The 72,089-nt window shown below is 31.0% G+C and overlaps 4 protein-coding genes, 1 long non-coding RNA gene and 1 pseudogene across 5 annotated transcripts; 3 read left to right on the forward strand and 3 right to left on the reverse strand.

Moving 5' to 3' along the window:
• The first annotated feature begins 11,561 nt into the window (after window positions 1–11,561).
• On the forward strand, window positions 11,562–13,493 carry LOC130944035 (uncharacterized). The gene is made up of 2 exons (XM_057872157.1): window positions 11,562–11,851; window positions 12,592–13,493. The coding sequence occupies exon 2, from the start codon at window positions 12,599–12,601 to the stop codon at window positions 13,256–13,258; it is 660 nt and encodes a 219-aa protein (XP_057728140.1). The 5' UTR covers window positions 11,562–11,851; window positions 12,592–12,598; the 3' UTR covers window positions 13,259–13,493.
• A 7,603-nt stretch (window positions 13,494–21,096) lies between these two features.
• Window positions 21,097–25,625, forward strand: LOC130946666 (ATP synthase subunit O, mitochondrial). The gene is made up of 6 exons (XM_057875497.1): window positions 21,097–21,349; window positions 21,959–22,009; window positions 22,321–22,564; window positions 23,981–24,093; window positions 24,591–24,677; window positions 25,131–25,625. Exons 1-6 carry the CDS (start codon window positions 21,236–21,238, stop codon window positions 25,257–25,259), a joined length of 738 nt encoding a protein of 245 aa, XP_057731480.1. The 5' UTR covers window positions 21,097–21,235; the 3' UTR covers window positions 25,260–25,625.
• An 8,701-nt stretch (window positions 25,626–34,326) lies between these two features.
• Window positions 34,327–37,136, reverse strand: LOC130943568 (uncharacterized). Its single transcript, XR_009071850.1, has 2 exons — window positions 36,952–37,136; window positions 34,327–34,771 (listed from the first exon to the last, which is right to left on the reverse strand). It is a non-coding gene; the product is annotated as an uncharacterized LOC130943568 (long non-coding RNA).
• Window positions 37,137–37,762: 626 nt separating this feature from the next.
• Window positions 37,763–38,869, reverse strand: LOC130946013 (LOB domain-containing protein 36-like). The gene has a single exon (XM_057874697.1). It carries the CDS (start codon window positions 38,867–38,869, stop codon window positions 37,763–37,765), a length of 1,107 nt encoding a protein of 368 aa, XP_057730680.1.
• A 209-nt stretch (window positions 38,870–39,078) lies between these two features.
• On the reverse strand, window positions 39,079–43,624 carry LOC130943567 (serine/threonine-protein kinase SRK2I-like; annotated as a pseudogene).
• Window positions 43,625–51,387: 7,763 nt separating this feature from the next.
• On the forward strand, window positions 51,388–57,547 carry LOC130946565 (transcription factor MYB83-like). The gene is made up of 2 exons (XM_057875343.1): window positions 51,388–51,690; window positions 56,655–57,547. Exons 1-2 carry the CDS (start codon window positions 51,425–51,427, stop codon window positions 57,466–57,468), a joined length of 1,080 nt encoding a protein of 359 aa, XP_057731326.1. The 5' UTR covers window positions 51,388–51,424; the 3' UTR covers window positions 57,469–57,547.
• Window positions 57,548–72,089: the final 14,542 nt, after the last annotated feature.

Consider the following 72,089-nt stretch of genomic DNA (forward strand, 5'->3'; position numbering starts at 1 on the left):
ATTTGACAAAACTATAAAGACCAAAAAAATAATGAAACATTTATCTTCGTATACCCAACCAACCTCAATGTTACTTGAATCCTCAAATGTAAAAATGTTATGTGAATGTCTCAGTTCAATATTTGTACATATATTGAAGTTATCAAATTTGAATTAGGTTTATTAATAATAAATTAAATCTACTAGATTTGAATTACTTAAATTAAAAATTTACTATTAAATGGAATAAACTAGACACAATTTAGTCTCCTCCTTACTAAATCGAATTGATTGAGACCGATTTATAATGGATTCGCATAGATTTGAATTTCATTTATAATAAATCGAAACAAGTGATTTGATTTAGTGGCATTGGTAAATCAAACTTAATAATTTCGATTTATTGCCATTACTGGTATATACTAAATCGAATTAAATGGGATAGATTTAGTGTTATTGTGCCTATATATAGAATTAAAATTCAGTTCATTCAAATTAGAAACTACCATTTTTATTCATTGAGCCCCGCCACACACACAACGCGAATCCAAGAAAAAACTCTAGAAAATTTAAATCTGAACACATGAAGGACAATTTGAATCGTCTCTATCAGTTAGATGGAGTCGCCCATATTGCTAGTGCCGTCCATGAAGAGGTTAGTGAACAAAAATTTTTGTTTCGAACATAAATTATTCATCCTAGTAACGTTAACATGGTTTTTATAGTAGTTGTTTATATATATTAGTTAGGAATTAGAAAATTATTTTTTTTAATATAATCGCTGGTTAGAAGTAGTAAGGTATTAGTTAGTTAGATTTTGACAACTTGAAATAGTACCTAAAAATGTTAGTTAGGGTTGTAGGTTATGTTAGATTTGTTAAGTTATTAGTTTTATATAGAGCGAGATTTAATTTAGTATTAGGGTTCAATATGACCCAACTGTGACTGACATGATGCTGATTGAGTATTGCGAGATTTTTTATACATTAAAGATAAAAAATTTTTAGCGTAGTCACCTACTTAAACCCATTTAGTTCTAGCATTTTCTGCGTTTATTTGAACATGTGAAGTTATATGTTTGGGTTAAGTTTTCCTTTTAATTGGATTTGGATCATGTATTATTTAGCGCTTCGTATTGGTTCCCATGAACAATTTTGTTCATGGTTATTGTATTTAATGTTTTTAGAATTTTATTAATCGAACACTATTTTGTTACGATTGTGATAAACAATTTTCTATCGTTGTTCAGCTCCATCAATGTATCACCAGTATGAGAAGGCAACACGGTATACCATTGGATGACAGGATCATGTCGTACTTGCAGATGACCGGTTTATACCATCTTGTAAGGTTAAACGAAACTCGGTTTAGATTGGATGAGTCATTAGTGAGCGCATTCGTGGAGAGATGGCATCCAGAGACGCATACTTTTCACATGCCATTTGGAGAGTGCACGATCATGCTGTAGGATGTAGCGTACCAATTAGGATTCCCAATCAACGGTCAGTATGTCAGCGGATGCTTCATGGACTTTGAGCGACATATCGGCGGTGGCTGCCTAGCGTCGACAAGGTTCGAGAAGCTGTTGGATGTTTTGCCTACTGCGAACTGCATCGACAAGTTCACGGTGGAGTGCACTTGGATGCAGGAGACATTTAGTGAGCTTCCATATGGTACAGACGATGAGACGGTTAGGACGTATGCCCGGGCGTATATCATGATACTCTTATTGACGGAGGAAAAATATCGGTAAAGATTTTCACAAAAATATCACGTTACAAGTATAGTTCTAAACCGACAATTAAACCTCAATCAATATTTAAATTGTTTATCATTTAAGCAAACCCAATAAAATTAAACGAAGTATTTAAATATCGAGTCGTCTCTCAAGGAATTGCAGGGAAGTGTGTTTATTATTAGTTAAGAAAAAGTATTTTTTGGGGTTTTTAAATGTTGAACAAGGAATGTAAATGACAAGAAAATAAACTAACAACTAAGAAAAGTCCTAGCAAGGATTGAGAATCGGAATTCCTATCCTGATTATCATTGTCAATTGTGAAGGTAAGTGCTCTCACTTAGTTAACCTCTAACAATTAAAGGAAAGTCAAGTGAGTAAATCAACTTGAGTTCACAAGTTCTAATCAAATACTAGAGTTAGTGAAGCTCAAGCCAACTAGCAACTTTCAATCACCAACCAATAAGAGACTTTGACAATTCATGAGTCTCCAAAGTACTCAATCCAATCTAATAATACAAAAAGCTAAATTAAAATCCATCCAAAAATTTTATCAAATAGTTGAAAGGCACAAAATAAAAGCATAGAAAAGCAATAAGAGAATGTAACATCTAAGACCAACAATTGCAAGGAATCAATAATAACAATTGAATAAAGAAGCAATAAACATGAAATATCTCAAATTGCATTAATAAGAAAATTAAATCTAACATGAAGAATTCATAAATTAAATTGGAAAAATAAAGACATCAACAAGAGAAAATAAATTAAGATACTAGAATAATAGAATGTAGAAGAGAAACTAAATTAAAACAAGATGGAAATCTGAAATGGAGAAGAAATAATACTAAAAATCCTAAAACCTAGAGAGAGGAGAGAGCCTCTCTCTCTAAAAAACTACATCTCAAACCTAATGTGTGTGAATGAAATTGTTGAATGATAATTCCCCCTCTCCAGCTCCACTCTGCAGCCTCTATTCTTCATTTTCGGGCTTGAAATTGGGCCAAAAGTAACCCAGAAATCGCCCCAAGCATTTTTTGTAAATTGCAGCACGTGACGATCGTCATGCGTACGCGTCGCTGAACGAATTCCTGATCACACGTAAACGTCATCCACGTGTACGTGTCGCTTGCATGCTGCACTGGTCACGCATGCGTGTCGCTGCTAGCTTCTCAAAACTTCAATTTCTTGTGTTCCTTCCACTTTTACATCCTTCTTATCCATCTTCTAAGTCATTCGTACCCTATAAACCCTGAAAACACTTAACACACATATCACGGCATCGACAGTAATAAAAGAGGATTAAAAGTTAGCAAATTTAAGGCAAAAAAAAAACATGTTTTCAATCATAGCATAAGATTAGGAAGGAAAATATAAAACATGCGAATTCTATGAATAAGTGTGAGAATAATGGATAAAATCCACTCAATTCAATACAAAATAAACTATAAAATAGCAGTTTATCACTTATCTACGCAGCTATTCGAGGATAAATCTGGTACATTTGTTGTCATGGGTTGGTAGTTTGGGGTCTGCTTCTTTGTCATGGTTATACAAGTGCATGTATCGTGTGACCAACTGGAATATCGTCAAGTTAGCCGGTCCATTGTAACTCCTACAATCGTGGATCTTCTAGAGGTTTCCTAGTTTTCGGCCGGATGGATTTGATGCCTTTCATTGACCGTTGGCGTCCAAGTACTTTCTTTGTTGCTAAAATGTTTTAGTTTTCAGATGGTCAGGTTATCAGCCAATGTTGAGCGACAAGGGACTTCGGGTCGCACATTGGAGGATTAGGATAGATTTACTTTAGCTCGGGGATGTGAATATTTATGGTTTTAATTTGTTCATTGCTAATGTTGTGTTTGCACTGTTTCTATTTATGATGACTAACGATTAGTACTTTTGCTCACAGTTCGTGTGGATACCATATAGCTTGCCTGATACAAATTAACTACGTACCAAATAAGCTAGATTGTTTATTTGTTTGTCTCAATATATTAGCATGAGTAAGAAAATTGAAATGTTTGTCAAAAATTTTATGATCATCGACCATATTTACTATACGTTCCTTCTTAAAGTTATTCTACACACGTGTGCAGTCGGAAGATAAATTCCGCTTGATTCCTCAATAAGAAAATTTGAGAAGACATAGACCTTTTCCTCGATCTGTTAATTCTCAAACTTCTTTGCCAAATAATTCTTGATTGAATAATAAATTTTATCACACTATAAAACAAATTAAATATAAAAGCTATTAGCACTTATAAAACTATGAAATCGCAACGTCTTTGATTCGTGCAAGGGTTTACTTATCAAAAAAATTTAAAATACGAACAAAAAATATTTATAAATTGGACCTAGCATCACTTGAAAAAATCATGAAAAATAATCAACTAATCTTATCATCCATGAGAATCATTTTTATGTAAATCGTCTTACTCTTGTCAAATTTGGATGAGACTTTTCGTAACTTTATAATTCTCGCTTTTATTTTTCAAACTTTTTCATTACATAATCTATCATAGGTAATACTATTGATAGAATTGTAGCTAATAGCCATTAGGTATGAAAAATAAAAAATAGAAGACGAACTATATCTGAATTATGAATTCTCTAAATGATAAATAATTGTAAAAATTTACTATTACTCATTATATATATATATATATATATATATATATATATATATATATATATATATATATATATAGACACACATACATACTAATTGTATACGATAATAATTAGCCAATATTTTCAATGGATATATTTACTACAATTAGATAAAAATTATGTCATTATATTTTATTAACCGTTAATAGAGATACTTACTTAATATATATATTATCTATATTAATTATATGCCAACATTTTTAAAAAAGAATTAAAAGACGAGATATTATAAATATATAATATTATTACTATATAAAAAAACTTCACAAAAATTATAAAAAAATATTTTCTCAAATCTTAATACATAAAAATGGTAACATGTGTATTATCATTGTATATTATACAAACATCTACTTTTATTGTAATGAAATTGATCAATGACTTTTTAATTATTTTTATCGTATATTATTTAATAATTTGCTAAATAATTAATTTTTTAATTAATTTCATGTCTATACAATATAATTTTATAATAATATTATGAATCATAGTAATTTTTAATTAAATTTGTTGATGAATGATTTTAACCTTTTTATACTATAAAAAAAAATTATATATAACTTTTAGTAGTATAAAAATATTTATAAAAATTAATTATTAATATTAATATCAATCACAATTTATTATTAATATTTTAATCATTTTTAAAATATATTTTACTTTTTAAAAATATAATGTATATAATGTCTAGGTCTTTTCTATTATTATTATTATTATTGTTATTATTTAATTGATATCAAATTAAATGAGTTATCATTAATTAACGTGTATATTAATTATCTACTAATAAAATTATTACACATAAATAAAAATTAAAAATATATCAATTAATATAATTAAAATAATTAAAAATATTATAATTAAAAATTAATTTAATAATATATTAAATATTAATTTTATATAATTATAATAAAAATATTTTTTTTAAATTAGTATAATTAACATTTCTCATTCAATATTAATTATAATAAATTTGTTTAAGAGAAAAGGAGAGTTCACCAGAAATGGACACTTCAATCTTAAAAACCTAACTAGTGTATGTTCCCGTGTTCTGCACGGAATAATACATAAAATTATATAACTTTTTTTTTAAATTTAAATGAAAAATATATATAATAATAATTATTATAAATATTTTATAATTTAAAAATATTAAAAATAATAAATATTTATTTTAATCAATTTAAATTAGTTGAATGGTCATTTTATTTGTCTAGTTAAGCAAGTATTTGGAGTTTGAATACCGTGTTGTGTGTATAATAATCCATTAGTTAGCAACAGACCCTTGATAAATAGAGCATCAATATGTGGTGGATTAGTCCTTGACTTGCCGAGTTAAGAAATTCGTAGAAAAAAAATTACATTTGTCTTTAAAATAGATTAATTTTTCATTAATAGCAATACTTATGGACTTTTGTCTTCATTTAAATTTACCTGGGACAATTTTATTTGTTATTATCATATTCATTCTTCAAGTCAAAACAATATGATCAATATTGTCACTTGTTAAAGCTTCACATTTTATGAAATGATTTTTAAATTTTTAAATTTATAAACTTATGTTATTACAAAAGTTATTAGATCGATTAATATTTCTTTGTAACATGGTGTACTGAAATACCATCATTGAGTATTAGTTAGTGTGAAGAAAAATCAATAACAAATTTTGTTATTTAATATATAATTGATTCTATTAAAAAATAAATTAATATTTCCTAAACTTGTAAATACATTTTCTTCTAATTTCTTACACCATTTTATTTGACAATATTTACTATTAAAAAAATAGCAAATGAGTGAATGATCACACTATCCTATAATATATATGATGTACAAAGTAATTTCTTATCTTAAAATTAATTCTGGTTAGTGAGATAAAATTTAAAATATTTTTTCTTACTCAAATTTAAATTTAAATTTAAAATTGATTAACAACTCATCCTTTTTTAATTTCAATAAAAAAATAAATTGGTTAAATACAAAATATTAAGCATTTAATAATTTTAATTATTTAAATTTTAATTACCAAAAATTAGATTAAAAATTAATTATAAACTTAATAATCGATAATATATATATATATATATATATATATATATATATATATATATATATATTATTAATACATAAATAATGATATCCAATATATTGATTATTTATTTTTTTGACAGAATTAATGTATAATCTATTGAGGATTGATTTATTATCCAAAAATTTTTCATAAACTTTGTAATATGTGAAAATAGTGATCTTATTTTTTTATTATTATTTAAAAAATTCTTCATAATTTTTTAATTATGTAATTAACTTAATTAAGAACCTTTATTATTACTTTTATACTAAAAAATATCAATTTATACTATTTATATATTTTTTTACTACTAATAAATAAATAAGTATTTGCACTATTATATTTATTGTCCTAGATGATTACTTAAGTTACTTATTTTGTATGTTAAATTTATTAAATATTAAGATGAAAAAATTGTTCAGTAAATTATATAAATAGTCATTACAGAAAAGAAAAAAAATTATATATCATATATAATAATCCTTGATATATATAGTGTCATGTATATATTAAGATTATCTATTTTAATTATGTGAGTGATTATTGTTATTTTTACTTTTTCGTTACATTAAAAATAATATTTAAAACTAAAAAAGAGATAATTAATTTTTTAATTTGAATTAAAAAATGTCTTGTAAATATATAAAACTTTTACATATACTAAGTGTTATAATATTAAATAGTAAAGTATTTGTTATAATAATGACTCAAAATATTAATGCAAGATATATTTGGACCTAGTAAAACTTCAACGCAAGTAAGATCAACTAAAATCTATTGTTAGGGTTCCAAATCCGATTTAGGTTCATTACCTTAAAGGCCTAATGTAGATAAAGTCCACGCGTCCCCTCTTAAATCGGCTCAGATTGGATCTCCCTTGCTAGTTAGATATGGTAATGAGTACTCAGGGGAACGTGAGAAGCTCCCTTCCCATCCTTCACTCCTATTTAAAAAAAAAAATCTCCCGATCCTTCTCTGTCATTGGAAGTTCCTATTTAATTACCCCTTAGGGAACGCAGATCTCCTCGAATATCTACAAATATTCTTTAAAAATTTTTGAAAAAAATTAACACAAAAAGACATAATATAATAATAATCATAAAATAATCGATTCAATATAATTCAACACAATTTATAACATATTTGTTATAAAAAATAACATTTCAAAAGGAGAAAATATAAAAATATATTCCAACATAATAACATAACATAACATTTTTGGGATGATACTGAGCGACGTAGTGACGGACTTGGGAGGTAGAGAAAGTGAGTTAGAGAGAGATGATCGAGGCTGAGAATGAGTCTAGAAGAAAAAGAAAGAATTCGAATTGGAGGCAGAAATTAGAGTTACTAAATTCAAGAAATGGATTTATGTATATATAAATTAGGATAAATTAATAATTTTATATTTGCGTATATTTAATAGGTTCCATGGGGCGGGTACTTATGTCCGTGTCCCATTAGGGGAGGCAAACGAAAAAGCCCGCCTTGTCTCGTAAAAAACCCCCCATCTGGTGAGTTGGCCCACCCCACCCCTTCTAGTAAGGCGATCCTGAATTTTTCCCCCGCTCCGCCTAATAATAGGCTGGCGGGTTGGCGGACTCTTTTTTTTTTATAAACCATTAAATATTAAATAATATATAATTTCATAACCATTTCAATAAATTTATAATTTCTAAAAACATAAAAAAATTATAATTTTTAAATTCCCACACATTAAAGTCTTTATAATTATAAATATGTAATAAACATAATTATAAACTAAACTTTTTGAAACAAAATAATAAAATCAACATTGTCCAAAATAAAATAAATATTATCCAAAATATATAATTAAACATCTTCAAATTTATAATCAATCAAACATAAAAACATAATCCAAAATATAACTTAGAACATCTTCAATTATCATCTTCATCCTCTTATAGATCAATAACATCATAGAAATTTGTAAAAAAATGGCTTTGACAAAATAAAAGCTTGGCCCAGCAGGAAAGCCTGCCCAGCCCTGCCCCCGTCCCGCCAAAACCCATGAATTAAGCGGTGTGGGGTAGATAGGCTTTTTAAGTTTGGCGATCTCAAATTTTCAACCCAACCTGTCTTTTTTGGCAGGTTATGTGAGCCAGCCCGACGGGTTTCGCCCGTTTGCCATCCCTAGTCCCCATCCATTTTCGCGTGGTAGGTCGTGAGGATTTCACGAGTTCCCATCTATCCCCAAATTAAAACGCGAATAATCTTTGCAAATACCAATTTTGGCTGTTTTTGTGATCATCCTTATTGTTAGATTCATTGGTTCGTGACGTGGAGCTATTATAGCCACTCAATTAATTCTCAGATAATCAAAGTTTAGGTTATATCATTTTTATAAAGTCACATGTATCCTTGTTATAACAATATTAATAGAAGATAAATAGATAAACATTAAGCTATTATTTGGATATAAGATGGAAAATAAGAGAAAAGAAAATGGAAAGAAAGAAAATGAGAGGAAAAAAAATGGAAAGAATCAGTTCTATTTTTGTGTGTGTTGTTTAGATGAAGAAAAAATGAATGAAAAGAAAATAGAGGAAATATTTTTTTTTACTTGGATGGAAAGAAAAGTGAGAAGAGAAAAAATTATAATAGAGTAAAAATATATTAATGTTTTTATATATTATATATAAATTATAATTCAAATACTAACTCTGTATTTTTATCCATGTCTGTACTTCTGCATCAGTTTTCTTTACAATTTTGAAGAGAAAAAATTTACATGAACTCTAAATACACTTTTATGTTTTCCATTCAATTTCTTTGTTAATCCAAACAATGAAAAATTTATTTTTCCATCAATTTTCTTTTTCAGCATTTTATTTTCTTACAAATTCTTCTAATCTAAACAATGCATAAATAAGTCATATTTTTCATATATATATAACAATAACTAATATCACATATTAGGTTAATTTACATTGATAAACCAAAGTTGCCCCAAAATTACCTAAATTTCCCAAACCCAAAAATATTATCTAATTGTCTCCATTTACATTTCTATATAAATTGAATTTAATGAATTCGAATTAGGGTAATAAGTAGTAAATCGAATCTATAGGATTCGAATTACTTAGACATTGTAATTTGAAAGTAAATTGAATTCAAAGAATTCGAATTATGTCATCCCCTACTAAATCGAATCTATAAATTTCGATTTATATGGTCCATGCTAAATCGAATTATGTCATTGCTAATTTTTACATAATCTATTCTATTATTTCTGCCTATAAAAATATCAATTACTTAATATTATGATTTAATTAATAAGAATGATGATATTAATATTTTTTCATAAGTCTTGTTATTATTTATAATTAGAAAATAGATATAAATAAATTTATTTTTCTTAATGAATGTTAATTTTGTTGTCAAATTTTATATTACCTTTAAAATTTTAGCGTAATTGAGTCTAATTTTTACATTTTAAAATGAATTTATTCGAAAAAATTAATATATAAATTATATTATTATTACAAAATTATTTTTTAATATAATTAATAGTGCTTGTTTAAACTATTAAATTTAACTTCTAATGATATTAAAGTCAATCTATTTTATTATTTTATACTTTCAAAAAATTAACACACCGATGCCGCTAAGATGCTTCTATGCTTTTTCATGGATGATGCATTTTTTGGAACAACTTTTCATTTATCTTAAAATGCCTCTGTGAATGATATTTTCATATAAACTAAATGGATTCATGCAAATTTTTAACAAAGGATAACAGATTTTATAGACAGCTCATATTTTCCAAATATAAGAACTTGATTTTACCTGCTCCCTTTATATATTAGTCCGAGTCCAATAGGATGTTCCCTTATATATATTTTTTTTGTGACAATAAAAATTTAATGATTTCCAAAAAACAAATGGTGAAAAATTTCACCAATCTTTAACTACTAATACATGTTTACTTTTATTCTTACATTTAAGAATTTGACCAGTATCATCCATCTCATCAAGAAGGTTGTGCAAAACCTATTATTTGCACATTGAAAAGTTTTTGTAGCGTTTTTTATCAGAAAAAAAGTTCGGTATTCATATAAATTAAATCATATGAAATTTGTTTGTTTTATTGAACAATAAATTTTTAAAAAATGTACGCATATATGACATTTTCCAATATTTTTACGAACAATATTCATACAATTGTTGATTCGCACTATTATTCTTTTTTAAGCAATAACATTAGAAAAAAATATAATTTATTATCACTTTAAAAAATAAATTCATTATAATGAGTATATTCATTTTAACAAATATTCTTCTATCTAATATTATAAAAAAAATACATTGGTCACTTTAAATTATTATCGGTCAACTTCCATCTACAGTAGTAGAATGCCTAAATTGAAATATATTCATCAAGCAAACAATCAATAAAACCCTCACTTGTACTTTCTCATTTTGAGTATATTTATACATAAAAGAAATTATACATAAAGAAAAAAAAAGAAAAAAAAAGAAGAGTTGAAATAGTAAGAGCGATATCACGATTCTTATAATTTTGTGTGACCATCTATATATAGTAGACCAGACAACTATGATTATCTAACAAAATTAATTTGTATTTATTGCACTCAACTTGAATAAGTAAGAAATTATCTAATTTTAATTTAGTCCTTATTTCACATGATTTGAATTTAGTTCAATATATAAATTTGATTTGATTATTATTTAAAAATATCTCTGTTGCCTATTTTATTCATAGATTTATTATTTTAATGACTAATAAATTAATCAAATTAATTAATTAGTTCACATAAAAAAATAAATTAAAAAATACTAACAGAATATTAAAATAAATAAATTAGAAAATACTACCAAATCAAATTGATATAAATTATAATAAATTATATGATATTTAAATATCTAATCAAATTAATTAGTTGATATAGTTAGTTTATTGTAATAACTTGTATTTAATAAGTTAAAAGAAATAAATCAAGAAACACTTTTAGAGACATGCCACTGTAAACTTTATTGCAGAAATTCGATTTTTATATAATAGAATAGATTTTAATATATTAGGTAGATATAAGAAATTCTGTGGCTCCCTCACATCTCTCAAAAGTCAAAACACGCTCACACAGTCACACACTCTTACAGGCGAGATCGCATCTCCGTGTCCCTATCGTTGCCGCCTCCAGTCGGTCTTCTACACTCGTCGCGCCTCCAGCAGCCTCGTCTCTGCCAGAACGCCACAGCCTCGTTGCCACTGGTCTGCTACACTGCTCTGCCAACTGCTCCTTCACGCCGCCGAGCTCGTTGTCGCCGCCGACTGCTCCTTCTCACCGCTGCTACTCAGCTCCTCTCCTGCCACAGCGTTGCCGCCGCCTCCACATCCTCCATTGCATGTAATTAAATTTTATGTATTAGGGTTTTTAAATTAGGGATTAATTTGCTCAATAATTTGCTTGCGAGAACATTATTATATAATTATAATGATGAGAAGACACAGATATAGTTTCGCCTGCACATTATATTTAGTTTAAATAGAACTGATTAGGATTAGACAAAGGAATATATTATATTAAAAGTCTAATTGACTAAACACAAGTGCATGAGGTTGATACTTGATTTTCTATATTATGTGAAATTTCTAATGTTTTATTATTATTGTTTTCTGCTGCATGTTCACGATCTCTGATCTTCACAAATCAACGAATCATAGAGAGAAGATTTGCATGATGTTAAAAACTTGTATATTAATTAAAAATTTAACTTTTTGAACACTTAGTTGTTTGTATCTGCAGTTGGTTTTGACACTTTATGCTTGTTCTTTTGTAATTCATCTATATGTTGACTTGTTCTGTTTATTTAAATTGTTCATGACATGAAATACTTGTGACTGGTTTTAATAGTTTTTAGCTGACCATGTTAGCAGATTTAGTTTAGAAGGTTGTACTGATATTTGTACAAATTTGTGTATTTTGTAATAGCAAAGTTCAGTATGCTGATAGAAATTTGTTTAATATACCTTAAATGATTAGGAACTGCCGCCACCTAGGGTGGAAAGCCTTGGAGTAGATTTATTTATGTCTTGTTAATTGTGAATCTTTAGAATCAACTTTCTTTTTCTTTGTCCTTTGAACAGTTGCATAATGCAGTCAAACATGGTGTTGTCTTCAATGGAAGTTGAAGCTGCCCCTGAGGCAAAACCATTGCCTCCAAAGCCTAAGTTCGAGCCTTTGAAGCCTCATGAGATGTCCGATGGTCAGTTTCAGTTTCGGAAGGTATCTGTTCCACAACATCGCTACAATCCTCTCAAGAAAGCATGGATGGACATCTATACTCCCATATACGAGCAGATGAAAATCGACATCCGCATGAATTTGAAGGCTCGGAAGGTTGAACTGAAGACGAGGCCAGATACACCCGATATTAGTAACCTGCAAAAATGTGCTGATTTTGTCCATGCTTTCATGATGGGATTCGATGTCGTAGATGCCATTGCTCTACTCCGTCTGGATGAGCTCTATGTTGAGTCCTTCGAAATCAAGGATGTTAAGACACTTCGAGGTGATCACTTGTCTCGCGCTGTTGGAAGATTATCTGGTAAAGGCGGTAAAACTAAGTTTGCAATCGAAAATGCAACCAAGACGAGGATTGTGATTGCTGACACTAAAATACACATTTTGGGGTCATTTGCCAACATCAAAATTGCGAGAGATTCTCTTTGTAGCCTTATCATGGGATCACCCGCGGGTAAGGTATATTCGAAACTAAGAGCAGTTACAGCTAGACTGGCAGAAAGGTTTTGATCTTCCTAATCATGATCTGGATTTTTTTTTTCTAATTCTATAGATTATGAGATGAAGTGTGATGAGGATGAGTTATTGTGTAAGTGGTTAGTTCTTCAATTCTTTTTGTTAATTCAACTATTTGTCAAAGTTCAAATCAGAATTATAAACAATGTAATGGAATAATTGTAAAGTTTTTGCTCTATGAACATTTATTATAAGAGTTTTGAATGACTATTCATGCAGTCAATGTAAAAGGCAGTTATTTTTACTAATATGATGTTATGTGATTGGATGTACGTGTAAAACGGTTTTATCCTGAAACATTTTTTGTGTGCCTTGGTAGAAGAGAGTTAGGTGAGTTTGGTTCAAGAAAATATTTTAAATTTTTATTCATTTTTTTTTTCTGAAAATAGTTTCTATTTTCAAATTTTCAAAAATATGTTTGCTTTGATTCATTGTTTTTTATTTTCAAAAAATGAAAATATTGAAACCGTTTTTGGTTTTCTTTAATTTTTTAATAAATAAAAAAATTGAAACAAAAATTTCATCGGCCTCATCTCACTTCTCATTGATAGCAACTTTCACCCTATTTTTTTCTCAAGCATTACTGCATTAGAATCCCAACAAGCATATCACTTCCAGAAAATAAGTATCAGTCCCTCATCAAGACATTTAAGTATTACTTTCTGGTCATAATTCTAGCATAAACCCTACCATCATCTTTAGCAGCCTTCAATATCAACTATCAATTGCTTATTAACTCATACCTAACAAAACCCAAACAATAATAGTTATTTGATAACAAAATGCACACTTCACAAAAAAATCTAACAATTAACAAAACATCAAGAAATTTTAAAACAATGGGCAAAGGGAGACAAATCAACACAGAAATTCCGGAAATTTTAGGGAAAAAATGGGCAAAGAGGTTCAAGACAATGAACAATGGAGCAGGTCAAGGAAAAAAAGGGGACAAATCATCCACAATGAGACAAAGTAGAAATTGGTTGGTGGAGCAGGTCTTCAATGGAAAATGGCGATGAAAAGAGTACAAAGAGGCAGCGGAGGCAGAGACAGACGCATTCGACGACGACAGAGAAAAGAGAAAGAGAGGCGGCAGATGATGGAGGTGAAGTCGTCGGAGAAAGCCGGGAAGCAACGAAGAAAGGGAGAGAATAAAGCCGGGAAGCAACGAAGAAAGGGAGAGAATATTGTCATGTGGCCAATAACATATATAATATTAAAAAATTATGCAAAAATTTATATAATGTAAGATGAATTACAAAAACTATACCGATAGAGAATATATTTTAAAGTAAAAAAATACGTGTATTTTTTACTAATGAAGTGGTCGATTCTTCGTATCATAAAATTCATTGATAATAGAATTTGTGTCAATTTTTTTAACAATTTTCTTTTCAATATAATTAAAAGATAATTAGCAAAAAATTCATCTTTCATTTTGTTTATGAGTTATTTTTCACAATATTCATAACTGAAAAAAATCTCTTAATTATAGTAGTTAAAACAGAAAGAATTAAATACCAAATAAATCAACGAGGAGGAAAAAAGGGGAGAGGAGAGGAAGATGGAAAGGAACTGCAACTGAAAAAAAAAATGCTATATAATATTACAAAACTGTTAACGTGTTTTCATTGTTTTAAGTGAATTGTTTCCAAATTTTACTAAAAGCAATGAAAACATGAATTTAACGTTATAGGAAATTTCATCTTATTCAAAAAACATATTCTAAAATTGTTTTTAAAAAATAAATCAAATATGTTTTCACTCTTGTTTTCTTATTTAAGTGAGACTGAAAAGTTGAAAACAGAAAATAGACAAACTAAAGGCACCCTAAATGTGTTTCAATTTTTTTAAATGATAGACACTTGAAATTATTTTGTATGCATATTTTCAATAACTGAATGAGAAGCACATAGTTACAGGGGTGTTCAAATTCAAACCGATTCAAATTAAATTGCTCATCTAATTCAATCTAAACTGAAAATCGATTAATATCGCACTAATTTGGATTTGATTGTATCTTATTTTTTACAAATCGCTGGATTGGATCGGATTTCGGATCTATTTTTCACAACCGATCCAATCCAATCCAAACTGCATAATGTGTTATAATATTATTATTTTATTATTATGTTTATAATTTTACTTATAACATATTCAATTTGTTATACATTTTTATATTTTTTATGTATTATTATTTAATAGATGTTTTATGTTCAAAATGTGATTTATTTATTTATTCTAACTAACCTATAATTTTATTTCTATTGTTATCTTATCGTTAGTTTTTTAAGATATTGTTAAGACTTGCTATGTCATTATTGGTTATTTGAAATTTAATGTTGAGATTTATTATATATATTTAATTTTTTTAATTTACAAAACCGCAAAACTAATCCAATTCAAACCGCTCAAAATTGGATCATATCGGATCGAATTTTAAAAAAAAAATCCAATTCAAACTGCACCGCAAATAAAGATAGTGTTCAGATCGGATGAATTTTTTAACTCAAAACTGATCCAAATCGCACCGCAAATACTCCTACATAGTTATTAGTTTTGCTAGGGTGGTCAAAATGCATTAAATTTGTTGTATCAACTTATTTATTTATTTAAATAAAAAAAATTACCTTTAAAATTAAATTTGTTTAAAGTTTGGATTAAATAGACTAAGTTGATTAATCTATAAAAATAACCGTTTAAATGGACAAGTCTTTAGGTTAAATGGAAAGACTGTTTAATTTTTTTTTTCATTTTTCGATAAAAATGTAGTACTTTTTTCAATAATTTTTCTATTAAAGCCAAGAATGTGACCTAATCTAATAAGATTTAATTTTTTAATTGTGAGTAACTTTAACATAACATTAAAATTTAACGGTACAAAATATTTTTAAAATCAATAATGTTATGTATATATTAAAAAGAATTTAATTTTGATGTTTAGTTTATTAATGTAAAGTAATTTTGCTCGTTACACAACGCTATATCAATAAAAATAATTACTTTTTATAATGATAGCGTGAATAATCATTTAAAAAAATAGATGTGACTGTATAACCGTGTGTATCAAAATTAAATTTGATAAAAAAATAGTTAGAAAATTTTTTACTCATATAAAATATATATTAAAATACAAAATATACATTAAAAATCTAAAACAATTCATGTATTTATTGAGTTCCGCTACACTCCAAGTATTTTTATCAATTAAGTCCAATCAAGTTGGTCTAAATCCAATAAAAATTACTTACATAAGATATGCGTAAATCACACACTTTTCTCATTTTCGTCTTTTTTATTGCTCTCTTCGTCCCTCATTCTGATGCTATAATTGCTTATGCAGTTTGTTCGTTACCTGATGATCTCGGATTCTCGACAGGTCGGGTGGTGATGAGTGGGGGAACGGGTGAAACCCTGAGCTGACGTGGAGTGACGGCAAAGATGCGCACTGATGACGCCAGGAGTGGTGTGAAGCGTGGGGGGTGACCACTTGCAAAGACACTCCGACGAGTAAGTTAGTGTTCGTATAAGTTGGTAGCCAAATTAGGTAAGGTGATGTGTATTTCGGAGGGAGTGCTGACCTCTCCCCTCATATATTGTGCTGGGCAGGCTTAGAGGTGACCTGGTCCACTGGCCAGAATGCTTGAGCTGTTCCCACACACGTGGGAAAGAGCTGGTTGTCCTAAACGTCGGGTCGGGGATTCGGATCCTGCTCCGATAAATCCGACCCGACTGGCTCGCTAGGCGTGAAGTTTGGGGCGCGCTGGTGGTGCGGCTGTACGTCGGCCGGGTTGGATGTTCGAGAGCCGATTCGTTGGATTTCCTCTGAGAAATAGTTTGAACTTGAGTCAGAGGTGGTGTCCCAATCTGACGACTAGTTGAATTGGACTTGTAGCGGTCCTGTAACATAGTTGTTCCACTATAATTGTAGTTTATATATTTAATTTTTTTAATTTACAAAACCGCAAAACTAATCCAATTCAAACCGCTCAAAATTGGATCATATCGGATCGAATTTAAAAAAAAAAAATCTAATTCAAACTGCACTGCAAGTAAAGATAGTGTTCAGATCGGATGAATTTTTTAACTCAAAACTGATCCAAATCGCACCGCAAACATCCCTACATAGTTATTAGTTTTGCTAGGGTGGTCAAAATGCATTAAATTTGTTGTATCAACTTATTTATTTATTTAAATAAAAAAAATTACCTTTAAAATTAAATTTGTTTAAAGTTTGGATTAAATAGACTAAGTTGATTAATCTATAAAAATAACCGTTTAAATGGACAAGTCTTTAGGTTAAATGGAAAGACTGTTTAATTTTTTTTTTCGTTTTTCGATAAAAATGTAGTACTTTTTTCAATAGTTTTTCTATTAAAGCCAAGAATGTGACCTAATCTAATAAGATTTAATTTTTTAATTGTGAGTAACTTTAACATAACATTAAAATTTAACGGTACAAAATATTTTTAAAATCAATAATGTTATGTATATATTAAAAAGAATTTAATTTTGATGTTTAGTTTATTAATGTAAAGTAATTTTGCTCGTTACACAACGCTATATCAATAAAAATAATTACTTTTTATAATGATAGCGTGAATAATCATTTAAAAAAATAGATGTGACTGTATAACCGTGTGTATCAAAATTAAATTTGATAAAAAAAATAGTTAGAAAATTTTTTACTCATATAAAATATATATTAAAATACAAAATATACATTAAAAATCTAAAACAATTCATGTATTTATTGAGTTCCGCTTCACTCCAAGTATTTTTATCAATTAAGTCCAATCAAGTTGGTCTAAATCCAATAAAAATTACTTACATAAGATATGCGTAAATCACACACTTTTCTCATTTTCGTCTTTTTTATTGCTGTCTTCATCCCTCATTCTGATGCTATAATTGCTTATGCAGTTTGTTCGTTACCTGATGATCTCGGATTCTCAACGGGTCGGGTGGTGATGAGTGGGGGAACGGGTGAAACCCTGAGCTGACGTGGAGTGACGGCAAAGATGCGCGCTGATGACGCCAGGAGTGGTGTGAAGCGTGGGGGGGTGACCACTTGCAAGGACACTCCGACGAGTAAGTTAGTGTTCGTATAAGTTGGTAGCCAAATTAGGTAAGGTGATGTGTATTTCGGAGGGAGTGCTGACCTCTCCCCTTATATATTGTACTGGGCAGGCTTAGAGGTGACCTGGTCCACTGGCCAGAATGCTTGAGCTGTTCCCACGCACGTGGGGAAGAGCTGGTCGTCCTAAACGTCGGGTCGGGGATTCGGATCCTGCTCCGATAAATCCGACCCGACCGGCTCTCTAGGCGTGAAGTTTGGGGCGCGCTGGTGGTGCGGCTGTACGTCGGCCGGGTTGGATGTTCGAGAGCCGATTCGTTGGATTTCCTCTGAGAAATAGTTTAAACTTGAGTCAGAGGTGGTGTCCCAATCTGACGACTAGTTGAATTGGACTTGTAGCGGTACTGTAACATAGTTGTTCCACTATAATTGTAGTTTATATAATAAACTATAATTCATATACAATTAACCATAAGGAATAGCGAAATCGGAGAAAAAAAACTTAAGCACCACAAACACAAACATAAACACAAGAATAAACAGACTTTTCCTTCTAGCCTTGAAAACATGCAATGGTTCATACGCAACATATGCACATATATATATTTTATAAGTAGTTATACATAAATTTCACATTATCAATAGCGGAGCTTGAAATAAAATTTTGGAGGTCAGATAGAAGATAATTGTCAATATACTTTTGATATAGATTCCATTTAAGATAAGCTCGTCTAACCTTATCTCTTTGATTTGAGTGATATTGCCAAATTTAAAACCGTTTTCCAAGGTCTCGTTCTAAAGAATTAAGGTCAAATTCATTAGATGCAACACTTTGAACTTTTAAAAATTGTATCTCACTTTTTTTCGTTATTTATTAAAGTAGAAGAACTATCTATAGGTGTTAATATTGTAAAAATGATATATTCTCCTTCTTAAATATTAGCCTTTCTCTTAAAAATGCATCAATTTTTTTATTTTTCATGATTATTTTATATAAAAATTTGAATATATACCCTGTAAAATATGTAAAAAAGAAATTAGAAGGATAAATATTAAAATTTATAATATTTATTGAATTTTTTTATCAATTTATGCAAATACAATAATATTAATACTTATTGAATATTCTAATATTTTTTATTATATAAAAAATTAAATTAAATAAATAGTAAAATATAAAATAATATTAAATTACATAAATAAAAATACTTAATTTTTATATTTGAACTCAAAGGTAGAAGGAGTGTTGCTTATTGAATAGAGAACTGCAAAATGCGAATACACTCAGTTCAGTCCAAATCCAACAAAGTTTAAAGGTTTTAAACTAAGAATTATTGTGCAATAAAAATAAGAGATGAATATTAAACTTTAATATTTTAAGTCATAATAAAATATTTAAGCTAACTGAACTATTTTTTATTTTTTGAAAAAGTGCTACTAATTTTTTTAACAAAAATTTGGAGCTATGCCCCCTTTGTCTTAACCAAGCTCTGCCCTACACATCACTAACAATTAGTAGTAACAATAATACGTAATAAATATTTTCTGTTTTCTAAAAGCTTTACCATGATTCATACACTAACCTTATGAATTATGCAAAAAAAGAAATAAAAAGAAGACAGACGAAAAAGAAAAAAAAGATGATAACAATAATAAAAAAATTTAAATTATACAGAATTTATTAAAAAATGACATTAAAATTTTTTAAATTTAATCCAAAAAATTTTTGAATTTTAAAACCAAAATTTTTCAAGAATGATATTGAAAATTTTTTAACTAATTAAAAGTTATAAGAAATAAAATAATACTAAAAACTTTTTAAAATTAGTATCAAAATTTGTCTATGACATTAAAATTTTTCTTAAGGTATCTTCTTCTTCTACTATTTTTTTTTCACATTTTATCTTCTTTGTCCCAATATGTTCTTCTTTTTTATGTTTTATTATTGATATAAAATTTACTCTATATGTTCTTATGTTTTTATTTAAACAAATTTATTTTAAAGTTAAATGGTATATTCTTAAGTCTTATACAGCAAATTGTCTTCTAATATAGTGTAGAGAGTAATTCAATTTCTTTATTTATCATGATAAAATTTATGTTTTATATAAAAAATTTTAATGTCATTCATGATCATCATCATCTTTTTTATATTTTATTTTTTTCTTTATTCTTCTCTTTTATAAAACTTTTAAAAATACACAAATAAATAAACAAAGAAAATAAATAAAAATAAGAAAACATGATATCGATGATGATGATGGCAATGATGACGATCAAGAAAGAGAAGGATAAAAAAAAATAAAGAAAATAAAAAAAAGAAAAAAATATATGGATAAATTATTAGATTTGGATATATATGGTTTCTTCTTTTAATATGTATATAATATTTTTTTTTCAAATCAATAGTATAATTAGATATTATTTAAATGTTGTCTTTTATTTAATTTTTAGAGAAAAAAATAAAAAACAAATAATTTCTTTAATTTTTTAATAATTAATATGTAAAAATGAGTATTTAAATTAATTAAATAATAATAAATTTTTAAAAAATCTGAAAAAAAAGCTGAATTTTAAAGAATAAGTAACTTTTTTTTCTAATTACCAAACAGAAACAATAATCAAATTGATTGTAATACTTTTTGGCCATATCAATGTGCCTAACTTTAAATATGGAAGAACTGATTTAATTGTGTATAAAAATTGAGAGAATATTTAAGTAAGTTTAGAGTGAGAAGCGGGTCTCTCTCTACCCTCACACGCCTGGCACGTACACCTGAAAGGTTCAGTTTTACCTTGAAGAGTGCACAGTAGTTCCTTGGCTTCCGCATTCTTCAAAGCACACAACATATTGGAGAAAGAAAAAAACAAATTAGGGTTTCGCATTTGCGGAGATGGCACTGTGCAGCCGAATCAGATCGGGGATTTCAGTCTTCAACAAATTAGCGTTCGCCGCTTCCCAGAGATCCACTCTCCAACGATCTCTCATTGCCCCTTCCAATTCCCTGGTGAGTTATTCAACCTAAATCCTTTTCATCTGTTTAATACTTGAACCTCTCAAATCAATTTTCAGATCATTTGATAACACCGTTGATTGTTGTCGATTTGGAATTTGCCTTTTTTTTTCAGATTTTTTTCCTCTAAAATAAGTCGAAGGTTTTCATTTCCTCCGCTGAATAACTTCTCATTTTCCGAAAAGATTTTATAGTAATCTGTTTTTTTAAGTTGTTGCGTTGAGGCATGTGTTTGAGATGTATAATGAACATACTTTTCTTTACCGTCTGATTTTTATTTATTTATTTTTTAAAAAAGAATTTTTTTAATATATATTTTATCTGTTGCTTTTGATTTGATTCATAACAGTCTGATTAATTTTCCATGAATTCTTTGTAATCTGTTTTTATATTTTGTTGCGTTGAGGCATGATTTTGAAGTAAAAGAATCTCCTGCTTTTTGTGCCTGTTGATAACTTGTACTGTGTTGTTTGTGCTGAGGTTTTATACTGTTGCATACTTGTTCATTTCACCATTTCATGTTTCAGGAATGGTTTTTATTGGCCGCATTTTAGTGTTTATTTTATTTTTAATAATTTGTTCCCCTACATGATATGCTTTCAGGTCTCTAGAGGTTATGCCAATGTGCCAGGGGCAAAGGAAGATAAAGTTAAGGTAATTGGACATATTGTTTGTGTCATAATTCCTTAATACACTTCAGCCTGATGTAGAAGAAATTGTGCTTAGACTGTGATTGATAGAAGAAGAAAATACGAACTTATAACTGATTGAATATGAATCTAAATTCAATGACTTTTCACTTAGTTAATTGTTATGTTTATAATCTAAATTCAATGAATTGTTGATTTATATTTCATTTGGGTCAGATTGAATTGTTCAAAAAATTTTGTTTCATCCTTGAGCCACCGTGCTTGTTATTGATGGGTTCAGAATTTTGTCTTATTATTTCTTGATTGCATCTATAGGTGCCACTGGCTATGTTTGGTGGCTCTGGAAACTATGCCTCTGCTTTGTATATTGCAGCAGTGAAAGCTAATTCAGTCGAAAAGGTTGAGTCCGAGATTCTTCAGTTTGTTGAGGCAGTTAAGAACAGTACTAAAGTTTCCCAGTTCATAAGTGACTTGTCTGTGAAGAAAGATATTAGAGTAAAGGTTATTGAAGACATTGCTGGTCAATCTAAGTTTTCTGATGTTACAAAGAACTTCCTTGGTATGTTTGCTTCCTATGGTAGTATATTTTGGCAAACATAATTGTTACGTATACATAATTATAAATTCTGAATTACTTTTATTTTATTGTTTGAAATATATTGAACCAGAGAAGTTAGTACATCAGATTTTCCTATACAGACTTTTGGTGATTCTCTTGTGTTTTTAGTTTTTGATGTCTGTGCATCTTTTATGGGTTCTCATCCACTCACATATATTCTGGGAGAGGGATAATATACATTTTATGGATAAACATATTGAATGCTTGTTTTGCATTTTGAGCTTCTTTGATTCTCTTTTCTCCCCTTTTTTGTTTTGCTACTATGAAGGATTCTCCTATTCATTTTGTTTTTAATTTTTTGCCTCAGGGAATTTTGTCTAAGGGTTTATAGAGCAAATTTAACTGAGTAGTTGCCTCTCAGGCATGCAAGCAAAATGTAATGAATTAGGAAGTATTCCAGGCTCTTATACTTGTTAACAGCTAACAATATTATAAGTCTCCTCAACTATATTTTCTATAGCAATTACACTAACACACCAAACAAATTATTCAATAAAATGTCACCCAACACCCCTATCATATTCATATTTTGTTTATCACTTCCCTTTAATCCTTGTTAAATTTCCTACTTGAATAATGTTTCATTTTAATTGTGTTTGTAATTTGTACATATTTTATTATCAATTTTTTTAGCCAGTTCTTCTCGGGCATTATTACATTCAGATTATTCTCATGTTACTAGACCACGTACCTCGTGTCAGTCATTCAATTCTTCTATTAGATTTTATGCCTCTAGCTTCATTTATTGCATTCATAAGTGATTAATTGAACTCCTTGCTCAAAATATCCCCAACTTTGCTGTCCTTTGAATGCTGGAAATAGACTGCTTCTTCCTGGGTTGCGGAAATTAAAGCTTTTATTCTAGCACAATAGCATTAATAAATCTGGCCTTTGAATTATTAGGGATCAGTTTATACTAGTGCTAGGAAATATGAATTATGTTCTATGAGCACCCTTTTATTTGGGTCTTAAGACTGACCTTTGTGTGTTATTGAGCTTCACAAATTATGCTGCATTATGACTGTCTTAATTCTCAGATTAATTCATTTATCTTAGTATAAGGTGGACATAAGAGTTTTTAGATATGGTGATATCATAAAAAGTTTTACTTTTGATTTACTTATTTTCCCATATGAAATATGAGTATGATACGATTATGCAATAATAATTTTATCTTAGTCATCAAGTGATACACATCATGGTACTTTGATGTTTGCTTCTTGTTTCCTGGGAGTTTCATCAGTTTCTTGGCTGTCTCTTTTAATACTTTGAGACTTCATTTATCTGAGTTTTGGCAAATGCTATACCATTTTTTCAGACATTAAAGTTTATTGATTAATTTATCTTTTTTTAAAGTCCTTGTCGCTGAGAATGGGAGGCTTAAAAACATTGAAACTATTGCAAAGAGGTATAGGGAGTTGGCAATGGCATACAAGGGAGAAGTGAAAGCCATTGTGACAACAGTGATTGTAAGTAGTACTTCTTTTACGATTAGTTTCTGGCTAAAAGGAAATGCAACATACTACATATATTTACTCTGCAATGCTGAATTCATTTCCATTCGCATCAGGAGGATTGGATTATGTGTTCTCTAATAGAATGAACTTTATTGGATAAAATGGATACTTTCATGTAATTTCTGTCGTCAATATGTGTTCTTTATTCCATATGCATAATATTTTGAGAACATTGTTACTATCTTCCTCTGCTAGGTAGTTTCATGGTCTTTTTGCATGTGTATTTGTACCTCTATTTATGTATCTTCCTCAGAAATTAATTCGTTGATTATATTTTACCATAATTGTCTTATTGATTTTATATATATGTTCTACGCATGTTATTTTGGTGTTACTGGGATATATTCAGAGAAAAGTTTGTTTGTGAATTGATCTAATGCTATCTCATAAAACCACTTTGTGAATAGTAGTTGCATATCTAATTCTAATTTTCTATATTTTTGTTCCAGCCTCTTCCTGCCGAGGAAGAGAAGGCACTGAAGGAGACCCTTCAGCAGATGTTAGGCACTGGGGCAAAGGTTCATCTTGAGCAGAAGGTATCAGCGTGATCCCCTTCTTGCCAAACCCCCCCCCCCCCCCCTCCCCCTCCTTCCTCTCCCTTTCAAATTTTCCTCTTCCGCAAAAGACACACAGAGAAATTGGTACCTTGTACTTTTGAGACTATATATATGTTTCTAATAAACTTTAGGGAAGATAAGATCTTAACACAGTATGTGATTGAATTTCTCTTTTTTAAATATTTTATTTATAATCAGAATCAATTTTGTATTTGAAAGATATTTATTTTTTAAAAAATTGTGCCTAAAATGAAATTCCTACCCTTTTCCTAAAAGCAGTAAAATGATTTTATTTTAAGAATCTTATCCATACAATCTGAAAATATTTAGAAGTTATAGTTTTCAAGCACTTGCAGAAGTAGCACAAAAACCCCCGTATTGCCTTCTTAATTCAGCTCATCATTTTTCTATTTGTTCCCTTCTTTCTCCCAGATTGATCCAAGCATACTTGGTGGATTAGTGTTGGAGTTTAGTCAGAAGGTCTTTGACATGTCTATTAAGACTAGGGCGCAACAGATGGAGAGGATTTTACGAGAGCCCATCAGTATTGCTGACATATAGAAGACAACAATTTTCTTCTGAAAATCTGTGTCAGCATGATTTAATCAAGTATCAAATTCTTGTTTAGTATAAAAAAAATGAGTGGATCTGGATTTGTTTGGGATGGAATGCCATCATTTTGCAAATAAGAGCTACCTCTTTTCCAGCTTCCTGTTATGCTTAATTGTCATCTCAATGTGTTTGAAATTTGAATGCTATTTGATTTTATTTGGACTTCTGAGGTGTTAATTAGTTCACTGGTATTAATTTGCTTCACTTTGATGCTGGTGAATATATCTTCATGGCTCAAGATAAAAGATGTAGCTGTGGCCGTTGGCCACATATCAATGATTAATGAATAAGTTATTCTCACTTCACCTTGAAAAATTAATGGAAGTGTATGTAGATGATATGCTTGTCAAGATCAAAGAAGACGTCAACCTCCTATCCGACTTAACTGAAGTATTTAACACAATCAGGAAACACGAGATGAGATTAAATTCTTCAAAATGTACTTTTGCAGTAAAAGCTGAAAAGTTCTTAGGATTTATGCTCACCCAAAGGGATATTGAAGCCGGATTTGGATCTTCTAAAGTTTGAATTTTACTTTAGAGAGTAAAGTATGATCTCTCACAATTTATTTTATAGGTGGGGCCAAGAGTAAATATGAGAGAGAAACTATTCAAGGATAGAAGATTACACTTTACCCTCTAAAGTAAAAATTCAAAATTTAGAGGATCCAAATCCATTGAAGCCAACCCAGACAAATGTAAGGCAATACTGAAGATGAAAAGCTTGACGTGTCTCAAAGAGGTTCAACAATTAAATAGAAGGCTGGTAGTAGGATCAACTTTGAAGTCTCTACTCTGAAGTCTTTACCCCTATTCTCAATACTTAAGAAAGGGAGCTGACCTGAATGGCTCAGGAACGTGAACAAGGATTTCAAGACTTCAAAAATTTTCCAAGTTAACCATCAATCCTCACCCGGTCTATTTCAGGAAAAGAGCTCGTGTTGTACTTAGCAGTTGCAAACAGAGTCATAGCCTCAGCTTCAGTCCAGGAAGATGAGAACGGACAACAACCAATCTATTTTGTTAGTGAGGCTCTACAGGGAAATAAAACTAAACTATCAAAAGATAGAAAAAGTTTGCATATGCCCTTGTTATCACTTTTAGAAGGCTACAACCTTATTTTCAAGCTTATACTATAAAGGGCCGCACTAATCAACCTATGAAGCACATCTTACAAAAGACGAATATTGCAGACCAGATGCTACAATAGGCAATAGAGCTATCCGATTTCGACTTAAGGTATGAAAGCCAGACAGTAATCAAATCTTAGTATTTAACCAACTTTGTGGTTGAATACACTGAAGCCAAAAGAAGCCTTGAAGCTTGGAACTTATATGTAGACGGATCATCCAACAAAGCTAGAAGTAGGAGTTACTCTGGAGAATGAAGAGGGAACTCGGATACGAAGTAGGAGTTACTCCAACAATCAATCCGAATACGAAGCCTTACTTGCTGGCTTGAGACTAGCCAAAGAAGTCAGGGCAGTAAAGTTGATTGTATTTAATGATTCTCAAGTAATAACCTCTTAAGTTAATGGGATTTATCAGGACAAAGATCCCAACATGAAGAAGTACTTAAAAGAAATACAAGAACAATTAGCTTTATTTTATGAAGCAGAAATTCGACATATATCCGAGCTGATGCCTTTTCCAAGTTGGCCAACACCAAACCAGGAAGCAACAATAGAAACTTGATCCAGGAAATTCTCCACACACCCTCAGTAACCAAAGAAGTTGACAAGTCGGGCATAATGGCCATATCCATTCTAAGTTTAGGGTGGATAATTTCCATCATTGAATATGTCAAGTTCGATATCATCCCTAAAGAAGAAAGAGAAACAAGGAGGCTTATAAGGAAAGCACAAAATTACACATTGGTTCACAACGTCTTCTATTGAAAAGGAATATCTACACCTCTATTAAAATGTGTTTCGACCTCTAAGACTAACGAAGTTCTGGAGAAAGACCACAATGGCATATGCGAAAATCACCTAGGAGCATAGTTATCAGAACCAAACCGGACTGGCTGGTTTCGCCTAAAAAATTAGTGAACTGATGGTCTGATCGGTTCGGTTAGTCAATTGAAGACTTGCAATTGAACTGGTCAATGGTGTTCAAATTCGTTCAAAACCAGCCGGTTCAGGCTTCAGACTGCAGTTGACCGGCGTGGATCCATGATACACCCTCCCGCTGCCGAACCATCATAGGAGCTCCCATCCATTACAATTCCAAAAACATTGACACTGAGAAAGGCAGCGTGTATGCAATGCACTTCCCTTGCCACTACCCTACTTTGTATCTTAATTATATAGGTGACAAAAAATAAATATATAATAAACCATGAATAAATTTTTATTTTTGTATCCTTTTAAGCATAGATTAATATGGATACCAAACAAATAACAACACATGATATATAAATATATTGATATATTGATATTGATTGTGTTATCTTTTGTTTTCTCACTTGTTCATTTAAATTGAGAAAAGTATTTTGTACTAATGACTAATTTATTATCTCTTTTTGCACCATAAATTATATCTAAGAATTGATATTTGATTATTATTAATATATTTTTAAAAATATGCATTTAATTTTTATTTTTAATTTTATTTTTATAATTTTATATTTTTATTTAATTATGACCGAGTCAACCGGGTAAATCAGTAACTCACCGGTTGAACCAGTGACCAGTGACCCCGTCGACCGTCGTATGACCGGATCAATTACCGGTTCAATTCTAATAACTATGCCTAGGAGCATGGTCGCTGGATAAAAAAGTGATCCGAGCTGGCTTCTTCTGGCAGACCTTACAAAGGGAGGCAGCCGACTTCGTTAAAAAATGTCCGCCTTGTCAAAATATGCTAACTTTCACATGGCACCCCCAGAAGAGCTCATTAGCGTCACTTCGCCTTGGCCATTTGCAAAGTGGTGCTTAAACCTACTCAAGCCATTTTCATAGGCTCCCGGACAGTAAAGTACTTGATAGTGTGTATTGATTATTTCACTAAGTGGATTGAGGCAGAACCTTTGGCAACCATCACAGTTTAAAGAAGTTAAAAATTCGTCTACAAGAACATTGTCACCCGATTTGGAGTTCCACACTCCACCACGGATAATGGAAATTAGTCCACCGACTCAGTCTTCAGATGCTTGGTGGTAAGCCTTAAGATTAAGCACCAGTTCACGTCAGTAGAACACCCCAAGTTAACGGACAAGCAGAAGCTGCGAATAAAGTCGTGTTGGCTGGGTTAAAGCGCTGACTGCAAGATGCAAAAGAAACATGGACAGACAAACTTTCTCAAGTCTTATGGCCATATCATACAACCCTTCACTCAACAATGGGAAAATCTCCTTTCCGACTTGCTTCAGCATAGAGGCCATGATACCTATAGAAGTTAATGAAAACCCTCCAAAGGTTAGATTCTATGATGATGTAGGAAATATTTGAGCTCAAAAGAAAGAATTTGACCTCTTTTTAGAAGTCCCAGAACAAGCTCAGATAAAGGAAGAAGCCTTGAAGCAAAGATTGGCCTTAAGGTACAACAAGAAAGTCATCAAAAGAAGCTTCGCCACAAACGACCTCATATTAATATGAAATGACATCGGAACACATAAATTGGCCAAAGAAAAGTTCGTTGCAAATTGAAAAGGACCTTACAGGATCACTGAAGTCTTAGAAAATGGTTGCTACAAAGTGTCCGATGATGAGCGAAAATCGAAGCTCATGAATACTGGCAAGTGCACCGGATTGCACAAGTAATACCACAGTGAGTAAATATCGTTTTCACGAGGATTAAAGAATTGAACAACCAAATATCTAATTAAGCCTAATTAGATTAATAAAACCTGATTATGATTGATGATTAGAGAGGGCAAGAGGGTATCTTGCTGAGAGCCTTGAGAATCTTGAATATTGAATGCTATGATGCCACGGACAATGAGTCTTGAATGTTGAGGGAAGACAATGATAATGAGAGTCAAGGACTTTGGAGATGTTTTATGCTCTTAAGATAACCAATCTTATTTATTTATCTTGAAGTTTGCAAAGATCATTCACGATAAAACCTTTAGTAACTGATTCCAATTCCTTGGCTCCTTAGTTTCTTAGGCATCAATTAGGCGTCACTTTAATCAATCAAGAGATTAAGTACAAAAACTTATTTTTTATTCAAATAAGATTTAAAAGTAGTCCGTATGTCAAATTATGTCACGTATTCAAGCTAGTCTTATCCAGTTAAATCTTAAAAAGAAAACACAATTTTCAAAAGTTGTTCTAATTCAAATTATATGTCACTTATTCAAAATTAGAGTGATTGAAAATCATGTATGTGTCGCACACTAATTGAACCACTGTCCCTAGTTGAATTAAAAAATTCATGTGAAAGAGTTTTCAAACTTTAATTCAAAGATCAAATTTTCCAATTATGATAAATTAATTCAAAAGAGATTAGCTTATCTTTCGATTTACTAATCCGAGTGAAGAACGAATAACTTAATCATGAAATAGATCAATGCAAGAGTTCAAAATAAAGTAAACATTGATTAATAACCCATAGAAAATATAAACAGAGCTCCTAACCCTTTGACAGAGAATTAGTTACCCATGAAAAGTGAAAGAAAAATAAGATGAAAATATGCCGAGGAGAATTGGATTTGGATTCTAAGATCCTCCTCCCAATTTCCCTCTCTTGTGAGCTACTCTCACTTATTTATAACCTAAATTCTAGAATTCAAATTCAAAAGTAAACTAATCTTATCTTTAGGAGAGGTAAGATAACTATTTATCTTCCGGAGAGAAAGATAAGCTATTGACTTTAATTCAAATATAAAAACGATAATTCAAATCAAATCCTAACAACCAAATCTCTTATGCTTCTAGAGAGAATTAATAACTAATCTTCTAGATCTTCAACTCTTCTGAATGTGATTGTGGCTTTTGATGATGTGGATAATTAAGCTTGGGCCTTAATTGTTGCATCCCGAGAGTTGGAATACGTCGGACTTGCATTTTGAGTTGTTTGGGGCATTGTTTTTTTCGTGTCTCAAAGATATATGTATATCATTCTAAAGCTCTCAACATTAGCTTTCTAACTCAACTAGAACTCTCTCATTTGGACCTCTGTAACTCAAGTTATGACCACTGGAGTGCAAAGAGATCAGGGCTAGTGGATAATTGAATATGTACGCAGGGCGTATGTGTTTTGGGCACCAGTTTCCTTCCCTTTGGGCACGCTTTTGTTCCTTAGGCTATGCTTTTTGGTCCATGTTTCTATTTTCTTTGTGCTTTCTTTGTGAAAAAGTATTGATTCTTGCTGCTTTTTAAGCCCAAAACTCATGACAACATAAAAACACTATCCCAACTCCAAATATTTGATTATTTATTAAATTCTATTAAAAATCATAAGAAATTTAATTGAAAATATAAAAAAATAAATAAGAAAAAGACTTTAAAAATCGCTTATGATGACATGTCATCATCCGACTTAAGAGAAAATAAGCTCCCAAGGTCATGGCACGCATGTAACCTAAAAAGATACTACAGTTAGAAAGCGCACCTTGCTTCCTAGTGTACTCTTTTTTCCGACTTCATGATTTTTTTTCGAGAAGGATTTTCCTGAAGGGGTTTTTAACGAGGCACCATAGTGAGGGATAAGGGTTAAAAGAGAACTCTTAGTAGCAACAAAACTTATGTAAACTATTTTTCCTTATTAATGATAGTTCATTTTTTCATAAAGTTTTCCATTCAAACGCACTAATTTAAGCTAAAAAACCGCAAAAATCATTGTCCCGACCTAAATTGTCGGCAAGATGAAGCGACAAGGTACAAATTAGTGTAAAAAGTTATGTAAGCAGATCGTGGTCCAACCTCCTTATAACCTAAAGAGTTGGACCTAAAACAAAATGCAAAAATAACTTGTTAAAATCGAATGCTAAAGGTCGGAGCATAACTAATTAAGGGAAACAGTGTGCACCTTATAAACAAAAGGTTCATAATAACGTCCAACCTATTTTTAACCGACATCTTTCACAACTTGGCAAAAACAGCATAAAAAAGTTATCAAAAAAAATTTTACTGAGTCATGAAAAGATAAAGAAATAGTTGTACCAACTAATAAAAGATATCTGAAGAAACATTCATTTATGCAAAATCCACCACATATTCAAGTAGTGGAGAAAGATTTTTTCAGCAGTAAAATAAAACAAAAATTGTTCCAAACTACAAATATTACAAAGCCAAATTGTTCATAAAGACCCACAAGCCGAGTCAACCAAGTACTTAGAAATTAAAAAGCTAAGGAAGAGGGATGTGTTAACTGGAAGTCATATCTTTGGGTTGCGTGGAAGAGGTCGGAAGACTTTTTGGCTGAGAAGGAGTAGGCTCCTCCTCTACCCTAGGAGCTCCCTCAACTCGGACTTCAGGAGTCTTCGGGTCGGGCATAGGGGTGTCCTCCTCATCCTTAGGCGCAGGGACTATCTTCCCATTCACAATAGCACTGTCAGAGCTAATGAGGGAGAGGTCCATCTCGGGAGCTATAACTCGGAATTGGGCCTTCAAATTTTCTACCAACTCATCCATTCCTTCAGCTATAGCCCCTCAACTCCGCATATATCTCCTTGGACTGGACAACCTTGTCTACCAAATCAAGTTTTTTTTTTCGAAGATCCTAATATAACACTCTTCAGCCTTTATTTTTAAGCCCTCCGCCATAGCTAAGGCGGCCTCAGATTGTTTTACCATCCCCCCAGCCTTGCCAAGGTCGGAAATAAGTGACTCATTCTCGCCCACTAACCCCTTTTTTGATTCCCTTAAAGATGCCACATCAGTTTGTAGATCAGTCAAAATATGGTGAGTGGCGTCAAGGAGAGTCTTCTCTAATTCCTCAACAAAGCTGCACACACCCCGGCAATTCGAATTCCACATCGAGCAAGCACTTGAAGATAGCTTTTTACAGAGACAGCATTCGTGCTAATAAAGGTATTAAGAAGGATGTGTTTTTCTCACCAAGCTATTGCATCAAAGCCTTGCTCACAAATGCCGGACTGATTTTGTAGTCTTACGGTTTTTAGGGTTCGGCTCGGAATTAGAAAGTGGAAAAGGAATTATTTTCTTCCCCGAGCTAGAAGAGGGAGTTGGGTGGAAAGTTGGGTCGGATTTAGAAGGAGAGGAGAGGTCTCCAGATTCACCGACCTCTTTCAGCTAAATGTTTCGAGCGACAACATTTTTTCTGGCAGTTTGAAGAGTTTTCATAGCATCTGACTTGGGAGCCATCTTCTCTGCACGACATCAAAGTCAGATCATGTTAGCCACAAAAAAATCAACAAAACTACATCTACAAAATAAGTTTGGGTATTTATAAGACACCAAGGACAAAAGAGTAACGAAAAGACGTAAGGTCTCGAATTTTAAAACACGTCGAGTGCCCGACCTAGCCCCAAGAAAGATAGTTCGCCCAAGCTGATGTTTTAATCTGCTAAAGACCAATCTAATCTACAAATGCTCGAGTCGGACCTCAAAAAGCTCAGACTCAAGTAGGGGCACTGTTCATACTTAGACCAAAAAATATAACCAAACCCAAAATGAATAGAAGCCCACTCAAGAAATGCAATTACTACAGCTACCCGACCTCATAGAGGTCGGGCGCGACGACGGCAGTTCAGCTCTACTTATTCAAATAAGTAACTAACTCCTAAGATATCTCCCACTTATCTAGAAAAGAGAACTCACTAACTTTTCTAGAAAAAAGGAATAGTTATCCACCATTAAAGGTAGAACTACTCTAAAAAGGTGGTTATATACTCTACTATAAATACACTGACACCCTCAACTATATTCAGGACCCAATCTACTAAAACATGCGTTAAACTCTTGCTAACTTAAGTATCGGAGTCCCTTGCAGGTACCACCTCCACCTTCTCACGAGAAACTCGGACCGCGGCACCTCAACGTTAATCGAAGTCGGATGCTATCCTAAAAAGAGTCTGGAGACCTCGTGTTCAGACCTAAAAGTAACTCCATTTCAGATAATTCTCGAAACAATTTTTATTAAATTTTTTAATATTTTAAAATTTTATTTACTTTCATATTTTTTGAATTACTTTTATTAGCGATATAGATAAACTATTATTTTTACCAAACAATATTTAGAACGCTGACAAATTTATCACGAAAAATCGAAAATAACTTCCGTGGCCACCGCCTACCAAATACCTCGAGAAGTAAGCATCGAAGAAAACACACTGAAAAGTTACACGCCTACATATGCATCTTTTCGTCTTTGTTTACAACTGTCATGTTCATTTATTAAGATTTAGGAGAATAAGGTTAATAAAATTAGAAATGAATGAAAATTTTTTGATATGACGGCCATAATCATTAATTAAGTTTATCTTCATGATTTGGTTAATCCAAAAATCAAATTAACTTTTTTATTAACCAAAAATATAGTTTTGGTTAATCAACCAAATTAGTTTTACATGATAAAATCGATTAATAACCGATTAGTAAAATTCAAAACCAATTTTTAACCGATTATTAAAACAAAAATCGATTTTTAAAAAATAACCGTTTTATATAAAAAAAAGTTTTTACCTAAAAATCGATTTTTACAGCAAAATAATCGATTTTTATACCAAAAAATTAGTTTTTACACGTAAAAATCATTTTTTACATAAAAATTAATTTTTTTACATGCAAAAGCTCAATTTTTTTCTTTTTTTTTAAATTAATTTTTATAATCTAAAAATTAATTTTTTTTTTCTAAATAATACAAGAAATATGTGTAAATAATAAAATCCCTTCTATTATAAATAATTACTTTTCTAAATTTTTGTTAGCAACACTTATCACATACAACAAACAGAAAGAAGGTACAAGGCATATTACGATCAAACTCTTTATTCTCAATGGCACTTCAAAAGGTATCTTCAATGATGGAAATTTTCTCCTAAGCCAAAGAAACGATGCAAATTCCAACATCCCCAAACTATACAAGAAATTCACTGTTGATATAATCTCATTGAAAATAAAAAATGACATTGCAACTGCTATAATTGTTGACATCAATATCCCCATCCAAAGAGTATTGAATTTCTTTAATCTATCACCAAATATTTTTGGTATGAATCCCAAATCAGCCCATACCAAGAAGTTGGTATGCAGCACTAGTAAGTTGTGCCTCAAACAAACCAACATAAACATAAGCATAAACATAAACATAAGCAAATCTAATTATATATAGAAAAGCATATCTAATATCTTCTTGTTTCATTCCTGCACTTGATCACTTTCAAATAGTGTTAACATTGAGCTTTATTTTCATCATCAGAGGTTCTTTTGAAGTGGTCCCAACTTGTTGATCGATTTTTGTGCTCAGATGATGTGGTTGGAAGAGGAGGTAATGTAGAAGCCGAATGCTCTGCAGACTCTAACATGAGAACATCACGATCGGCTACCTCATTCTGAATAAGCCATAAAATCTAATTATTAAATACTTCAACAAAGCGAAGTTATCAAGCACAAAGCCAAATTCAAACAATATATACATATACTTTGAAACCGATTCACGAGGTGTACAAAATGTTGATGTTCACAATATACACAATATATGTGCTAATGCCTAATGGATAACATATACATTAAAGACCCTCTTCCATTTCCTTTTTATATTTTTTGTAATTAAACCCCTATTCCTAAACTACACATCTGAAACATTCAATAGAATTTTAATTGAACATAATCAATCAATATTCAATATAAGTGACAATTATAAGTGACAGATAACTTTCCATCAAAAAGAACACCATCTAGAAATAGATAACTATATACTTATAGCAATCTTAACAAGTACAAACAAGCACAATTCAAAGTGCAAATTTACCAACAACCTTGACACATAAATAACACTAAGATTGAACTATTCCTATTTACCGGAAGATATCCCTCTCTATAGATTGTGACAAAACCAAAACAAAAGGTGGTTGCTTTGGAGTGAGCATAACGTTATCAAACATCAATTTGAAGCTACAACAGGATTACTGATTATCACAGCATTGATAACATCAAATCAAACACTTCAAACCACAAGCTACAAAGGACCAACTTGACATCAAAACTGAGAGAAACAAAGAATATCAAAGCTTTGTCATTGTTAATCCTTCAAAGGTTCCTAACACTATTGTACATTGAGCATGTTAGAGAAAATATTTAAAAAAAAAAAAGAAACTACATAGTAAAAAGGAGTGAAACTTTAAAACATAAATTTTTTCCATTTTTTTTAAATCTTCCAAAATATCATTCCTCAGATTCATATCTTTGAATTCAAGTCACCCTTGCTTTTTCTCTTTCCAAAATCTGATGCACTTGCTAATCTCAGTCCCAACCCCAAATTATAATGCAGCCACTAAAGAATTTAAAGCCTCAAAACCCACCAAATTAAAACGAATCGATGATTGATGATATGGAAAAAAAACAAAATCTTCTTGTTTCAAGAATATATACATATACTTTGCACTGTTTTCTTGATGATACTATGCATTAAACGCAACTATGCCCCACCAAGAAACGATTGTTAACATTATAGAATTTACAACTAAAACACAGCTATTAATTCAGATAAATGCAGTTTAATCTTTAATAGCACCCCAGGCATGATTAAAGCAATAGATGATTGTTTTTGGCAATAGAAGGAATGCTCAGCAGAAAAAGGAACTTGTGAAAGTGAATTAAAATGGCCGTATCTAATAAAAATTCCAGGTACATGGTAGTATCATCACTCTAAAGCATAAAAATAGCCTGCTTCCAACTAAATCCGATGTGTCTATGCATGAAACCATAGAACCAACAATTTCTAAGTGGAGTACAAGGGTCTGCTCTGTCCAGCATTCATTTAAAAGCAGCATACAAAACCAAATGAAGCACATATACTTGGCTATGATTCATTAGAGATGGGCCTATTTTTACAAAGCATTTATTCTTTCTAACAAAACAAAATTCGTTAAAATATAGTAACAAACAAACAGAATCCTAGACCTAGTTCATTAAATTAACCTTTGAATTTCTCAAGTCTAAGGCTTTCCCACAACCCACCCTCTTCTCTATCCATCTCTTTCTCTCTATTAACACGATTTTATTTATTAGTTGGTTTAAATAAAAATCAATTCTGGAAACTTTTTTGTCTGTGAAAAGTGAAAATTATTAAACCCAAAAGAAGAAGTGGCTACCACCTCCAACCCATTCCTCCAAGAAACAAGATTCCCACATTACAGCAAAAAAGAAAAAGCAAAAAGTACCATAACCCTCTTTGTAGAAATTAGTGGTTACTTGAGGTGTAATGTACTAATACAAATAGATTAAATTGAACCATGTAAAACAAGAATGCAGGACCAAAATCAAAGGAGATGAACAAAAATCCATATTTCTTTTGGTAAACCAATCAAAGCTCAACATATTGAATGCTAGAGGTGTATGATCCACGACATTGACAATGTAGTTCAGATACCATAGATTATATTCATACATTAAAAAGTGAACCACAGTGAAGAAGAACAGATAATTAGAACAACAATTCTCCATTCAAATCATATAAATAAATTAACTCCTAACCAATCAAAAAGTGAACCACAATGAAAAAGAAACTTACAGCAGGATCCATTGAAATGAAGAGTTCAATACTGAGAGACTTTTAAAATCTTCACATTTTCAATCCATTGAAATGAAGAAGTCAGAAGCATACTAATGAAGGAAAAAAAAAACATAACGAATCCAAAAAATGGAAAAAAAGACCCAGATAACAAACTCAGGAGAAAACTCAGAACCAAGGGCAAGGAGGAGGCTGACCTCGATGAGTTCCGGCGAGCCACCGACGAAAGAAGAAGAGAACCGAAAAAGAGAGATACTCCGGTGGCAAGAATGGGAGGTCGAGGCAGAGGGACAGAGTCGCGAATCAAAGTGAAGACTCTAAGAGGCAGAAGTCCGGCGAGAAGCAGAGGAGAAGAATTGTTGACAATGGCCGGCGGCGTACAGAGGAGAAGCGGCGAAGAGTGAGTTCGAAGAGACGAAGTGATTTTTGAAATTAGGTTTTTTTTTAATTTGGTTTTAGTTTTGGTTAACCGGTTAAAAATCGATTTTTTTTATTTGGTTTTGGTTAACCAATTTTAAAAAATATGGATATGGTTTTAAAATTGTTTTATTAAATTGGTTAACCAGTAGGCAGCTTCCTCAACTTCACGCTCTTTCCGCTGTTTATAATAATCTAAACCCACAACTACCATCATTATGATTATCAATATAACAATCCTATAATCAACCCGAAAATACATACTAACAATAACAAAAAAACATACTTAAAACGAAATATTCTTTGATGACAGGAAAAAAAAGGAAGAAAAACCATATATATAGTTGCAACAATGAGACAAAATCATCAAGAAGGGCCGACACTCTTACTGTCTTCACTCTGACAGTTGTTGTTGTTGTAGTTGCTGCTGCTGTTGTTGTAATACTTGTAGTTGCTGCTGTTGTTGTAATACTTGTAGTTCTAGTTGTTGTTGTGGTTGGGTCAACGGTAGTTCTTGCTGCTCTGATGGGAGCAACAACTGGCCCCCAAGAGGGTAGTGATGTTGAGTTGCAAGACCAACGAAATTTTCCCCTACTCCATGCTGTGGCTGTAGTTGCAACTGTCGATGATAACTTCCACTACTGTCAAATGTCTCCAAACCCATACAAGGTGCCATCTCACCTCCTTGACCGCCTGAAGGTGCACCCATGTGGCCAAACACTCCATTTCCACTTACGTCACCGCTGTAGGCCGCCGCAGCCGCAACAGGTTCAATCCCAGCAGCAGCATTGTGTCTTAGATACTCCTGTTGCTGTTGCTGGACATAATTCCTCATCATTATAGCTTGCTGTTGTTCTCGGATTGCCGCAGCAGCAGCAAGTTGTTGGGCCTCCAACAACTCTTGCTGCCCTGTGTCCAGCTGCGGGTCAGCAGCACCACCACCCAATGACCCATTATGCTGCATAGCTGGCATAAAAAACGGTGCATCATCTGGGCCGTCAGATTGGCCCAAATGGGCTGAAGACTGTACAACATCTGGACCGTAGGATGGGCCTAAAATGGGTGAATACTGTACAACATTCGGGCTGCAGGGAGGGCCTACATGGGCGGCAGGTGAAGACAGAGGCTTTTCCTGAAGGTTGAATGGACCTTGAATGGCTTGTGGGTTGATGTAGGCGCTAAGTTCTCTCTTGGCGTTAGCGAGGAGGGCACATCTCTGGCGGAGTATCTTCTGGAGGATGCAGACTTGGAGGGTGCAGCCATAGACCGGGTCGCAGAGGCGTGCCTCCGCCTCAAACGCAAGAGACTTCACCGCTTCCTCGCGCTGGGATGGAGGTAGCTCGTTGAGGATCTTGCCGACGTTGCTGGCACCGAAGACGCGGTGGACATATTCGAAGAGCTGTGGGTTGTTCGCTGGGAAGTACGGTGCAAAAATGCACTCCGGGGTGCACTTCCGACGAAGGAACTTGCATGCAGCGCATGGTGTAGTCGTCGATGACATTCTTCTTTCTTTTTTATTCTTTTCTGCGTACAATTGAATTCGATTCTGTTACTATTATTGTTTTGTTTCTTGAAATAAAGAATATGATTTGAAATTCAAATTACCTAAATTGATGAACAAAGTTATCGATCAAATCTCATAACTACACGAGTTTGTTGAGCACATCATCAGGTTAAAACTCAAAAATGATAGTTTTTGACCATTAAAAGCTTACCACCTCGAGCTGGTCGGAGGAGGCAAGGAGGAGGCGACGACGGCAAGGTGGAGGCAAGGCCGGAGGAAGGTTAGCGGGTGCGGCAGCGAACACTCAAAGCGTTACCTGGAGAGGGTGGTTGGAATTGCAACAATAAGAATTCAATCCCCTGTACACCCTAGTCTTTCTCATAAGAATTCACTCAAGATTCAAGAATTCACCCTAGGTTTGGAATAAATATTCATTTCAGAATTTTAATTTTTATATTTGTTTTATTTGTAAATAAAAATCAAACGTAATTTCATTTTCAAATCACTTTAGTCACCGAAAAAAAAATTCAAATCAATTTTTATAATAATTATATTTAATATTTGAAATATTAAAAATATTATTATTTATAAATAAATATTCAATAAAAATTGTTTTTAGAGTAATAGATTTGTAGAAAAAATTCACTCATTTAAAAGTAATTTCAAATCAAAAATTAAATTCACATCTATTAATATATTATAATTATTTTATATTATAGAATTGAATTCTAAATAAAAATAAAATTTTTAACGAAATAATTTTTTTTTATTCTAAAAAACTTTTCAAACATGCTAAAACGATATATATTTTCCAAGGTTGTGAGAACCAGACCGATCAATAAACCGGTGAGGTTACTGCTTTAATGGTTTAGTGATTCGACCAAAATTCAACCGGAATTCAACTAGTTTAATTAAATATTAAATAAAATTATTAAAAAACTTAAAAATAATTTTAAATACATAAATTCAATATTCTAACTTAATCTCACATAATAAATTATCCATATCTTAATATGAGAACAAACAACTTCAAACATCAAAGTTTATAACTAAAATCATGAATAAATAACAATAACCTCAACAAACAATCACCTCAGAAAATCAAAAATAAAAAATAACCTCAAAAAATCATGAACGAATAAATAACCTCAGATAATAAAAAATCAGGAATCCAAAATAACATCAGAAAATCATGAATTCAGCAACCAAAATCATGATGAAGTCCAGCAAACAAATAAATCATGAACAAATAACCTCAGAAAAACAAATAAATCATGACCAAATAACCACAGAAAATCAAAAATCAAATCATGAATCCAACATACAAATAAATCATGAACAAATAACAAATAAATCAAAATCATGAATCCAGCAAACAAATAAATCATGAACAAATAACAAATAAATCAAAATCATGAATCCAGCGAGGAGGAATAACAAAAAATCAGAAGGCAGCGAGGAGGAATAACAGAGTATTACTTACTGGCGGCGAGCAACGGCGACAACAGAGGAGCCGATCTTGGCAATGACAAGGACGCGGTGGGGGCTGCAATGGTTGCGGGCTGCTCGGTTGGTGGTGGTGGCTTCTAGTTCTAGGGTTCTCAGAGAAGAGAGGAGAGATGAGTCGCTACTGACTGAAGAAGATGGGTTAATGGGGATTTAGGGTTCAGCACTTCGTTTACCCTTTCTTCTCTCTCTTTTTATTTATAAATAAATATTCAATAAAAATTTTTTTTAGAGTAACAGATTTGTAAAAAAAATTCACTCATTTAAAAGTAATTTCGAATCAAAAATTAAATTCACATCTATTAATATATTATAATTATTTTATATTATAGAATTGAATTTTAAATAAAAATAAAATTTTTAACGAAATAATTTTTTTATTCCAAAAAACTTTTCAAACATGCTAAAACGATATATATATATATATATATATATATATATATATATATATATACACACACACCGTTGTCTATATTAAAAAGATATTGTTGACAATGTTATTTTTATAGAAAATTAAAATTACTCATAAAAAATCATATTGTGTTAATGAGTTATCTACTTCTATAAAAATCTAAAATTATCTTTAAAAAATAATGTTATATTAACAAATTAAAATTACTTAAATAATGTTATATCACCACTTCCACTGCTAGATAGTTGATGAAGTATCCTTTTGACCTTTTCTAATCAAAGTTGTAGATATAGCCTTACATTAGACAAGTCAACTATAGTACATGTGAATGCATGATGAAACAATAGTTCATCAAAGAATTCAGACTACCAAAATTCACCTAGAAATTTCATGCAGTATTACTTCATCCCAATATCCCAAATTACTTAAATTACATTAGATAGCTAACAAGCTGTCCAATTCCATATGGTGATCTAAATATTAAAAGCAAAGTAACTCTATAATTTTCCTTTTAAAAGAGAAGAAAACATAAGTCAGAAGCATACTAGTTCAGGACTCTATACAAAATGGTAGCAGAAATACGCATTAAATTTGTGACAGAATCGTGTAAAGGTAAACAAAAGATTGCCTAACCAATTACACCAGGAAAACATAGAAACCCTGACCTTGGAGTAGCCAAAATCACATATCTTCAAACGTGGTGCTGGGCTTCCATCCAGCAAAGTGTTCTCCAACTTCAGGTCCCGGTGACAAACTTGCTTCAAGAATAAATAATTTAACAAGAGACTGATAGATCAGATTTGATGTTGGGAAGACTAATACTTAACCTAAAGTCCTAAACTACAGTCCAGAACTGGTATAGATAGAATACAATCTAAATCAGCCAGTGGAAAAAGAGGAACATTTAGTTACCATTGCATGGCAGTAGCTGACCCCAGATATGAGTTGTTGAAAGAAGAAACGAGCCTGCAGCATATGAAAATGGGTTGGCAAGTTAGATATGGAACAAATATGATTGAAAAACTGGCCAGTGTAGAAACAGTAAATAAATAGTGTAAGAACCTCATCCTCAGAGAAACGCCCAGCATTGCAGATTCGCTCAAACAGTTCTCCTCCAGATGCATATTCCATTACAAGGGCCAGATGCGTAGGTGTTAGAATAACCTGAGTGAAATTACATATAAGGTCAAGTATCGTTCACCCACTTCAATACAGATTCAATGCCAATGTGTAAAGTACACCAACCTCCTTAAACCTAACAATGTTAGGGTGTCTCAAAGACCTATGATTAATGATTTCTCTCTTGACATTTTCATCAATCTGCGCCACACAATAAAAAAATAGGGGAGATGAGTCCAGCACTAAGTAATAGATCCCAAAGAAAATGGTGATTAAAAAAATCTGGGAACTATTGAATCACAATGGTTCGTCTCAAAGTTCATGAATAATCGAGAAAGTGACAATATGTAAACCCATAAATGAAGTGAACCATAAATCATCTAAACCAGTCTCTGTTACTCAGTTCAAGGTTTGAAGTCTGGCGTTTGATGCAAAATAAACCAATCCAACATGGACCAACTTCTACCTGACCCTACCCTAAAACCCCTTCCATTATCAGAGCAGCCAAATATAACTGGTAAACGCAGAAAAATCGATCAGTATTGCTGCTTATTAACTCAAATAAACTGAGTGACACCATTTTCCATCATCAAAATAACAAGCCACAAATTTTTAATCTTAGCTTATTGCGCACATCCACACCTACCGATCAAACATGTCCACACTTGAGCATCATCTCATACAAGGATTGAGATCTTTTAAACCGCGTTGTGCACTATAAAATTAAATATATAGATAAATCCATAAAATCCGAAAGCCGTGAATAACAAAACATGGATTAGTTAGACCACCCACTATTTTTTCTCCCATTTCCTTGGTCACCTTGCAAAACCCATGAATGATTTAATAAGCTCGTTAAAACTGAAAACGAGAGAAAATAAAGAAAAACCGGAGGATAAAACGTACGAAACTTTAATTTCCATAGCTCAAAATTTGTAAGGAAACCAAAAACAGAAAATAAAATCACACACCAACTGACCAACTAATCAAAGCACTTAAACAAAAATAGAAACCATAAACACAGCATAAATAGTATATATACAAATATACATATTCATATACATCATACGTCAGCAACTAAAAGACAAACTCATCCGGCACCGAAAAAATCATGTGATAAAGTTGAAAAAGAAAAGAAAATTTCCAAAATAAGTAGAAATAAAAGTGAAAAAATCTAGGGAGAAAAAGGCAAAAAGATGATAATAAAGAGGTTGATTAAAAACTATAACGAACCTTGTCGCCGCGTTCGATGTACTTAACAGCAACGAGCTCCTTGGTCTGCTTATCCTGCATCAATCTTGCGATGCCGAAGTTTCCGGACCCGATGTCACGGACCAGATCGTAACGGTCGCTGTCGTGCATGATCTGATGATCGGCATGTCCATGCCGGGTCCGACGGTAACCGCCGCCCGATCCATCGTCGTTTAGATCAAAACGACGCAACAGAACCTTATTTTCCTCTTTCTATATTTTTCTTGAAGCGGCAAAACGGTGTTACATTAGAGAGAGAAAGGGAGGGGGGCTCAATAATTAATACGGCGTCGTTTTGGAGTTGGAGGCGGAACGATGGTTAGTGGTTTTGGGATGTGGGAAATGGGATGCTCATTATTGGGGAAAAGGGGGGAAGGGAATAGATAAAGTGTGAATTGGGTTGGAAAGGAAGCAAAGTGCAGATGGGGTTGGAGAGTAGAATGAGACTGCAAAACGATGTCGTTTTTGGACAGTGCACTCTCTTTTTGTTAGAGAAGTGTGTGTATCCGAATGACGATGACGTAGGTTGTGCTCTGTTGCCCCGTAAGCAATGTTGTTGGTTTTTGCTCTCACCTTGTTCCCCGCTGTTTACTGAGTTAGGCGAAAGAACAAAGAGATAACCTTTAGATTTTAGTAAAGTTTTATTCTTTATAAATTCTTAAGAATTAACTCTATCAACAAGATTGATCTCTGTTATTTTCAAATGGAATAAATTCTAAGAAACCAATTATAGTACTTTTAACATCTCATTATTATACTAAAACTTCAGGCGTTACTTATTTTTATTAGAGATAATCGTGTATGTTTATTAAAATACTATCATAAATTATTATTATTATTATTTTTATAAAAATAATTTTTTATAATTTATGATAATATTTTTAATTAAAATTAAAAACGAATAATTACAATAGAAATCGTAATGATGAGATATTCATTTTTTAGTATTTTTAATTTAAATTGTTTTTTAGAATTACTAAAATTGGGACATTAGTGATTCGGGTATATATATATATATATAAAAATAATCTTCATTGAATGAAGACTAATAAATTTCATTTATTAAATTATATTAATGTATTTTCCCGTATTTTGCACGAGATAGTACATAAAATTATATAAAAAAATTATTAAAATTTAAATAAAAAATATCTATTGTAATTATTATTATAAATATTTTATAACTTAAAAATATTAAAAATAATTAATATTTGTTTTAATCAAATTGGATTAGTTGAATGGTCATCTCATTTGTTCGCTTAAGCAAGTATTTGGAGTTCGAATCTCGTCTTGTGTGTATAACAATCCATTAGTTAGTGACAGACCCTTAATAAATAGAGTATCAATACGTGGTGGATTAGTCCTCGACTTGCCGAGTTAGGAAATCTGTAGAAAAAAAATTGTATTTGTCTTTAAAATAAAATAATTTTTCATTAATAGCAATACTTATAGATTTTTGTCTTTGTTGAAATTTACTTGGGACAATTTTATTTGTTAGTATCATATTCATTCTTGAAGTCAAAATAATATGATCAACATTGTTACTTATTAAAAATTTACATTGTATGAAATGATTTTTAAATTTTCAAATTCATAAACTTATGTCATTACCAGACGGAGTCTGATGACACGGTCGCCAGAGCAGATTAGACCATATATGAGACGAGCCGAGTTTGAGTACGTGGCCTATATGGTCGAGTTCGAGCACGATTGGTCGCTTGCCTCGGCGTTGATAAAGAGGTGGAGGCCTAAGTCCTATACTTTTCATCTACCTTGCGGAGAGATGATTATCACCCTGCAGTATGTTGCCTATTAGTTGAGACTCAGGATTGACGGTGATCCTCTGAGTGGATGCATAGGTGGGTGGGAGCAGCACCATCAGGGACGAACCATTGAGGAGTTATGCAAGCAGATTCTGGGTGTTGTTCCTGACCCAGAGGACAGACAGTCACCGTATTTACCATATAAGTGGGTGCCATCAATGGAGATAAGTGGCCTGCAATGCTTGAAGGCCTCAACACACGGTGGAAACGTCCAAAAGACCCGATAAAATATCACAGTGTCGGTGGAGGCAGGCCAAGGCTGTATCACTAGTTGCACCCCGGTACCTAAATAGACATACATTAGTGGGCTTCTTGTATATGGCTAAATTATTTAATAGCGAATAACTAAACATGAAATAAATCTTACTTGGCAAGTACTTCTGCATAGCGAATAATCAACGAGGAAGCTCGTTGTATGACTCCTCCCAATCGTCATATGTTCTAGTGATGACTCTCTGTTTTGCAAGCCAAACCTTTCTATAGGACGCCTTGTAACCAAAGTGATTCTCCACACCTCCTTGTAGAATCCTGATACTGATTGTTGGATCGGCCTATACCATCGTGAAAATGTGTTGCGCAATCACCTTCGAATCCAACCTACGATGATCTTGCCCCATCGAAATTTGCATGCAAGTATGAGGACCAGTGTATCTCCTAACCTTCCACATTTCTTGCTTTCGGTGATATGATATGAGTATGTTCCAATTACAACCAGGTCCGAACTAGATACATCATGCATTGTACCTCAAATGGTCATTCTCTACTACTTTGTACTCCGCAGCCCTCCTGATGCTGTACTGCTTAACTGCCAACATGACTTCTTTCTTGTTCCCAAATTGTTGTCTAACTTCAAACTCGTTGCTTGGGTCTTCTTCAGGACCTCCTTGGGTAAATGACCAATCCGAAGTCATTGCATCGAGATTCAACCTCGTGAAATGATCTGGCCGGTCATATAGTCGAGAAATGGCAGGCTGTGTCAAAGCAATATTTGTGTCACCGTTGTAGTTCATCTCCTCTTCCTCGTCACCATCATCAGGGATTTTTGGTGGTTTTTCGTCAGCATCGTCTCCATCATCAAGGTTGACTTCATACTACTCCATCATCAGATCTCTGATAGCAGAATCATCATGACTTTCAAGACTGTCATCCATTAAGTCAACATTACGAACTTCAGCATTAGACCCCTCCTAACTACCCTTAGGTGGCATATTTAGATCTACCATCATTCTTCTGATAGTTCGTCTAACAACTTCACTCGTCAGACTATCATCAACAGTATCTGTAGATGATCCTCGGCCACCGAAGTCAACAAGAAACATGTATAATTCCAACAGATGAATATTGGTCCATCGGTTGTGCCACGACCTCATAAGCTGTACGTCCTCATCGTCGCACAATCGGTACCTAATTCAAAACAATAGAAATATCACTCACAACCATGGTCTGATAAATATACTAGTAACAGTGACAAAGACAATACAACTGTAATATACCTTTTATAAAACAATTTGCCATATATTTCTGTTGGATATCTGTAGTAAATTTTTTCACCCTTTTAGATTCTTACTGTCCGACGGAATGTAATATCACATTCTTCAAAATTGTTAAACTGTTAACTTTCGGTGTCATATAGGTAATTATTGGTTGGTCCGATCTAAAAACAATTAAACCTTCTTCATCATACACTATTTCACTATCGTAATGAATAGACAACAATGGATTTTCTGACATCGTAGCAACAATGTTAATAGTGAGAAAGAAAGTAAATAGATAAATTGTGGCTCCTTGATCTGCTCTCCAATAGGCCTGCTTTTATTTCCGAACTCATCATAGAGTTTGTCGAAGATACGGCGAACTCTATATAAATTATAGAGTTCGCCGGGGGTGCGGCGAACTCTATGTAAATTATAGAGTTCGCCGCGGGCACCGCGAATTTGCTGTTATTCAAAAAAAAATCGTATCCTTGAAAATAAAGCTGAGAAATCTTTTCTATGAAAATAATTAATTATTTTATTTTATTTACGAAAAAATTCTTTGCAAGTACCACTCCGACTTTCTCACAAGAAACTTGGATACCGGCACCTCAATATCAGTAGAAATCGGATGTTTTTTCCTAAAAAGAATCTGGCCAGATAATTTTCGAACAAATTTTTATTAAATGTTTTCCTAAACTTGGAGACTTCGTGTTCAGATTTAAAAATAACTGCATTTCAGATAATTTTCAAACAAATTTTTATTAAATTTTTTAATATTTTAAATTTTATTTACTTTCATATTTTTTTAAATTATTTTTATTAGCGATATAAATAAACTATTATTTCTACTAAAAATATTTAGAACGCTAATAAATTTATTACGAAAAATCGAAAATAACTTTCATAACGACCACCACCTACCAAATACCTCGAGAATGTGGCATTGAAGAAAACACATTAACAAATTATACGCCTATATATACTTTTTTCCGTCTTTATTTGCAACTGTTATGCTCATTTATTAGAATTTAGGAGAATAAACTTAATAAAATTAGAAATGAATGAAATTTTTTTAATATGACAGCCTTAATCATTAATTAAGTTATCGGTCCTAGTAAGTTGTATTAAGCCAAAACTTTAATTTGTCAGTCCTTGGAGTTCATATGATTCATCGTGGATAATAACACAAAAATCTAAGTAGCTATTAGATTCATAGAAAAATGAAAGAAAATCCATTTCATAATATAAAATTATTACATGGGGAAGGAGAAGAGATATATGAGGCAGTATGGTTGTTACTATAGATAAGAGTACACGTAAAATTCTTGGAAAGCAAGCACAAGTCTTTATCAAAGATGAAACATAAAGAATTGAAGAACAAAAAAAATAAATAAATTTTAACCATCTTAACATTGCATAAGATTAGTATATAAGTAATAATCCATGTTCTGCCTTTGTTTATATATTTTTCTTGGTTAAGTAGAGAATTATGTATGTTAATCGACTAATTGATCATTAACGGTTTCCTTTTCTTTTTTCATAAATTTGGATAATTATTCTCTAACACATAACATAAAACATGTACGTGGATCATTACTTTTTTTTTTCTTTATATATTTTTCAATTAAGTAAATTAGGTGGCGTTTGTTTATAAAATCAAGACACTTAAACAAAAACACAGACATAAAATTATATTTGACAGAAGAGACATAAACAAAGACAATATGTACAGAGATACTGACAGGAAGAACACAAAGACACTAATAAAAAATACAAGTTATTTTTTATTTTATCTTTTATTATTCTTGTTAATTTTTTAAAAATATATTTTTTATTATTATATTTTTGTCTCAAATTTTTTGAATTAAAAAAATGAGAATAAATTAGATTTTTATAATTTGTTCTAGTTTATCATCAAACAGAATACAATAACACAAAATTTTATGTCTCTGTCGTTTAGCATGCGTTTGGTTAGTGGTTGTGTCTACCCAAGACATAGACACGAAAGTACACGTTTTTCATTTGGTTAATAAGACACAAAATTCTGATAGACACATAAAGATACAAAATTTGTGTATAATAGTGAAGGGTGGAACACTAAACTTGAGACATAGACACAATATTTTTAACGTTTAATTTTTAAAATTAACCTTCAAATTCTTCTCCTTCCTTCTTCTCCTTTCATCCATTTTCCCTTATACTTCCAAAACACAAACACAGAGAGTTTAAACTCTCATGCATCTTCTCTTCTTGACACTCCGACCACCACCGCCTCTCCTTTCGTCGTACCACCAGTTCGCCGCCGCCTCTCTTCCTTCTTTCCTTCCACCCAAATCCTCTCTTCCTCCTTTCCTTCCACCGCCTTTCTTCCACCTAGACCACCGCTAATACTCCCATCCCTTCCTCCCTTTTTTTCCTCTCTCACTTTTTTTTCCTTCACGGTTGTCTCTTCGCCGCCATCACCTTTTGCAGTTGTTGTCTCTGCTTCACTTTTCGTGGACGATCTAGATTTGCGCACTGTTCTCTCATCTGTCATCATGGTTTTAGATCCATCCATTCCGTTCTCTTGTATGCTGTGTTTTTAGATCTGTTCTCTGTTATCATGTTTCAGATCCGTTCTCCCCTTTTGTTATTATTTTTTATTTTTGTATAATTTAATTTTTTATCTGTTTGAATTTTCGTTTAATTTTGTTAAAATAATTTTGTATTAATTTTGTTGGATTAAATTTGTTATTTAATTTTAAATTATTATTGGTGGTTATTTTTGGTTGAGATAGTGGCTGATTATTAATGATGGTAATTTAATTAGTTGATATGGTGATTGTGTAGTAGTGGTATGATAACAATTTGTAATAAGGGTAATATTAAAATTTAATAAAATTGTGATTTGTATCTTCTATTTTGTACTTGTATATCAAATAAGTTTAAAAAATTTGTGTCTTGTTGTGTCTATATTTCTATGTCTATGTATTAAATGATACACAAAATAAATGCAACCTTATGTCTTTTTAGTGTGTCTTATTTTATCTTATCTTCAAAAATAAATACAATTTTAAAGACTAATTCATCACAAATTTAAATTTTATTTAAAAATTTGTTGACTAATAGATCCTTGTATACATAAAATCGCATTTAAACTCACAACACTTATTTAAAGATAAATAAACTAATTACTCGACTAACCTAAATCGATTAATTCTCTTTCTAAAAACGCCAAAGCTAATTGACTTATTTTTTAACTTACAAATGTTATTAGGTATTTTTTTTTTGTGAATGAAATAAATGTTATTAGATATTAATACCTTAACAAATGCGCATTTTTAAATATAAACTTTAATATATTAAATAATAGAATTTAAATCAAATAAACGAGGATCTAAATCAAATAAAGCTTATTTACTCCATCTAGAGTTCTGTTATTATAGGGAGTAAACAACCATTTTAATGAAAGAGAGCGATTTTAGCAAAAATAAATTCTATAAAAAAAATAAAGGATAAAACGATTCTTAAAAAATTTGTTTTTTTTTTTACAAATAAACTAAACAAATACTTAGTCACTTTACTTTTTATTTTGTCAGATAAAATATATTTTTAAAATTATTTTATTACTTTAATTTCATATTTTTTACTCTATTTTATCATGATCTTTTAGAGCATAAAATGACAATTTATTCTATTATAGGTTAGGGCTTATTGCAAGTAATTTTACCCATAACATTATCTCGTCTACTCACCAAAAAAAAAACATGATCTTGTCGGTTGAAAAATATTTTATAACTATAAATATTTAAATAGAAGAGTGTAAGGAATTAATAAATTTTATGATTTGTAATCATTAATTATCATTAATATTTTTAATGATATAAAATTATATTTAATAGTATGAAATTATTCATTTTTTTATTAGTTAAATATTAACTAAATTTTAATAAAAATTCTGTTCCCTAAAACTTCTCATTTAAATATTATAAAATGCAACAAGCCAGGTAAGATCATGTTACGTATAGGGTAATATAGTGTATAATTGGCAAAAATAAAATTTCTGAAAATAAAATAAAAAAGAAAAGCAAGATTGCTTTGTTGGAGGTGCACAAGAATTGCTTGAGGAATATGCCAAAAAGTGGTTAGCCCTAATGAAACTCATGCAAAGAATGTAAACTACACACAACTACAAAAAGCAATTATTAGTTCTTAACAAACAACTGTCAAGCGTGCCTCACTTTGCCATTATATTAAGAATTTAAGATCCATAGAAACATTAGCATACTCTCTCTCTCTCATCGGCACACGTGAATTTGAAGTTTAAAACGTAGTGATAGAGAAAGGGAATAGAGATAGATAGAGTGAGTATTATGTGAAGTGGAAGCAAAATTGTTGTCCTGTTACATAAAAAGTAAATAAATAAATAAAGATGATGATTACCTTGTGAGTGAAGTAAAATGTAACGAAAAAGACAAGAATAGAGTCAAAGACAAGAAGACTAACTCTCTCTCTGGGGAGTGGGGCTAAAAGGGAGGTCCCCCTCCAATCCGTTTTCCACTCTACCTATCAACCAACAACAAACACAATCGACCTAATAATGCTCCAGCATATTTTTATTAGTTGGGTAACTTAAAATACCTAATTTGGTGTTCTGTTCATTCAATTCTTTTAGAAAGATTATTATGTGATATTTTACAATCTTACCATTATTTATTTTACAAAAAATATGATTTAATTTGCATTGATTACTTAAAATAATAAATGATCTCTCTCTCTCTCTCTGCATATAAAACACATATTCATATATTTCATATAGTTTAAGCAAACCCCACAATAGCATCAGCATCATGATTGCCATTCCCACCCCATGAAGCCTTGTGTCTCCCAAGAACATCAAATCCTATATTATTGCATTCTTCTCATCATACATACATACACATATCCCTATCCCAATCGTTAGTAGTTAGTGTATGAGAGATCGAGTATGGTGAAGGAGAAAAGCAAGAATAATGGGAGTAAGCAAAGGAAAGGGCTGTGGTCACCGGAGGAAGATGAGAAGCTGATAAGGTACATGATAACAAAGGGAGAAGGGTGTTGGAGTGACATTGCAAGAAATGCCGGCCTAGAGCGCTGCGGCAAGAGCTGCCGCCTTCGTTGGATAAACTACCTCCGACCCGACCTTAAGCGCGGCGCCTTTTCTCTCCAAGAGGAAGACCTCATCATCCACTTGCACTCCATTCTTGGCAACAGGTGCATTTTTCTTTCTACTCACACCTACTAATTATTCATCTGCCTCTCATACTTCTTTTCAATCTATGCTCAATGCTATACTACTCACTATTCTGCCTATATAACTTTGTTCTTTGCCAATACGTAAATCCTAAATCTTAAACAATTAGTTTAATTGTATATAAAATTGATTAAGCTACGTATATACTAAAATCTGTCATATCAAAAATAGTTATTAGTATAAAATATATGTTAAAATATAAATATACATTGAATATAAATTAAACTACATATATATTTATATATAAATATATTATTAATTAATTTTTTTAGTGTATAAATAATATTTTTATATCTAAATTAGTCATTAAAATTAATTATTAGTATAAAATATATATTAAATTATAAAATACACATTTAAAACGAATTAAACAATATACATATTTCTATACAAATATATGGTGACAGATTTTAATCTACAAATAATATTTTTGATACATAAAATATGTTATTAAAGAGAAATGTTAGAAAATTAGCATAATTTAATTTTTTTTACTAATAATTAACCATTAATATTTAAAAGTGTAGGTTAAAAGTATGTTGTTAGATTACTAAACTAAAAAATTGAGTTAATGGCTAAAAGTAGTAATAGCCAAAAACAATAAATTTTGCTGTCTTTCTAACATTTTTCGTAGTTAAAATTACACTAACACTTTTATTTTAAATATTAATTTTTTTCAATTTAAAAATACAAATAAAAGGCGTTGTAGAAATATAAAAAACATTACCTTATTTTTAATAATACTTTTTAGATATTATCAAATTATATATTACCAACGGCGTCATTATAATTAGGTCAATTCTATAGTGTTTATCAATTGTTATCTAATTTTTACCTAACTTATTTTTGTAATAAATTTTAATTTTTTAAAAATAATTTATCTTTATATGTTTTAAATTAAATATTAATTTTTAATATTTTTAAGTAAATAAACACTACTTTTTAAGCACTATAACATTCACCAATTAATTATAACCAGACTCGTTCAAAATATATGGCTACTTCTTTTATTTACTTATTTATGTTTTGCCCATTTTAATTTCATTCTTTAAACGAGGGTTAATTCTCTTCTTCCTTGCATTTCTCTATAATGTCATGTTTTGTTTAAACCAACAATGGAACATATGTGATCCAATAATGACCATAATAATGAAGAGGAAGAGTAAACATTATGGTCAAACCGAAAATGGATGGACATACATGAATTTATGTAATAAATCAAGAATATATAAGAATAATCGGATACAATGGCATTAGAAATTGATTTTACCTATACTTCGTGTCTAGGGAGCTTCGTTATCATCATGAGCAAATGAAATAAAATGTTCACAAAAGCAAAAATTGAGAGAAAATACGGAACTTGATTTTAGACTTTTGTTTATTAGAATTAAATTTTATTACAATTCATATGCCTCTAGTAACTAACTTAAGCATTTAAGAGATCAAGTTTATGATCTGATATTAGAGTTTAATTTTTATTATTTTATTTTTTAAATAAAGAGAGAATTTCAGTACAATTTTTTTTTAAATTATTTAAAATAAAAGATTGATAGTCATTATAAATATAAAATAATTCTTATTTTTCATCTTATTTTTCATATTAGTTTTATTCGTGAATTAGATCTACTTAATTTTTAATATATTATTAGAATAAAGTTAAAAAAGTTTACCGTTGGACCACCAAATGTGAGAGGATATAAAGCTCCACATTTTCTGAAAATATTTTTCCCACGAATTTCAACTCTAATTTCCATATTTTTTATTAGGGTAATTTTGTAAAAGTAATATAAACTTGATCTATGTTTTTGTAATTTTTTTAATAATATATACTAAGTGTTTCGTTTGTAGGTGTCTATCCAAAAACAATTTTTTAAATTATCTTATTTTCAAATTAACTTTGAAAAGAAATAAACGCTAACTTTTGCGTACATATATATAAAATTAATTTATGTTTAGATTTAGAAAAAATCTAAAGAACCAACTATAATATAAACTAATTTAAATTAATTTTTTATTTTTAATTTTAAAATTTTAAAAATTACGATAGTAATTTTTTAATAATTAATTAATTTTTTAACTTGACTCTATTTAGTTACACTCCTAATTAATTTTTTAACGCAACTCTTAGATTTAATACTATAAGACCTCTACTAAAAGATAAAAACTGCTGCCAGCCATGTAGATTTTAAAATATCTTATGGAGGCATCTTCCTTTGGCCCATTTTATTCAAATATTAATGATTTTTAATGTTTTTTAGCTCTTTATTTTTTGAGATAAATATTTAATTTGATATTTGAAATTGCAAATGAATTTTAATTAAGCTTTTAAAGTTTTTATTATTTCTATTTAGTCTTTAAATGTTATAAATGTGATTTATACTAGTTTTTAGAATAATTTTCGACGTACAAATATTAACAGAACGTTGATGTGAACAGCTAATTAGATATTGCGCTGAATTTTGTAAAACAAGATTGTTTTAGTTTTGGCACTCAAATAACTCCAAAACAACATTATAAATAGTATTTATTAAAATTTTTTCTTCCAATACAAGTAATATTGTGTCCTTTTTTAACTATTTAAGTGTCAAAATTAAAACAATATTATTTTTAGGTTCTAGCGTGACATTTACTGTCTATGTCAACGCTCCATTAACGTCTCTTATATCAAAAATTATTTTAGAGACTAATATAAATCATGTTTACAAAGTTTAATGATCAAATAGAAATAATTAAAATTTCATGAATTAAATTGAGGTTGACGTGTAAGTTATCTGACTAAATTAAATATAAACTCTTATTTTTTTGTTAATTTAGTTACAAAAACTTTATCTTTATTTCTTTTTATTATGGTACTATCTTTATTTTGCTTGATTTTCCTTGGACAAGTTATATTATTTTACAAATAATGATTAGAAGTTTCAATTTATTTTTCAAATAAAAAATTCAAATATATATTATTTTTAAAATATTTTTTAAATGATTTTTTATTTAAACATAACTAGTCTGTATTTATCTACTTGCTGATTGATGTTATTTGCTACAATATGTTTTGACCATGGGTCATGCTGAACAAATTGTCTCCTAGCAAATAGATGTAAACTCCTATTAAATGTCATGTAATGATAAAACATTTGGTTATATCTAACTTGTTATATATAGATTTTAAAACTATTAAAAAAAAAAAAACAGTTTCTTATTAGAATGTAAGGAAAAAGCATTTATTGGGTACATACAAGTACCAACTTAGTACATAGAAATATAATGTTACTAAATCTTATATTTTTCGATATCTTGTCACTAATACAGTAATACTGCACTTACAAACTTGGTAAATACTATAGTATTTATCACATTGTGTTTAATTTACTAAAAAAATAAATAAATAATATTATTTAATAAATTTTAATTTTTTTATTTTAAATATTTTATTATTTATTTTTAAAAATAAGTTATTAGACAATTTAAACATTACAATAAAAAATAATAAAAATTTTAACTACAAACTTTTCCTTATATTTTATTTCTCACTTTTTTTCCCTATCTTGATTTATTTATGGTATCTACACCAAGTTAGTATGTTCATTTTAACCAATGCACACAGAAAATTAATTATTATATTAATTACCTATATAAAATTTAACTGTTCAATATATACAAAAAAACTAAATTAGTCCTAGATAAAAAAATACATGTTAAAATATAAAATACACATTAAAATAAATTAAATAACATATAAATTTTTATACAAATATATAATGTGACAGATTTAATAACTGTTTTTTAGTGTGTATAATATAATATTTTTGTATTTCAAAATAATTCATGAATTAGCAGTGAATATATATAGTTAAATATTTATTATGAATTTAGGTTATCCATAAGTAAAAAGCTAACTAGGCGTACAGAGGCTGAGGATAAACATGTTTTCAAGCTGCATCATTCTGTAAAGAAAATGCTATTTCAAACAACTTTTGAAGTCGTTGAAATATTGGTTAGGATAACCTAATTATGAAAATTATTTGTTTTATATGTTTTATATGGATTTTATGTTCCTTTTTTAAAATTTTTAAAAAATTTAAATTATTAAAATAAAAAATATCATGTACACAAAAAAATTAGTTATTAAATCAGTTGTTACATTTTTATATATATAAATTTAATTTATTTTTAATATATATTTTATATTTTAATATATATTTTATGAGAAATATTAATTAGATGATCATCATAATTTATTATTTTTTGTTTTTATTTTTAGCTATGAATTTAATTTTTTTAGTTTAATAATTCAATAATATACTTTAACTCACACTTTAAAATATTAATAGTTAATTAATAATAAAAAATAATAAATTCTAATAATTACTTAACATTCTTCGTATTTTAATTAGGGTAGAAATTCAAGTACAGTCAATTTCCCATGAAGTTGATAATTGAAAACCTTTAGATGAAAATTTAGTCAAATTAGTTAAATCATTTAACTACTCCCAGTTATCAACTTCACATGAAGTCGACTGCACCTGAGTTGTCACTTTTAATTAATTCTGCTATATGTATTATTAAAGGTAGAAACTCAGGTGCAATCGACTTCACGTGAAGTTGAAAACTGAGAGCCGTTAAATGATTTGGCTTATTTGACTAAATTTTCATCTAACAGCTCTCAGATATCAACTTCACATGAAATCGATTTCACCTGAGTTTTTACCATTACTAAATTAGCTATTAATATAAAATATATCTTAAAATATAAAATATATATTTAAAATGAGTTAAACAATATACATTATTGATTCTTTTTGGATCATTATTCTTGAAATACATTAGATCTACAAATTCAATGAACAATGAAGCAGGTGCAGCCAGCATATAAAAAACTTTATTTTTCACTTTATTAATCATTTCCATTTCCAAAAATAAATCTCAGATGGTCACAAATCGCGGCACGTCTACCTGGACGCACAGACAACGAAATCAAGAACTTCTGGAACTCCACGGTGAAGAAAAGGTTAAAACTGAACAACAACTCAACTTCATCACCAAACAACACTGACTCATCAGAGCCTAATAGCATCAGGGACAACAACCTTGTCATGGGGACAACAACTTCTAGTAATAACAACGGTATCATGCACATCAATGACCATCATCATCATCATCAGGATCTCATGACCATGTCCATGTGCATGGACAACTCATCCTCATCAACATCATCGTCTACCATGCATACTCATCACCATGCCATGGTCTTTGGGGATCCCTTTTCCACGGTAACCAACAACAACAATAATCATTATGAGATGGCGACCGGTGTAGCCGGTTTCCATGGCGCGATGGCCGGTGATCTGCCATTAGGAAATAGTTTTCATGGCGGCGATTATGGGGGGATGTTGGATGAAGAGAGTACTGATAAAATGGGGTTAGAAAGCGACTTGTCCCTTCCTCCATTAGAAAGTAGTATTAGAAGCACTGAAGAGATTATTATTATTAATAATGCCTCCTCAATTGATGACATGAAAAGCCATAACAACCACTTCAATAATAATAATAATACTAATAATGATAGTTGCTTCAATAACACCGATAATCAGGTTCTGAATAACAACAACTTCTCCAATGAAGAGGATTTGTTTGGGTTTGGAAATCATGGCCAAGTGGAAAACTTAAGAATGGGAGAATGGGACTTTGAGGGTTTGATGCAAGACATTTCCTATTTTCCTTCCCTTGATTTCCAAGTTTGAATCTCCACTTTTTGAAATTCATACCATTTCTCTTTATCTTTATCTTTCCTATTATATACACAATTCACTTAGCATAAGACATTCAATTTTTTAAAGTAAATAGAAAACTTTGGCTACCCAGATTTTTTCTTAGCATTTATTAATTGTTGTAACAATTAATGAATACTAAATAATATATGTTCTGGCTATTTTTTGTCTTTCTAATATTATTATAATCCAAAATACTTACTTCGACATCATTTAATTGTTTACTCTAATTTATCAAAAAAAAAAAAATTAGAATGAACAATTAATTAATATCGAAGAGAGTACAAAGAAAAACAAACCCTTTTTTTCGTTCATAAGCATTGCTTCTTCTTATTGGCCTTACAAAATTGTAGCCCAATACACCAATTTATCATAAGTTGTTCCTTAGATACAGCTTTCTGTTGAGAAAATTTATGCTGTGAATAGGGTGGTAGTTATAAGGGATTATTATTTCTTAATCACATTTTTTTTGCACCCACTTGATTTAATTTTTCCTTGTGAAGTACGTAGATTTTGTGTCAATTTTCGGGAATACGTTTGTTGTTGCAATAATTCGAATGTTGTGATGGGGATGGACTCAGAGGAAATGTGAATAGCAATTATTTAGAAAGGTCAAAGAGAATAAAGGTTAGTTGAAATTGTATGTAGCATTATGTTTTTACACAAAGAATAATAATGTGGCATAGTAGTGGAAGTTGTTATTTAGTGGCAGGTAAATGTACAAGATGATGTAAACACATCAATAAGTATCAAGTTTGAAACTAATTCCTCATATAAATCAGTGCTTGTTAATAAATAATGTAGAATCTTCCGAAAATTAATTAAATCAGTGCTTGCTAATAAACATTTTTTGTCAGTGCTGGATAGATCAGTAAATCATTAACCAGAACGGTTCCATGACTGGCCCAATTCTCAGAATATTGGGAATCGTATGGTTTCTTCTATCCTTTTGTTTGTCATTCAGAAGGGGTAGAGTCCATGAGATTCGTATGGTTGATTTAGGTTTTTAATAAAACTATAGGTTCAGGCCGAAAATAAATATGGGTTTGGGTTTTTGTTTATTTTGGTCCAGGAAAGAAAACATGATTATTATACAATGACCTAGAAGAAAAAAACTGCTTTTGAAGGCCAGAAAGGATAAAGGAAAAATATGATACCTGATTAGAACTAGGCGACTAGCAATCACAACAAAGTTATTTTTAGTTTAAGTACAAAAAAAAAAGTTATTTTTGGTTTATATTTTATTTTTATGTTTTATTTTTATTCTTTTTAATTTGGCTTTAAGGTGATTTTGTTGTTAGTAGTATAATATTATTGTGGAACATTTTGATGAATCCCATCATGAGGAAAAATATTATATTCTTACTAGACTTTTTATGTTTTGACCAATGACTAGTTTCTTGACCACCTAAAAAATATACATAACATTAATTTAATTTTATCTTAAAAGTCTTTATTATTGATTTAGTTATTGAAAGATACATATATGCAGGTGTAACATCATTTTTAGTTCTAAGGGGAAAAAATTTACATCAATATAATTCTTTGGATATTTTATTATCATTTGAGTTAAATCTCAGAGTGGTTCCTGAACTTGCACTCGATTCTCAAAGTGGTCCTTAAGCTTGCACCGGCCTTAATATTATCCCCGAATTTAACAGAAGTATTTCACGGTTGTCCCTGAAGCATTTTTTGAGGAATATTCCTTAACGACGCGCTGACGTGTATGGAGAGGCGCCACATTGGATATCTGACGTGGCTGTTATCATTTTTTAACTCAATTTAGTCCCTGAATTATTTTATAACCCTAATCCCCAATTTATTATAAAAAATCACTCTGTTTCTTTTTCTCTGCTCTCCTTCGTCTTCTCTGCCATTGTTGAGCTGTCATTATTGAACGTGATTTGAGTGGGTCATGATGGGTGGAGACAACAAATTGAAGTTATGATGAAGACCCGAATTTTGGAGGTTATGATGCTCATGATGTATATCATGATGAGTTAGATGGGACAAATTCTTGATATTCCGAAGAAATGAAGACACCCCTAACTCAGAGGATGATGACTCATTTCCTGTTTTCAGAGAAGAAACAAGGTTCGGGAAACTCCAATTAGAAATAGGGATGAAATTCAACATGAAGATGGATTTTAAGGAGGCTGTGAGGGAGTATTGCATCTAGGAAGATAGAAGAGTTAGATTCAAGAAAAATGATAATGTACGATGCAGGACTTTATGTAGGGATGAGGAATGTCCATGGGTTATCTATATCTCTAAGGATAGTGAGATTGTTTGCTGGCAAGTTAAAACCTTCAATGATGATCATACCTGTCTAAGGGAGACAAAAAATAAATTAGCTAACAGAGGGTGATTAGCAAACAAGTTGGTGAAGAAGCTTAAAAAATTTTCAAATCTGAAGCACTCTGAAGCTTTAACATACTTCAAAAACAAATGTGACTTGGACTTGGACAAATCTTCACTGACAAGAGCACTTGGAGATGCAAGGCACATTGTGTATGGTGATGCAGCTACACAGTATGGGATGGTGAGAGACTATGGTGAGACTCTCCTGAAGTCTAACCCTGATTCTACTGTGCGTATCACAACAATTTCTCATCCCAACTCCGCAGAGGAGCCCACTTTTGACAAGATATATATTTGTTTGGATGGGTACAAGAATGGGTTTAGGGCAAGATGTAGACCTCTAATAGGGCTTAATGGAGCATTCCAGAAAACCAGATTTGGTGGATAAATCTTGGCAGCCATTTACGTCATTGCATATGCCATTGTACCAGTGGAGAATACGAATAACTGGAGATGATTTCTTGAGCTGCTGCATGAGAATCTAGAGAGCTACACCCAAAATGGGTGGTGTTTCATTTTGGACATGTAAAAGGTAACGATGTCTTTACTATTTACTGGTTATTGTATTTTAGTAAGGGTTGAACTCCTTAGGTTGATGTATTTTTTGTAACCATGTTCTGCTATCATGATTCTGTTTCTATATTTACTAGTTTGTTTCACACATTGTTATTGCCTGTATTGATTGAATGGGGTAGGAGTAGAACTTAATAAATCGTGGGAATGAATTTGCTGTCACTTATATATGTGTAGGGATTAATTTGATGTCACTTATGTATGTGTAGGAACTCTTTTTATGTCACTTATGTAAGGTGAGGGACCATTTTGGGTCCCGATATTGTAAGTTATTAATTTCAGTAGTTTCGTGTAGGGGCTAATCACAACCGTGCAGGAGGTCTTCCCTGATGTCCACCACAGATTTTGTATATAACACTTGCGGAGAAATTTCAATAAGTAGTGGAAAGACAATGAACTTAGAGGATTACTGTGGAAGTGTGTAAGATCTACTACTCAAGAGGGATTCATTGAGGGGATGATGAAAATTCAGAGAGCTAAAAAGGAAGCATGAGAGTACCTTTCCAAATGACGAAGAGATGCATGGAGTCGGACCTTCTTCCCCTCCCAACCAAAATGTGACAATATATGTAACAATGCTTGCAAAGTATTCAATGCCAGAATCAAGGAAGTAAGGGTCAAACCAATTATCACACCACCAGGTACTTCAACTATTACTCCACCCATCATGACCCACTCAAATCACGTTCAACAATGGCAGCTCAACAATGGCAAAGAAGACGAAGGAGAGCAGAGAAGAAGAAACAGAGTGGTTTTTGATAATAAATTGAAGATTAGGGTTATAAAATAATTCAGGGACTAAATTGAGTTAAAAAATGATAACAGCCACGTCAGATATCCAACGTGGCGCCTCTCCATACACGTTAGCGCACCGTTAAGGAATATTCTCCGAAAAATGCTTCAGGGACGACCGTGAAACACTTGTGTTAAATTCGGGGATAATATTGAGGCCAGTGCAAGCTTAAGGACCACTTTGAGGGTCGAGTGCAAGTTCAGGGACCACTTTGAGGTTTAACTCATTATCATTTTGAACTTAATCCTTTCAAAATATGCATGATATCAATATAGTTCTTGTTTGGTTATAACGTTGGGGACAAAACTTATTTGAGAATAAATATAAAAGAAATCAATTTGGATTAGTTGAATGTTAAGCTCATTCATCGTCTTAAACAAATGTCAATGATTCAAATTCAATCTTGTATTTGTAGCAATTCATTGACTAGCGATCATAGATGTTTAAATGAAGCTCATATCTGTAATGGATTGGAGTAGTCATTGGTTTGTCAAATCAAAGAATATCGTAAAAAACAATAAAAATAAAAAAAATGAGTTTTGTATTGAAATGTAATTATAAAAGTATCTTTTATCAATAGTAAAAATAGAAGCGAAAATTATTTTGTATTTGGATATAAAAATACATATATAAAACATTTTTAGTAAAATTACATACCGATCATATTTATGTTTGAATAAAAACTTTACATTAAATCATAATGTCTTTAAAAATAATTATATAATATTATTATTTCAGTATTTATATAAAATAAGTTAATCATCGAATTAATTATTAATAAATAAAATATAATTATTTTATATTCTTACTATTTTAAGAAAAATAATTAATCATACAAAATAGTTAAAAAATATTCAATATTTTAATATATTTTTTATTTATAGTTCTTTTAATTCAAGATAATATAATTGTTGCAGTATATGTTAAGAAAAAATTGTACGCTATATATGTAAGTATGTATATATACTATAAGCTATTCTATAATTATTTTTAAAAAATAATTACTTTTAATAATGTTTGTGGAATATGGGGGATCACATATGTTCAAGCCATTCTATACGCTAAACCAATATAGTCACAAATTAGTAGTGATAACAAAATTCAAATTCAAATTCATATTCATAGGCCCAAATTTTGAATATCAAAGCACAATTGGGAGAAGAGAAAAATAAAAGAGAAGCCAATGGTGTTGTTATTACAGGCTTAGAAGTTGATCTAGAGAAAGCCCTGTAAAATGGAAGAAAGATATTACAAGGATAATAGCGGGTGTAATGGCTTAAATGTAAATAAGTCAAATAACATACACAGATTTTATAAGTGTTTAGATCCTTTATTTTGGTGTTACTGATTACATGACCTCTAATTTATCATGGTTTATTTTTTATTTTTAAATTAAATTTTAAATTGTTCAAATGTCTAATAATTCTGCACACTATAAGGTAACGTTTGTTTTGAGGTACTGAGACATAGACTGAGAGACTGAGACTCAGTATTATATTTGTTGATTTAGAGACTGATACTAAAATTTCTGTCTCTGTTCCTAAAATTTCAGTATTTTAGTATTTCTAAAAAGTAGGGACACAGGGGATTAAAATTTTTAGAAATAGAGACTGAAACCTTAATAACATTTTATACCTAACATATCCTCATTTTAATTAATTAATTCCAATTTTACTCTTTGTACAAATTAAATTAGAGTTTCATTTTTATTTCAACTTTTGTCTCCCATTTTGCACTAAACAGAATACTGAAATTTATTTCAATTTCTATCTCTTAATCTCTGTCTTTCAGTCTCAGTCTTTCTGTCTCTAACTCTCCACCAAAAACTACCTAAAAATGTTGTTAACTTTTCAGGATCTTTGATTCAAAATAATTTCCTTTATTTACCTCATTTTTATTTTAATTTAATTTTTATTTCAAAATTTACTTTTTTATTTTATTGTGAATTTACTTTTTTTTATTTATTATTTATTTTATAGATATTGAATAATTTGAGGATGATTGATTTAGGTAGAATGCGAGAGAAGTTATATATTTTTGAAAGAGGCATAAACAACGACAACAATCCTTCTCTTGATACATCATTAAACACTGCACATCTCTCTCGCATCACCCATTTAAACTTCTGATATTTTCTTTTGGAACATCTTTTCGTACAAAGATTTTTGTATGAACAGTATCCTTTTATTTCTATGGACCATAATGATGTTTGTGATGTATGTTAATTTTTAAAACAAAGAAAATTTTGTTTTTCACGAAATTCTAATAGAACTAATGGTAATTTTGATTTCTTATATTTGGACATATGGAGTTCTTTTTCATAATTAAAAATATTTTTTGAAAGATGTTGATAATTTTATATTAGTAGTTTTACTTGGGTATTTTGCTGAAACAAAAAACTGAAATTCTACAATGAATAAAAAAATTATTACATTTATTGAAACTCAATTTAATTCTAAGATTAAATGTATATGTATAGATAATAGACCCTAGTTCCTTCTAAATGATTTTTTTTCCTTCTAAAGACATTATTTGCAACATTCTATCATACAGAATCTTATGCTTAAGTCATAAGATAAATGTGATGAGATATTACGACCTCTAAAAGCAAAATTATATATATAAATATAGTTAAAAAAATTTCATAGTTAGGAGCCTTTGAACAAAAATTAAAACAAAATCGTTAAATCGAAAAGCGCAACTCTCACGTCAAGGTTAACGGTAAACGAGACAAGATAAGAGTAAGTTAACATGATTATATACAAAAGAGTTCCAAAATACAAATAACAAAGCTCAAGACTCGGCTTGCAAAAATAAACCGGCCAGAGTATACAGATATGTATACATATATATAAAAGAACCCAAAAGAACCCAAAATACAAAGTTGATAGACCTGATTCTCCAAAATAACCTCTAAGAGGGATAAAGCATATTATACATATACAATGGAGATATAAAAGTATCTATATATACATCAGAACCAAAAATAAAATCCTAAGTGCAAAGATCTTCGCTTTCAGAAGCTCCCAACATGTCTCAACGAGATGCCTCACGTCCTGCATCTAAAAACCATAAAACATGTATGGGGTGAGAACCAGAGGTTCTCAGTATGGTAATAGTGCCCACATCTCTAACATATAATGTCCCGAGAAAGCCAAAAGTAATTCTAGAACTTCTGACATATGATTTAATCTTATAAAAACATAACTAAACCAAAATTTGATTAGACAACTACCTAAGGATCTTCATTCTATCTAATACTACCCTTTCCAACTCCTTTGAATCTCCCAACCGCTACTGGAATTATTTGTTACACACACAATTATTGCATGCAAGAAAATCACAATTAGGATTCAGATATAGCAAAGAAACAGGTATCAAGTAGTTTATGCAATCAGTTAGGCATTCCAAACAAACACATAGCTGCATATGATGCATGCCTGTCCTATGGCTGATGAGTCTCATCTGTCGGTTATATAGCCAACCCGACGTGTCTGGTAGCTAATCCGGGTACAGTCTCTCTGTTGCGCCTTAATACCGTTAGAGAAAATTCGTACCCTGTCACCATTAGAGGGTATTTGTGCCATATCACTATTAGAGGGTATCAGTGCCTTGTCACCCTTACAACCAGAGAGATAAAATTACAAGCATATTCACATTCAATATTTTCCATCATGATTCATTTACCACATTCATTCATTAATCACATATGCATCTCTGGCATACTCGCCACATTTTCAAGCTTCCTCAATTAATCATAATCAATTAATCATCAATCAGATTTCAGTAATAATTCTTCTTTCGTTTTTCCTTACATTCATTCATTCATTTTTCAAACTTTCTTTATCTCCAAGTTATCACTCTTCCCTATCTTCTTCTCACCACTCAACATACAACTAAGGTTTAGGGGCTAAAAGAGTAAAAATAGAGGTTTAGAAATTCAAAATTACATTTTAAAACACAAAACTCACTTTGCTGATTTCAGGGGTCATGCATACGCGTGGATGGGTTTTTCCTTGCTCGCGTACGCAAGCACGCTGCTCGCATATGCGAGATGTCCAACCCAAAAAAGTTGGTCGTGTCACGTGCAGTGGTCGCATATGCAAGATATGCAGAGTAGCAAAAATGCTGAATGCTGCAGAATTTCAGGTTTGCATTCCAAACTTCTGACGTGCATAACTTTTTTGTTTTAAAACGTTTTTCATTCGTTCTTCAAACAGCATGAACTTCACGGATCCAATTTTTACATGAAAGAAATTTGAAATAATTTGGAGGTCCGGAAGCCGAGTTATGGCTCGTCGAAGTTTGGCCAAAAATCATATTTTCTCAAAAATACTCCAACCTCTATTTTCATCGATTCACCATTCAATACTAACTTTCTAAACTCATAATCAATACCAACACATACTATAACATAGAAACACAGCCCCACATCCTACCATAACCAATCATACCTCAATTCCGAACAATCTCATATAAGAATTTTTCAACTATGCAAACAAGTGCATCAATATACCACCTCATACATATTTATTCACATCACCTTATCTATCATCATTAAAATCATCATTTAGCATTCTATTTTCATCATAAACATCAAACTTCACATAGTCTCATTAATTTCATCACTCAGACACAATTATCATCAATCATTCCCATACCATCCAACCACTCAACTCAAGTGTACTAACAACAAGTAATCATATATTCCCTAATTAAATCAACACCCCTCAATTATTCCACAACACATCAATTCACAATTATAATCACTTCACACAATAATTCATATCCAAACAACATCATACATACTCATCAACATCACAATTAATTCAACTTTATCCTACGGTCAACTAGTCTAAATTTTCACGACACATTATATTTTAGATACGAAAAACCAAAACCATACCTTACCCGATTTTCTCATAAAAACCTGAAACATCACAATTTACCACCATTCCACAAAATCCACGACTCCAAATGCACACCAACAGAAAATTCAGCTACCAAGTCCGAAACTCAATCTTCCAACTCCATAAATTTGCCACCAATACATCTAATTCAATCTAATATCATATGAATACCACTAAATCAATATAGGATTTGCTATATAAACAATTTCACAAGGGTTAAATATTTTTTACTTTACCAACGAGAAATTGGAGCAAAGCTTAGCAATTCCTCACTATTTGAACACACCTAACATCATTAAGTCACAGAATCTCAAACCCCAAGAACATAATATTTTTTAATTTAAGAAGAGAGAGACTAGGTAAGAAATAGCTTAGTTTTTTTATCAAATTGTTTGGTGGGTTTTATAGAGGATTCTGAGACGAATGCGTGGCCGCTAACGGCTCGTCAATCGGAACTCCGGATTGAAAGTTATGGTCCAAGGAAGGAGGAGATGAATAGTGTCAAAATTCTTATTTTAATTAGCTCTACCTCATTAAACTATAAAATCCCATTTTCAAATTTTTTGGATTAATAATTGATTTATTGACTAATTATTTACTAATTTTGCGAATTTTACATTTTTCATCAATCAATTTGTGTCGAAATTCCCAACAAAATGATCGAGTAAAATGAAAACATTGCTTTAATTTTCAATCAAAATTACCTCTTATTTTTTGATCATATGTCATTCTTCATGCTATTTACTTAAATTATGTATTATTTCAAAATGTCCATTTGAAAATATTCTTTTAAAATTTTATATAATAAAAAAAATAAATTATAATAATCTCAATTTTTTTTGTTGCTTAAGTTATATATGGTTCTATCTTCGTAAATTATTGTTCTAAATTTGACTAGTTACATTATTTATATTTTAGTTGAAAACAAATTTAATGTCCAAAAATATTTTTAATGAAATATCTTTTTCTTTTTTCAAAAAACCCACTAATTTTTTAACATATAGTTAAAATATTTTTCGTAACCCTTCAAATTTTAACCCATACAATATTAACCCTCCATCACTTTTATTTGGGTCACAATCATTACTCATTGACTCAACATTACATTTAACCCAATGCCTTTTTATTTCAGACACTACATATCCCTCTCATTAACCCATTAACCCGACAGTCCCAAGCAGATTTTTTTCTCATAAAGATTTTTCATGCTCTTCATAACATTTTTTTTCTATTTGTCCCAAATTTGTCGTTACCTTCACCTTTTCTCTCACTTAAATTTCATTCGGCTCGCAGCCGAGACCTCGGATCAATGGCAGCATCACCTGCCTCGCTGGGAGCTGCACCCGAATTCGAATCCTCAGTGAGAAATATATAATCCATATTAGTAGTGTCCCCATGTAGTGTGTGTGAGTGTATTGTGTGAGTGTGTCACATGGGTGTAATGCCTAGGATTGGAGGTTGTCCAATCCACTTGACCCAAAAAAAAATTTCATTTGGCTCTTTCATCTTCTCAAACAAAAAATTCTTTTTCCACGCTCTTCCTAGAATTTTTTCTCCCATGTGTCCCAAATTTGTGTTACCCTTCACCTTTTCTCTCACTTAAATTTCATTCGGCTCGCAGCCGAGGCCTCGGATCAATGGCAGCATCACCTGCCTCGCTGGGAGCTGCACCCGAATTCGAATCCTCAGTGAGGAATATATAACCCATATTAGTAGTGTCCCCATGTAGTGTGTGTGAGTATGTTGTGTGAGTGTGTCACATGGGTGTAATGCCTAGGATTGGAGGTTGTCCAATCCACTTGACCCAAAAAAAAAATTTCATTTGGCTCCTTCATCTTCTCAAACAAAAAATTCTTTTTCCACACTCTTCCTAGAATTTTTTCTCCCATGTGTCCCAAATTTGTCGTTACCCTTCACCTTTTCTCTCACTTAAATTTCATTTGGCTCCTTCATCTCCTCAAACAAAAAATTCTTTTATTCAATCTCCTTTGTTCGTTCTGCCTCCTCTTCGCCGAAACCACCACCATATATGGTCTCTTGTTCGCCTCTCTGATTTCATTTGCGGCTCCTTTCTTACCTCACTAATTTCATTTCTCTCCATATGTCGATACCCTATTTTCTTTGTTTTTTTTCTTTTTTCTATTTTTTTTTCTCGTAGTTTTATTTTGTCATTACACTCTGAGATTCAACTTAAGTCTTTTAAAAAAGTAAATATGCAATCTCATTAGTGTAATACCATGAGAGATGATCTTGTTGCACTGGAGTTAAGCCAAACCTAGTCTTTGGTTGATTTTCCTCCTCATGTGAAGTCCACTATGTGCAAGTGGGTATATAGAACTAAACATCACCCGTGTTATTCTATTGGGTGTTATAATGTTCCTCCTGTGGCAAAAAGCTTCTTGTAAACAAAAAGAGTTAATTTTTTGAAAATGTTTTCACTAGTTAAACTTGTGACTATTAGAATTTTTTTGGTGTTGACTTCTATTAAGAAGTGACCAATTCAACAGCGTATTGTTAATGATGCATTCCTACACGATGATTTAATAGAGAAAGTTTATATACCTCTGCCACTCGATCTTGTTCTAAGTTTTTTCAATTAGTGTTGTCGACTTCTAAATTCTTATATGGTTCGCCAATCCAACCGTATATGATATAAAAAATTTTCTATTCTTCTTTCTTGTGAGTATCAGTAGAATGTGTTTCATTATAGAGTCTTCACCAAATTTTGGACAGTGAAGTAACTATATTATTAATGTATATTGATGAGTATTGTAATCACTTAGAATTCTATCTCTAAAATAACTTCAATCAAATAAACTCTAGACACTCATTTAAAAATAAAGAATTTGGACATATTAAAATATTTTTTGGGTATTGAGGTAATACATTTTGCAACCTACTTGGATGCCTCATTTATTTCACTATGACTCATCCAGACATCACTTATGCCACACAGCAACTTGATCACTTGTTGGTCACCCCTACTCAGACTCACTATCAATATTGTTCTACGCATTTAAAATATTTGAAAAGTAGTCTTAGATAGGGTTCTTCTTCTCATGAAATTCATCAACTCAGATTTTTAGCTTCAATGATTTAGATTGGGTAGGATGACTACACACTCAAAAATTATTGATTGGCTATTGTTTCTTTTTGAAAAACTCTTTAGTTTTTTGGAAAACCAAGAAATAAATTATAGTTGCTCATTTCTCCACTAAATCTAAATATTACACTCTTCTCAATACCACTTGTGAACTACAATCAATTTTGAATCTGTTGAAGGTTTTTTTCATGTATCTGGTGATCGTCCTTCAATTTTACATTATGATAATCAAAGTACTAAATATTTAGAGGTTGATTGTCATGTAATGCGCTAAAAAGCTCAAACCAGGGATAATGAAGTTGCATCCACCAGCTTGCAAGGATTAGACACTACAATTAGCCTAACAAAAACACCTCCAGCTGACATACAAACCCAACAAATCAAATAGTATCCTTTTCTTATAATTCATAGTTTCATCTAAAAGGTGATTTGAAAAGATTTAGCTCATTTTTTATAATTTTTTTTATCAAAGATAGAGAGACTCAAACTCGCGACCTCTTAAATGAATATGAGAAAATTATGCCATTTGAGTTATAACTCTTTTTTTATAATTTGTTCACAAGAGAAAGATCATAAATATTGAGTTACAAAAAATACAAAATACAATTTATTTTCAGTTTATCGCTTCTCTACCCTTAAGTTTATTATCAATTTACTTTTGCGTTTAAATTACTTCATCTTTTAAAAAATATTATTTATCCATACATTTTTTCTCCTATCCCAACTCTGACCTCATTCCTACTTCTGTCATCACCCATCACAACTATCTTACTGTTACCACCTTGCCTTGTGCTTAATTATTTTAATTATACACCATCTTAACTTAAGCACGTTTTTTTTTTTTTTTTGCCTCACTAATGTCAAAAAGTAAAATCAATTTTGATAATTAAGCAAAATTTGGTTTGGGTTAGAAAAAATATGAAATTTCAAGAAGGATCACAATTTCATTGTGACGAATTCACGATTGATTTAAATTGAAAAATAAAAATCTTGAGAAGCTACTTGCATGGCCAAAAGATGGTGATAGAGAGTCAAATATTTCAACTTGCTTACAACATATAAAATTGATAAACATATATATTATTAGGAAGTTTATTAGTTGCAAAGTAATTCTAATGCCAAAAGCTAATTACTTAGTCAAAGATTTTAATTTAAGATTATTAACTTATAATTCATAAATATACAAGTTGATAATTTCAAAAGTTGTTATATTTTGGGTTAAGTATTTTTTTGTCCTTAACAATTTGGGTCAAAATAAAAATGCTTTCTACTTTTTTTTTTAATTAATATTATCCTTAACGTAATAAATATAATTTTTGGACATCGATAAAAGTAAAAATTATAATTCCTCCGGAAAAATTTTCTTCTTCTCTACCGTCAATTCTAACTACACCCGTCAATTAGAACCAGCCACCCCTTCAGCCAAAGTACCAAACAACAATAACAATAGCAACATCAACACTCAATGGCAACAGATATTCAAAGGAGTGAAAGGACCATCAGAAGTGAAATTCAATTTGGAATTTGGCTTCTGAATTGATAAAGAATGGAATCCTCTATAGCAGTATTAGGATCGTGAGAGTCTCTTGTATCACCACAATCATTTCGACGGACTGTGGAAGATCTTGGTGGTGTTGGATACTGGCAGCGTCTCAGGCAGCACTTGGTATTACCGCGACAACACCCGCACTTGGCGGGATCCAACGGCAGCAATGGCGACCCAACGGTAGCAGCGGCAAACCAGCGGCAACAGCAATGACTCAGTGGCAGTGACGACCCAGTGGCAGTAGCTGCAGCAGCAATGACCCAGTGGCAGTAGCCCCTCTCCTTCCAATTTTACTTATTTCTCTCTTGCTTCCAATTTTACTTTCCCCTTCCTTCACCAATGCCACCATCAATTTGTCTCTGTTCTGATTTTTTTGAATAATAAATTATTGTTGGTGTTGTTATTATTGTTGTTGAAGGTAGTGTGAATGAAGGAGAAACATTGGTAATGTTAGAAAAAACATGGTGGGAGGGATAAAGAAGATTAGAAAATCTAAAAGACATGGTGGGAGAGATAAGGAAGATTGGGATTACTGGTGTGTGTTGTCTAGGGTGACGAGGGGTTTTTTAATTTTATTTTTATCAAGAAAAATTTTGTCAAAAAAAAAATAAAATTAAAATAAAAATAATGATTTTAAAATAACTTCTAATATTGAAGATAATTTTAATAGTTAGGTATGATTTTGATTTTGATCTAAGACATTAAAAATGAAAAAATACTTAACCCTTATATTTCTTATGTAATTTCACTACCTATAAATTAGTATTAGGTAGTTTGGTTAGCTTAGTTTGGTACGATGGAAGTTAAAATGTATTGATGTTAGAAAGAAAATTCTACGATTTTTCTATGTTTTCTGTCTCTACATTTATTTTATGTACCAAATCATCAAGCACTTGTTTAGTTAGAGAAGATTGGTTTTGTAATTTTGGTATTTATTCATTAAAAATGATATTTGTATACTAAAATCAACTATCAAAATTAGCTATCATGCATACACAAATATATGTATTATTTAGTTTATTTTTAATGTGTATTTTATATTTGGGTAAAAAACCATATTAAGCCAAATGAGTCAAAAAATAACGTAAATACGGCAAAGCAAAAATCGTTTCAGCAACAAGCCAGAAGCTATTTTTATATAATTCGAACCAGCTTGGTTCGAACTCCATTTCTACATAATTCGAACCAGCTTGGTTCGAATTATATACAAACACATACACACACATAATTTGAACCAGCTTGGTTCGAACTACACATAATTCGAACCAGCTTGGTTCGAATTACACACAAACACACGCACACACTAAT

This window comes from Arachis stenosperma, chromosome 8, assembly GCF_014773155.1.
Source record: "Arachis stenosperma cultivar V10309 chromosome 8, arast.V10309.gnm1.PFL2, whole genome shotgun sequence".
Classification (NCBI taxonomy): Eukaryota; Viridiplantae; Streptophyta; class Magnoliopsida; order Fabales; family Fabaceae; genus Arachis; species Arachis stenosperma.

Excerpts from the sequence above, each read along its gene's own strand:
- LOC130944035 (XM_057872157.1), top strand. The coding sequence starts at position 12,599 with ATGCAGTCAAACATGGTGTTGTCTTCAATGGAAGTTGAAGCTGCCCCT.
- LOC130946666 (XM_057875497.1), top strand. The coding sequence starts at position 21,236 with ATGGCACTGTGCAGCCGAATCAGATCGGGGATTTCAGTCTTCAACAAA. Across the intron at positions 24,094-24,590 it reads CCATTGTGACAACAGTGATT|CCTCTTCCTGCCGAGGAAGA; the intron begins GTAAGTAGTACT and ends TTTTTGTTCCAG. Across the intron at positions 24,678-25,130 it reads AGGTTCATCTTGAGCAGAAG|ATTGATCCAAGCATACTTGG; the intron begins GTATCAGCGTGA and ends TCTTTCTCCCAG.
- LOC130946013 (XM_057874697.1), bottom strand. The coding sequence starts at position 38,869 with ATGTCATCGACGACTACACCATGCGCTGCATGCAAGTTCCTTCGTCGG.
- LOC130946565 (XM_057875343.1), top strand. The coding sequence starts at position 51,425 with ATGGTGAAGGAGAAAAGCAAGAATAATGGGAGTAAGCAAAGGAAAGGG. Across the intron at positions 51,691-56,654 it reads CACTCCATTCTTGGCAACAG|ATGGTCACAAATCGCGGCAC; the intron begins GTGCATTTTTCT and ends AATAAATCTCAG.